Genomic DNA, 72,089 nt, shown 5'->3' with positions numbered 1-72,089 from the left:
AAATAAGCCTAAACCCGTCCCTCGAACGTTAGTCTTTGATAGGCTGAATCGTTTAAAACCCAGAATTTCGACACTTGATCGTATTGGTGGTTAAGACCGAACATTTGGCTTTAAAAAGCTTAACACGCTAACATCCCAAAGATCTATGTTCGAAAGGTTGTCAAAACCTAAGAAACAAAGCAACACAGCTAGCTCTCCTCCACGACGGTCGACCTTGGAAAGACTCAAAGAAACCAAAAAGCCTTCTAGAAAGAGGAAGACAACACCACATAAAGAAAAACTTGATGATCTAGCAAAAAAGACGACGTTCAAAACTCGATTCCTTCAAGAATGAAGCGCCAATCTACTTTGGAAGTTGACACAAAAGGACAATTGAAGGTGAAGAGGTGTACCATCATCCACACTGGCCAATTTTCATGCTAACAAACCCAAGAGGAGGTCCAAGACGTCTTCCGCATCATGATCCAAAAAGATAAAGAAGACGAAATCCCTAAGGAAGACATCACCGTTGCGCCAACATAACTCGAGGATGAGGGGTAAGCCATGGTTGATGATCTCAAGGAGCATAACTTAGGCATAAGCGAGGAGCCGAAGTATATCTTCATAAATGCACTACTAAGTGCAAATGAAATCGATGAGTACTACCAACTACTCTTGGAGTACAAAGACATCTTTGCTTAGACCTACAAGGAAATGCCCAACCTTGACCCTACCATCGATGTGCATCATCTTGCAGTTAAACCTGGGACGTGACCAATAAAGAAAACTCAAAGACGTTATCTATCCGAGCTCATCCCACAAATTAAGGCCGAGATTGACAAACTAATCGAAGCAAGCTTCATTCGAGAGGTACAATACCCTAAATGGATCTTTAACATCGTCATTGTCCTTAAGAAATCTGGACAAATACTTGCTTGCATAGATTTTCGCGACCTCAACGATGCTTGCCTGAATGATGACTTTCCCTTGCCAATCATCGAAATCATGGTGGATGCAACCACTGGCCACAAAGCCGCATGGCTCTCGAAGATGAGGAACTAACAGCCTTCCGCACTCCAAGGTAATGCCCTTTGGCTTGAAGAATGCTGGGGATACATATCAACGTGCAATGCAAAAGATCTTCAATGACATGCTACACGCTACACAAAAATGTAAAATGTTACGTAGATGACGTAGTTGTCAAGACTAAGAAAAGATCTGATCACTTGAAGGATCTACGAATGGTGTTCGACAAACTACTACACTACAACCTCAAAACGAACCCATTGAAGTGTGCATTTGGTGTTACCTCTAGGAAGTTCCTCTGTTTCATTGTCAAGCACTGTGATATTAAAGTGGACCAATTGAAGATTAAGGCCTTTCAAAACATGCCTGAGCTAAGGAATTTACATGAGTTGAAAAGTCTACAAGGACGGCTAGCCTTCATTAGGCGTTTTGTCTCTAACTTCGCTGGACGCTGTCAACCCTTTAGTAGACTCATGAAAAAGGACATTCCGTTCATATGGGATGCCACATGCCGCAATGCCTTCGAGAGCATAAAACGGTACCTGGCAAGCCCACCTGTCTTAGGAGCACCCGCGCCTGGAAAGCCACTCATCTTATACATTGATACACATGAAGGTTCCATTGGAGCACTCTTAGCATAAGAAAATGAAGACCAAAAGGAAAGAGCACACTACTACCTAAGTAGAATTCTCACTGGTGCTAAGCTCAACTACTCACCAATCGAGAATATATGCCTTACCTTAGTCTTTGCCGTCCAAAAGCTTAGACACTACATGCATGCTTACATCATCCACGTGGTTGCTAAAGTTGACCCGATCAAGTACATTATGTCCAAGCCGGTTCTGACAGGGCTACTAGTTAAATGGGCGTTGCTTTTCAACCAACACAAGAACAACTACATCTTAGCTAAAGCCGTCAAGGGACAAGCCCTAGCAGACTTCCTTGCCGATCACCCAATCCCAGCCGATTGGAAAATCTCGGACGACTTGCTTGGCGAGGAGGTGTTCTACATTGACATCTTCCTGATGTGGACAATGTTCTTCGATGGATCCGCACGAACGGACGGAGCAGGGGCCTGAGTAGTATTCATGTCACCACAAAGACAAGTACTACCATACTTCCAATTAAGCCAGATGTGCTCCAACAATGTCGCTAAGTACCAAGCACTGATCATTAGACTCCAAATGGCAATCAACATGGAAATCACAACGCTAGAAGTGTACGACAACTCCAAACTCATAATCAATCAACTTCTGACTGAATATGAAGTGAGGAAAGATGATCTCGTCCCATACTTCTGGCTAGCAACTCAATTGCTACAAAAGTTCGAGGTCGTGATGCTAGAACATGTGCAAAGAAAAGAAAATCAAATGGCTGATGCTCTCACTAACTTAGCTTCAAGTATGGCGCTAGGAAAAGACGAAGTTGCAAACGTGCTAGTTTGCCAAAGATGGGTGATCTCACTCATCACTGAAATGCTACTAGATGACACAAACATCATCTCAGTACTTCCAGTCGACACTGAAGAGTGAAAACAGTCGCTAATCGACTACTTGGACATGGAAAGCTTCCATACAATCCAAGACACTACTCTAAAATATGTCGACGAGCACCTCGCTTCCTCTACTACAAAGAAACACTCTATCGACACTTTTTTGAATGAGTACTTCTAAGATGCCTAGGTGAGGAAGAAGCCAATCAATCTATGAAAGAAGCACACTCAGGCGTATGCAAAGCGCATCAGTCTGGACCGAAGCTACACTTCTAACTTAAAAGAATAGGTTACTACTGGCCAAGCATGGTGAATGACTGCCTGGAACATGCCAAAATGTGCCAAACCTGCTAGTTCCACACTAACTTCATACATCAACAGGCTGAACCATTACACCCTATAGTTGCTTCATGGTCATTTGATGCATATGGATTGGACATCGTAGGACTTGTTGGAAATGTGCCCTAAAGCCAATCATATGATGATACTTTAAGGACATTTCACATGTTAAACTAATCTAGTTTAATGTAAAGGGCAAAGATTATTGTTTAAAGTCGTCTCATATAAATGTTATATGCTTAAACGATAAATCCAAGGAATATGTAATTGGGATAATGTGATCTAAAGAAGTTAGATTCATGAGACCATTCTCTTTCGTATACATATCATAAAAGTTTCTGATCATAGGATTGCCAATTGGGCATTGACAGTCAATTAAGATCAGTACATGTTATGTCTTCTCTTAGAGAGAGTGACTGGTCTCAAGTCATCGGTGTGACTAACACCAAAACAAGCATGTAGGTGTTTAATAGAGAATAAGTCCACTGAATGCGATCAACAAGGAGTTCTCATACTCATGTCACATGAAAACTCATGGTTGAGATAATGCAAAGTAGTCATTTAACCTGAGGCATCATAGTTGTCTTATGGTTAGGTCCTTGATATTTGACTATGTCAAAGTCACTCCGTCAAAAGGTGTCCACGACATAGTTGGGGTTATGCCACTTAGCCATAGAGGCAAGTGAATGCACAACAAGGGTTCTCTAACCTTTAAATCGTTTGAGGGAAACTACTCTATGATATGATTAAGAATCTATGGCCAGGGTATGAATGAGATTTAAGAATTCGTTCCAAATCACGTTCAAGGTAATCATATAAGTAAGAGAATCACATTGGATATTAGACATAAATAAACTATCAAGTCAAATAATTTGATCAAGAGTATTGTATTAGAGAAAGACTGTATTGCATTATAATCCCAAATTGAATAGGTTTTCCACCTTTTCTGATTAGCTTGGGTAGCCATGACATACTGCTAGGTGTCACTCATGGTTTGTAGAAGCCCTATAGGTGTATAATCACTAAAGGGAGAATTGAAAAGTAAGTTTCAATTCACAATCAATTTGAAGAGTTCTAATCGCCCACTGCCTCACTAAAAGAAACCTAATGGATCATACACCGCGTAAGGTAGAGATTGAAGAAACAACGGAGATGAGTAAGAATAATTAAATGGTTTAATTATTTATGGATAGGATTAATTAATATGTTAATTAATCAAACGAATAAGTTCGTTTTAGACCTCGAGTTAGTTTTGGGCCTCAAAGCCTAATGGGCTTCGAATGTCAAGTCCAATAACTTAAATTGTATGACAACTTGAAAACACAAAGGGCATGAAAGCCCAATGAACCCACATGTCAGCCATAGAGAGTGTGAGGGATAATTGGTTTTAATTTCAATTATGCCACTCAATGTAAGTGGCTATAGAAAGGAAATTATAACCCATTCCCTCATAAGGGTTTTCTAGAGAGAAAAGAGAAAAAAAACACAAAAAAAAATCTCTCTTCTCTTAGGAGGCCTTCCACCCTAGGAAGAATGGACTATCATCCATTTCTTCCTAGGTCACTCATCTCTTCCTCAATGCTCTCCTTGGTGTGGAAACTTAGAGGTTCCCTTTCCTGGGAACTTCGAGAATCCATTCCTTCATCCATATCCAAGAAGTCATGGAGCCAAGAAGCAAAGTTCCTTCATCCATATAAATGGAGCCAAGGAGCAAGGAGACTAAGGAAAGAAGACCCTCACATGGGTGAATATCATTTGCTAAGGAAATAGGTGCTTCAAAGGGATAAAAGTTTCTCAACTCTTTTCTTTAAGATTTGAGTTAAGTCTTGGTTCACCACAACTATTAGGTCTTGAATTTCATGGGTAAAGTTTTGTTTTTGAGTGCATACAAGCATGATTCGCCTTTAATTGTTAATTGCATGCATAGATGTTGCTTAAATGAACTTGTTTTCACAAAATTTTCCTTTAGGACCAATCACACCAAAGTCATTTGCTAGAAAAGCCTACATCTTAGCTGCAACGAACTACTTCTTCTTCAAGTGGGCTGAAGCCATACCCCTAAGGGAAGTCAAGAAGGAAACTATCGTCCGTTTCATCAAATAGTATATCATCCACCGATATGGTGTGCCTTGCTACATCATCACGGACAACGAAAAACGGTTCTCCAACTGACTCATGGACAAGATATGCGAGAAATACAAATTCAAGCAGCACTAGTCTTCCATGTATCATGCTCCGGCCAATGATCTTGCGGAAGCATTCAACAAAACGATGTGCAACCTCCTAAAGAAGGTGATCAGCCGAACAAAGAGAGACTAGCATGAAAGAATAAGCGAAGCACTTTGGGTATATAGGATGACACATAAAACTCCTACACAAGCTACGCTTTATTCTCTCGTATATGATGTGGAAGTTGTTCTGCCACTCGAAAGTCAAATTCTCTCACTAAGGATGGCAATACAAGAAGGCTTGACTGGAGAGGAAAATGCAAAGTTATGACTTCAAGAGTTGGAAGCACTCAATGAAATGAGGCTCGAAACTTAACAACACTTGGAATGCTACCAAGCACGGCTATCCAAGACATTCAACAAAAAGGTCTGCCCAAGGTTTTTCCAAACTTGAGATCTTGTCTTGGCGTTATGAAAGCATATCATCACAACTCACAAGACAAAAAGCAAGTTCACATTAAAGTGGGATGGACCTTACGTAATACAAGAGGTCTACACCAACAGTGCCTACTTAATCATAATAGAAAACGGCTTAAACATCGGCCTCATCAATGGCAGATGCTTAAAGTGTTACTACCCCTAAACCAAACAAACAATGTTCATCGTCTGCACAAGCCTAAACTACACACGACATAATGTTCATCGCCTGCATGAGCCTAAAATGTACACAGCACCATGCTCCTCACCTGCACAAGCCTAAACTACACACGACACAATGCTCATCTTTGCATGAGCCTAAACTGCACACGGCACAAAGCTTCTCACCTGCACGAGCCTAAACTGCACACGGAAACAATGCTACTTGTTCACACGAGCTTAAAAGACGACACACAACGCTCTTTGCCTGCACGAGCCTAAACTGCACATAGCACAATGCTTATCGTTAGCACGAGCTTAAAAGGCGACACCCAATTCTCATCACCTGCATGAGCCTAAACTGCACACGACAACAATGTTCCTCGCCTGCACTGCACGAGCCTAAATTACACATGGCACCATACTCCTCGCATGCACAAACGTAAGCTGCATAAGGCACAATGCTCCTTGCCTGCATGAGCCTAAACCATACACAGCATAAAGCTCCTCACCTGCACAAGCCTAAACTGCACATAGCACAATGCTCCTCATCCGCACAAGCTTAAAAGGCGACACCCAATGCTCCTCGCCTGCACGAGCCTAAACTGCACTAAAGTGCACATAGTACAATGCTCCTCATCCGCACGAGCTTAAAAGGCGACACCCAATGCTCCTCATATGCATGAGCCTAAACTACACACAGTACAAAGCTTATTGCCTGCACAAGCCTAAACTACACACGGCAACAATGCTCCTTGTCCGCACGAGCTTAAAAGGCAACACCCAATGCTCCATGTTCACATGAGCTTAAAATGAGACACTCAATGCTCATGGCCCGTAAGAGCATAAACTGTGTACGGCAAAATCACCATCAAAACCGTCAAAACCATCAAAGTTATCCATCACTCCTTTGAACTACGTCATGACTTGATCCCTCCTCAACCGAGGGTACGTAGGCAATTTGAAACTTCAAAACTTCAAGTACAGTCACATCATCAACAAAAACACACACACTTTAAAGAATAAAGAGCAAATTCAAGAATGTGAATACTTTATTTCTTTAAAGAAGAATTCGGCTACAAAGCCATATTTCAAAATGAGCAAAAAACAAAGACGGCTTCTCCAGTAGTCGATAAGGTGTTATTCCAAGTCATAGCCCCGCTACGGAAGTGATCACCAAAAAGCTTAAACGAAGCCGGTGGATTGTCACGAACATGGTGCAAAGGATTCAAAATAAGAATCCTCGACGTGCATGCCTTCTTCTTCGTATTTAGACGACCAAAATCCGTCACCTCCCTGAAGGAAATAGTTTGTTAAAACAAGTTCATTTGAGCAACATCTATGTATGCAATTAACAATTAAAGGCGGAATCATGCTTGTATGCACTCAAAAACAAAACTTTACCCATGAAATTCAAGGCCTAGTAGTTGTGGTGAACCAAGACTCAACTCAAATCTTAAAGAAAAGAGTTGAGAAACTTTTATACCTTTGAAGCACCTTTTTGCATAAGCAAAGGCTAATCACTCAAAAGAGAGGGCCTTCCTTCTTTACTTCTTAGCTCCATGGATTTCTTGGAGGAGGATGGTTGAATGGATCTTAAAGAAAAGAGTTGAGAAACTTGTATAACTTTGAAGCACCTCTTTGCATAAGCGAAGGCTAATTACCCAAAAGAGAGGGCCTTCATTCTTTACTTCTTAGCTCTATGGATTTCTTGAAGGAGGATGGTTGAATGGGTTCTCTAAGTTCCCAATAAAGGGAACCTCTAAGTTTCCACACCAAGGAGGGACTTGAAGAAAAGATGAGTGACCTTGGAGGATTCATACTAGTAAATCCCCTCCAAGGGGGCCGGCCTCCTAGAGAGAAAAAATGAGAGCTTTTATTCTCTCCAATTTCCTTAAAAGAGAACCCTAATGAATTTTGGCTATAAAGTCCATTATATAGTCACTTTACTTAATTGATGAAAAGAACCAAAAAAAACCTTTCATTCATGATATGGCCAACCTTCTAAAGGCTTTGGGTTGTTTGGGCCCTTTTGAGTCTTTAGTCATTAAGTTGTTATACAACTTAAGTTAATAAGCTTGACGGTTCTAAGCCCAATGGGCCTTGAGGTCCAATAATTACTCAGAAGCTAAAATGAACTTATTCGTTTGATTATTTAACATATTAATTAATTCTAGCCATAAATAATTAAACTATTTAATTATCCTTACTCATCTTCGTTGTTTATTTCTCTACCTTACATGGTGTACGATCCATTAAGTTCCTTTTAGCAAGGCAATGGGCGATTAGAACTCTTCAAATCAATTGTGAATTGAAACTTTCTTTCAATTCTCCCTTTAGTGATTATACACCTTTAGGGCTTCCACAAACTATGAGTGACACCTAGCAATATGTCATGGCTACCCAAGCTAATCAAAAGAGGTGGAAGACCTATTCAGTTTAGGATTACAATGCAATACGATCTTTCTTTAATATAATACTCTTGCTCACATTGTTTGGTTTTATAGTTTATTCATGTCTACTATCCAATGTGATTCTCTTACTTATACGATTACCTTGAATGTGATTTGGAACGACTTCCTAAATCTCATTCATATTCTGGCCAGAGATTCTTAATCATATCATAGAGAATTCTCCCTCAAATAGCTCGAAGGTTAAAGATCCCTTGTTATGCATTCACTTGCCTCCAAGGCTAAGCGGCTTAACCCTAACTATGTCGTGGACACCCTCTGACAGAGTGACTTTGACATAGTCAAAGATCAATGACCTAACCATAAGACAACTATGATGCCTTAGGTCAAATGACTACTTTGCATTATCCCAATCATTAGTTTTCATGTGACATGAGTATAAGAACCCCTTGTTGATCGAGTTCAGTGGACTCATTCTCTATTGAGCACCTATATGCTTGTCTTGGTGTCAGTCACATCAATGACTCGGGACCAGTCACTCTTTCTAAGAGAAGACATAACATATACTGATCTTAACGGACTGTCAATGCCCAATTGGCAATCATATGATCAAGAACGTTTAGGATATGTATACGAAAGAGAATGGTCTCATGAATCTAACTTCTTTAGATCATATTCTCCCAATTACATATTCCTTGGACTTATTGTTTAAGCATATAACATTTATATAAGACGGCTTTAAACAATAATCTTTGCCTTTTATATTAAACTAAATTAGTTTAACATGTGAAATGTCCGTAAAGTATCATCATATGCTTTGCTTTAGGGCACATTTCCAACACTCCCAAGATAAGTTAGAAGACCACGACTTGAAATGCATCGAGCTGTCTTTTGTAGGAAGAACAAGCACCTTAGGGCCAGTCAACAACACATAAAGTTTCAACATCGTTCCCCTATATTGTGAATCGCCTTCCTTTGCAAGAATGGTGATGGTATTGCTCTTAAAGCACTTGAAAAATACCATGGCTACAATGAAAAAAAAAAACAACATAAGCACAAGAGAAAAAAAAAATTGCTCATTAAAGCAAAAGACATGCGAGACAAACCTCATAAGCATTGAAGAATGACGATGACAAAGTCACAACGATGAAAGGAAATTAGCCACAAAGCTTGAGTGGCACAACAAAGAGAGCAGCTACAAGACGGTCCTTCAAAGCACGCTACAGTAGCAAAAAAAACCAAAATGCTACGTAATCGCACTACGCAAACCCGTAGCAATTACTCAAGCAGTTTCTTGCACTGCATGGCAAAGATGGCAGCTACAAGATGGTCCTTCAACGCATGTAGCAAAGAAAACCAAAATGCTACGTAATCGCACTACGCAACCCCGCAACGATTACTCAAGCAATTTCTTACCCTACACAACAATGTCACCGCCGAGGGAAAACTGTGACCAAAAGGCACTACACAGCTTAAACCCGCTGCAGTCTTTTGCACAGCACCACACGATAAAAGTGACACACTGCAACAAGCTCCAAGCAAGCAAAACAACAGCAAGCACACGACAAAGATGTGAATTGTGAAAAAAAACATACACCCAATTGTCCTATAAATAGGGGTCAATTGCTTCCTAATGCTATAAGGGAAATACATACCCCAAATAGCAAAAGGAAAATAAAAACAAGGAAGCAAATTCCAACCAAAAGAAGGAAGCAAATTCCAACAAAAAAATGGCAAGTTTCAGCCAATCTACGCAAGCAGGACGTTTTTGGTGATAATTCAACTTTCCGGAGGAGTTTTGATGCAAGGTAAATTGGACAAGGAAGCTAAGAGGTTGATGATTGTTGTGTCAAAATTTCATAATTTTCCCTAAAGCCAAACATTCCAGTTTTCAAAGTTAACCCCGCAAAAGTTGTCTTCCTGTCAGAACTATGAAGTTATGGGAAAATGACAAGTTGAAGGCTTTCCCGATTTTTTCTAGTGGTGTGCGATATATGCCTGAAAAAAATAAGAGATAAAGCTACATTTTCCATATTTTTACATAATTTTCTAGAAGATAAATTGACCTCAAACTTGGCGTGCAAGTCAGAGGACATGTTTCCCAAACCAAGGACAAATCTTCAAAGTTTCCCAAAACAAAAGCATGTTGTTTTTGCAACAAAATCATCAAGGAAGAGAAAAGGAAACAAACAAAAAATAAGGAAGGGGCTTCAAATTTTCCAAAACAACAAAAGAAAGAACCCCTCCTTGCTGTGGAAAACAAAAGGGGAAAGGAAAGAATCCCTTCTTGCCGTGGAAAACGAAAAGGGAAAGGAAAAACACCCTCCTTGCCGTGGGAAAAAGAAAGGGAAAGGAAAAAATGCACATCCTACTTACCCAAGGACAAGCATTAAAGCTTTCCAAAACCTTGAAGGAAATCATCAAAGCTTTCCAAAACCTTAAAGGAAATCATCAAGGCTTTCCAAAACCTTAAAGGAAATCACCAAAGCTTTCCAACATTTTGAAGGAAATTGAAGGAGGTTCCTACCTAAGAAAAGAAAAAACATTTTTTTTCCTACAACCATAATGAAAAAATTCAAAAAAATACACCAAATGTGTTTTGCCAAAGATTATGGAAAATCAAATAAGCACAATAAGTATGTGCCGATTTGTCAATTTTCAAATTTTCATTCAAGATCAAGCCTCTACAGCCCTTAAAGAAAAAAATTCATTTCTTTCAAGATCAAGCCTCTACGGCCTTGAAGAAAATTTCATTTTTTCACTCAAGATCAAGCCTTTACGGCCCTTGAAGAAAAATTTCATTTCTTTCAAGATCAAGCCTCTACGGCCCTTGAAAAAAAAATTCATTTAATTCAAGACCAAGCCTCAACAGCCCTTGAAGAAATATTTCGTTCAAGAAATACGCCTCAATGGCCCTTGACGAAATTCATCACTTCAATTCAAGACCAAACCTCAATGGCCCTTGAAGAAATGTTTCGTTCAAGAAATACGCCTCAACAGCCCTTGACAAAATTCTTTCATCTCAATTCAAGAAATACGCCTCAATGACCCTTGAAGAAATGTTTTGTTAAGGATCAAACCTCTATGGCCCTTGAAGAAGCAAGCTAATTCAAGATTAAAGCATTCACATTGCACGACTTCAAAACACGTTTCCTACATGTGACAAGCACATGCTTATAACTCGCCTTGAAGTGGGGGTATTTGTAGACATATAAATTTCGTTGCATACAAATAATGCATCATAAAGCTCCACGTGGCATATGACTCATCGCAAATGAACAAGTCATCAATGACATGTGGCATAAATCAAGCAAAGGAAGTACAAAACCTTCCCAAAATTCAGCAAAAGGGAGAAAATAACTCTTAAAATTGGCAAGGAGTCCAAAATCTCTCAAAACTGGAAAGAAAGCTAAAGCATCTTCACAAAACAAGCAAGAATTGAAGATTGCTCACAAAATAGGCAACAAGCCCTATATAATTTAGCCAAGATAAGGGAAAGTGGTTGAAATTAAGACACAAAGCATGCCTAAATTCTCCCAAGGAAGAATCAAGACGCAAATTAAAGCCAAATCTATCCAAATGCAAGCTTAAAGAAGTTTATAAATACAAGATCCTCAGACAAGCATAAAGGTCAAAAATTACACATTGAGAATAACCTTTGCACGAATCTTTGAAGACTAATACACTGCCAAAGCTCTCTTCGAAGAACGCACAACCACAGCCGAAGCTTTCTGTCGACCAAAGCCGAAGCATTCCTTGAAGAATGAACAAGCACCTATGCCGATTCTTTCAAGACTTTGTAGCAAGCTCAATACTTGTAACGACATTCGATTCAAGATCAAGTGGTCAAGGCCCTTGAATCAATGAAATCTCATATCTACACCATATTTGCCGCAACTTTCAGGTGAAGACCATCCACGCGTTGTTTTCAAGCTCAAAATTTGAAGCAATCGTTCAATCGTTCAATCGTTCTTCCGAGATCAAGTCATCGCGACCCTTGGATCAACAACCTATGCATCTACATCAAATTTGAAGATTGAATCAGAGGGAAATTGTAAACAAATATTGTAACCTACAAATTCAAATCAATACAAATCAACTTTGTACACGTGTTCTCGTTTCATTCGTTATAGAATTTTTGTGTTTACAGCATTATTTGTCAACATCGGACTAAAAGTTTTCTTGTAATTAATTTCTTCTCTTTGAGTGGACCTTTTGGGTCACGAATCTTGCCTTATGCCTTTCTACATTTCCTTTCTAATCCCTCTTGGTTTTGAATATCCATTTACAACATATTGGTTTTATTCCCTCCATTGGTTCTACCAACTCCCAAACACCATTGTCCTCCATCGAAGTTAGTTTACTTCTCATAGCTTTCATTCATTTATCAATATTCAGAGTTGAAATTGCTTTTTTAAAGGTTATAGGATCATCAAATTAATACAGGTTGAAGTTCCCTTCTGCCAAACACACAAAATCATTTGAAAATGTTGACCTTCTTACTCTAGTCGATTTTCTCAAGGGAGATGGACCATGTTCAACTGTGATTGTCTCTTGGTTTTGTTGTTTGTTCATGCCAGTTGTTGTTGCAAAATTAGCATGCAGTGTCATAGTTTTGTACATGTTCTTTGTGAATTTGTTGCATCAGTGTGAGGTTGACGATTGTGATCATTTTCAATCTCACCCTGTTCCATTAGATTAGTAAACTCCGCTGCCTAAGTCAGTTTCTCTAAAAAGAGAAAGTTTTGGGCTTAAGTGTGTAGCAAAAGCTTATTGGAAATTGGTGAGGTGGATTACTTATAGGGAGAGTGCCGGCCATGAGTTTGGGTTTGCCCTAGATGTGGTGGCATCTGATTGACCAAGGTGAGTCATCCATATGATGGATGAGGAAAGAATAATCCCAAAGATATTAGTTCTTAGATAGTCTCTTGGGATTTTCTTGGAAGTATCCTTGACAAGATATGATTAGGATTCCTTACTTGTTTGAGTTGATCTTCAATTAGGTGAGTATTAAAGATAAGACTTGGTAATTAATCCTATCTTTAACATTTTTGACTTTCCTCCTTGCCACGAGCAGGGGAATTTGGTGATGTCGCAATTAGGTGCTCTTGCCTTCAGGGATGTTGGATTGTGCATAAGAATCTTTGCGGGCCCTGCCCATTTAATGAGGCATTCTTGTTTGCTTCCGAAAAAAATTCATGTGTCATCTTTAGGATTTTTGGAATTATTTTTTGCTCCAAAACTGTCTTCACATCTGTTGGGTTGCACGCATAAAGGGTAGGAGGTGTAGAAAAGGAAACCAATTGTCATCAAAACCTATTTAAATCTACTTTTAGTAGAGGATTAAATAAATTTGGCAAGCAATTTTTACCACGACAAGAAAGAGAAAATTGTACCCCCTCCCCTAGATTTTATCTTTGCCTGCCTTTGCAAAGATTTATCATTGCTGTTATTCATCTTCGTGCCATGCCAAAGGTAAGAAAATTTAAATTTTGCTTTTTTGTTTTGTTTTTATTTTCGTCGGAGCCGTGATTAGCTCAATGTGAAAGCTCGACCGGGCCCGAGGTTCTGTATAGCATGGCTTGGGAGCCACATGGATGCTATCACAAAAGGGTCAGCTTGGTTGGGCCGATGAGATGGAGATGGCTCGGATGGGGCCACGGCTTGAAAGTTCTACAGACTAGGAATAGAGGCTGGGGCACTGAGCTTGTGAGTTGGGCTTGCATGGCGCGCTAGGCTTGCCTGGCAGCTGAATTGGATGGACCGGCAGAGGCCAGATCCATGTGAAAAGGAAGAAAGAAGGAGGCCAGCTCGGGCTGAGCCTCTAGGCCGATTGAAGATGAGGAAAAGAGGCACTGGGCCTCTGTTGACTTAGGTCAAGGGAATGAAGAGAGAGGCGCTGGGCAAGCCTCCCTGGTCTCAGGCTATGTTGCATTCTAGGTCGAGGGATAGCATCCATACATTTAAGCTTCTTGAACGGTTAGTGTTTAGTGAACTTGTTCAACAAACAAGTGCTTGTATATCTGTCATGTGTCCAACATGCGTAGTATAAGACCATGTTAACCTTAATGCAATATATACCAACCTATTCAGATAATTAATGTTCAATTGACTATCGGATAGATTTATTTAAGAACTAAATGACTATGGAATACAAGTCTCCTTGCCCTGACCTCATTTACGACATTGTTTCCATACTTTAAATCCTATGGACTCATTCATAATATATTATCATTATAATATCAAGCCAAACTCATGAATGAATAAAACTTGCCATTTTATTATTTAATTAATATAAAATTATTACACAATATCCAATATTACATAAATTGGCTTTTAGGGCATAACTTTGACAAACTCCCACCTGCTTAAGACCATAAATGGAACATTGAAGTGTGCATACTTTACGTTCTTCACATTTAGGAATAAATCATTTGGGTTGTATCTTATATAGTTCTTCCTCTAGATAGCCATTAGGTTCACGTCCATCTGTCATATATCATAGTCCAAGTGAGCGGCTATTACAAGCAAAATACAAATAGACTTTGTCTTGGCAACCGCCGAGAAGGTATCATCAAAATCGATGCCTTCTCTTTGTATATACCCTTTAGCTACAAGTCTAGCTTTATAGGTTTCGGTTTTGCCGTCTAAATTTGGTTTTCTTTTATAGATCCATCTGTTTCCTATAAGAAGGACTTCTTCGGGAGGATCAACCAAGGTCCAAACTTGGTTAGAAAATATTGAATCAATTTGAAATTTCATGACGACTTGTCATTTACTCGTAAGAAATTTGAGAAATGCTCGAGGAAGGGACACAGATATGAGGATCACGATAATTTTTTCAATTTGAAATTCCACCTCGATTTGAATTCTTTGACCTTTTCTGTGGCTTCAGACTTGTGTTCTATAAGATGCACAAATACATCGACTCATCGTCAATAAAGGTGATTAAATAGCCATAGCCATAGTCTGAAATATCGATAATATCGACCGGTTTTTTCGAATCACGGATATTTCGGAACATATCCATGTACATATCGTACAAATATCGACAATATCAACGATAATATCGGAAAATATCAATATCGGTGTAATATCGCTAAAATATCGAAAATATCGATGTAAAGGAAGGAAAAAAAAAAAGAAGGAAAAAAAGGGAAAAAGTTTCTTCGAATCACGGATATTTCAGAACATATCGTACAAATATCGACAATATCGATGATAATATCGGTGTAATATCGCTAAAATATAGAAAATATCGATGTAAAGGAAGGAAAAAAAAAAGAAGAAGAAAAAAAAGGGAGGAAAAAAACACACAAAGGGGATTTGAACCCCTCCCATTTTACTCCTCCAACACCGTAACCACCATATATCACTTATGTTTTAGTGATAATATGCTAAAATATTTATATTTATATGAGTGACATGTTAACAATTACATGCAAAACTATTTTGGGGATTTATCATTTGATGAATACTCTCCACAATAAACTTACTCTACACATAGAGATGATGGAGATAGTGAAAAATTTGAACCTCATAGGAACTTTATGTGGTACTAAATTACTCATGTATCTTACCATGCAATGGATAAAGTGTAAAATATTGTAGTAAATCATTATATATAAATGATTATGGTGTTTTAATCTTTTTTTCATTAATTACTACATATTTTCTACACTCACAATGTTTGCCAGCTTGCTGTATAATAAACTTAAATCAGTTAAATCCATCATGTAATGCATTTCCTTCTAATTTTTTTTTATAAACTAATAGATAATTGACTAAATAAACATTCTCCAAAATTTCAATAAAAATTTTCAAATTTTTCTTATAATTTCCGTGGTTTTTATTCAATTTTTTTATCGATATCGATAATATCCCGATATTTTCATCGAAATTTCCATGTTTTTGGATTACCGATATTTCCGATATCATCGATATTTTATACCATGACCATAGCCATCTCTTGAAACAGTGCTTATGGGACCACATACATTAATGGAGCTCGAGCTATTTTGCCTATGAGACAAGGCTCACAGGTCGGCAACGGTTAACTTAGGTTTAATTAATCTCTCATTGTACAAGCCTTCCAAACACTTGTCACTTATGTGGACTAAACGTATATGCCACTATTTGCGCGCATTGATCTCTTCTCAAGGTCGTTTGCTCCCACTGACATTATTATCACTTCAATTGCAGTATATCCCACCTTCCAGTTGAAGGATGTAACGGTGTGCCACTAGGTAATCATTACCTATTATTTCATTCCTAAATGTGATCTCACATTTCTAATCATCATGATTTACAAAGTAACCATTTAAATCCAAACACAATGTTATAAATATATGTCGGAATGAAACATTGGTTTTAGGTTTCTATCCGTCTTTATGTCGTGTAACTATCACACACATGATAGCTAGCCCCTAAATTAAGCATCCATGATTGGATAGAATTCACCGCAATCGTAGAACCCATAATAACAAGGACATTTGGATCGGAATTCGTCCCAAGTTCTAGAACAATTTCTTCCCTAAAAGTCATTTGCCTCTTATGTTTAATCATTTACTTATCATGGTTTGACTTGATATAATTCACATGAATCTTATCACTTATAAATGAAGAGAAATTCCACTAAATAGTAGTATAGTTGATATTCGACACATATTAAATATTTTTTTTTTGAGATGATCTTTAACGAGTCAAAACAGTTTACCATAATGTTGATACAAAAATGATATCACAATGTAAGGGAAATAACTCATTACCTATAAAGAGCCAACTACTATCCAACATTACATTTAAGGCTAAATTGGATTAATTGTCCCGTGGTGAGAGGGTAATCGGAAGATAGCCCCGTGGTGAAAAAATTCGGATTTAAACCCTCGTGGTGAACTCCGTTAGGATTTAAGCCCAAAATTAACATTTATGTGAACTCTCCATTAACCCAAAATTAACAATCCCACCCTTACCCCAAAGATTTCATTGGATTTTAAATTTTCTGATCCAAAGCAGTGTCACTTTTTGTGTTCTCTGGGTTAATTCAATCTGAGCCAGTTTTTAAATTTCAACTCTTTCTCTAACTAGGATACCCAAAAGAAAAAAGGAGCTTTCTTTATGGTAAAACCAGAAAAATGAGCTTGCTTTCACGCTCAAGTGGCATCAGAGGCTGAGATTTGATCTAGGTTGTGAAGTTTCAAGCTTTTGGATCCAATCCCTTGTAATTTATTAACCTTTAGATTTTGTAAAGTTTGAGTAAGTTTATATTTACCACCCAAATTGCGGTTCTTTCTTATTTTTACAAATCCTGAAGCTTCTTTTACTGCAGAGAGGCTCCAACCACACCATCCTTAATCTGTAAGTCAGCTTTCACAACCCAATATTTCGTTTTTCAGTATTTGAATGGAATCGAAGCATGGATCATCGAATTCATAGTCTTTGATGAATGAGTTTTTTTCTCTTTTGGTTATGAAGGTTGAATGGGTTAATAGATACACGAGGAAGATGTTAATTTTGGACTTAAATTCTAATAGAGTTCACCATGAGTAAATCCGACTCTTGTCACCACATGGGCTATCTTCCGATTACCCTCTCATCACGGAAATCATTAATCCAATTTAGCCTACATTTAAAATGTTCAAAGTATAGCCAGCCAATCTTTTTCTATTACTGGAATTCTTGGGCACATGAATAAAGCTAGAGAAACTTTTTGACGTGGAAGAGAGAAATGCTAATTTCTTAATGATTTAATGTTTCGATTGGATTTTTTCTAGCTACCTTTTCTTCCGCCTGAAATTTGTGAGGAAATTTTAGCAATGATCTCTTAATTTTAATTTATTTGAGCAATGATCTTTCATCTAAAAATCCATGACCTAGTCATTTTCGTCAACTCTATTAGAATTTCTGTCAAAACGAGTCATGTTTGAAGAATTATTTATATAATTGAATTAAAGTTAAGGGTCCATTGCTCCAATTGGATTAAAATTGATGGACCATTTCTCAAATTGGATTAAAATTGAAGGACCATTTCTACAAATTTTTTTTCATTTAATTTCCCATATTTTGCCCTTGATTCAACCTCACATGCGTGGCAACTGGCACGTGGATCAGTTTGACAGAAGTTTTAACAGAGTTGATTAAAAGAGCCATAATTGCACTTCTTGAAGAGTTAAAGAACCAATGATCATGAATTTTTAATTGAGGCACCATTGCTCAAATAGGTTAAAATTAAGAGATCATTGCTACAATTTTCTCGAAATTTATTGATCCGGTGGAGGGGATTATGACTGGTTGTGCAATACTATGTTTGAAAACACTACTACTATCAACGATCCTACCAACACTAGTCAAAAGACTACATTGTATGAGGAGACATTCTCTCTTGCAACCATTTCACAGTCCGTGACATCATTAAGCCAAACAACACCCAAAAACTAGTCAAAACATAACTCACATTTATAAGTCTTACTATTATTAAAACCTGCCTAACCGAATACTGCATAAACCTGGTCAAGAGAATAAACATAATGCTCAATCAGTAGGATTTGGATCCTCTCCTGAGCTAATGGAGAGGATCCTCCTGACCAACATATATGGACCGTTGGATGAAAATTCAACGGCTACAAACAGGAGGGTCCCTTTAAAGTTATAATAATTATAGCTGTTGGATTTTCATCCAACGGCCCATATATGTTGGTCAGGAGGATCCTCCTTAAGCTCAGGAGAGGATCCAAATCCCAATCAGTAATACCTTGAACCAGTATCATAGACACGACCTCCAGGATATGGACCTCTAGGCTCAAACCGATGATCCCGAGAACCCCCAAGAAATCGAGCCCTCTCACTGTAGGAATCATATTGATCAGTATTATACCCTCGGTGTGCTTCACCAACAGGAGCCGAGGCTGCAACTCCACTGTACCCATGATGATCAGAGGCGCCCATGCTGCTGTTCGGGTAACGATCTGTCACCAATTGCTTGTACTGATGCTGTCGGGCATTTGATTCCTTCTCAAGTAATTCATCTCTACGTTTAGCATGCCGTGCCCGAAGTGCTGCCAGCTGTTCTTGGTATTGAGCATTGACCGCTCCAATTTTCTGAGAACCCATACACAATGCACTTACGTGTAAGATATAAATAACAAAGACAAATGAACATCTCAAATTATCTATCTACATGAGATAAAATCATGAAATAAATCCTCCTCCTCAGTTAAAGATAGGATGTGAGAAAAAGGAAAGACTACGCAAAACATTGAAACCTTTTAGTTCGTATTCTATCGAGGAAAAGAAATATCGTTGCCAGGAGTACATGTTAACCACACTTTGCAACCTCTCTAATAAGAACAGTTTTATGGCTTAGGAAGACAGCGGCTACAGCCATGTCCGCATCTTGATTTCATTTTAGTGACTTAAAGAAAACTAACTATAATCTGAAACACATCTGGTGAGTAAATGGAAAATATACTTTCAAAAGGCACAAGTTTGATTCGTAGGGTATCCAGAGAATACCTAAGCATGTTCGAATATATATAAGCCATGAATTTGGGGTTCAATGATAGCTTCCGAATTTTCTCTATTTTGAAAAAGGGTAATGCTAGGGAGACCAAATTTTTAAACCAAATTTGCAAACCAAATGATGTGATTGCTAATGATTAGATTATTAGTTAAGCGTCGATTAACAAACTTATTTCCTATTGGTGACACCTTATTTGGTTTGCAAATTTGATTTAAAAAGTTGGTCTCCCTACCATTATCCTTAGAAAAAGGACTGGAAGGAAGCGTAAACATGAAAAAGAGAGTAATACCATCCATGGAGAACTTCTGAACAAATCTAAGTTTGAAGAATTATCAAGCACACATACATAACCCAGACCCATCCAGGGGCCACTAAACCCAACCCAATCTGCACTTATCCTTAGTCTCTCCCACCACTTTAAATCAGGTTCAGAAAATCAATATCAAAAGGTTTATCTACTCAGCCATGAGGCACCACACTTGCAATGCACTAGTCAAGTTGTGTTTAAAGATGATTTAACTTCATGCTCATCCAATCCTTTTTTTTTTCTTTATTAATTAGTTTGGGAACTCTACCTGTGTAAGTTTATTTTACATTGCCGGTCCCAAGTCCGGATAAAGGAGGAGGGAGAGAACGTCAGGTAGTCGACAGCCGGCACTCCTAGGTTACGTCGAATCCTTATGAAAATGAATCTAGAACGAAATCGCGCTAAAACTAGGGCGTCACCCGTAAGTGGCGGGCTGTGTGGCCCGAGCACAGTGATAAGTGAGCAATGGTCGCTGTAACTCCATCGGCACCTGGATGCAGTGTTAAATGAGCAAGAGGGCCATAGAAACTTCTTTTTGAACGACTCAACTCAAAGTTGTTTGGGAGCATATGCTCCTATCAACTTTACACATGACACACAAAAGAAGTACTTTGATCCTATTAGACGGGGGAGGTTGAAGAAGCTAGGATAGAAGGGTAGAGTTCAAGAGAGTAGAATGCGTTTAGGAACGTGAAATATAGGAACCCTAACGGGAAAATCTATGGAAGTAGTGGAAGTTATGGTGAGGAGAAGGATAAATATTATGTGCCTACAAGAAACTAAGTGGGTTGGTCTTAAGGCAAAGGATCTAGAAAACTCAGGATTTAAACTTTGGTATTCGGGCACAAATTGAACAAGAAACGGTGTTGGCATCATCGTGGACAAGACCTTGACACAAGATGTTGTAGATGTCAAGAGGGTAGGAGATAGAATCATGGCAATCAAGATTGTAATAGGACAAGAACTCATCAATGTGATTAGTGCGTACGCACCTCAAGTAGGGTTGGATACGAGTTCGAAGGAGAAATTTTGGGAAGACCTTGGAGACTTGGTGCAAGGAATTGCTCAGACGGAGAGTTATTTATAGGAGGAGATTTAAATGGACACGTGGGCAAGGAGACAGGCAACTATGGAGGTTTTCATGGTGGCCATGGTTTTGGGTAGAGAAACGAGGATGGGGAAGCTATCTTGGATTTTGCAATGGCATATGATCTCTTCTTAGCCAACACCTTATTTAAGAAAAGAGAAGAACATGTGATCACCTACAAGAGTGGGTCGTCAAAAACACAAATAGATTTTCTTCTAATGAGGAAAGGGGATCGTATAACTTGTAAGGATTGCAAAGTTATACCGGGAGAAAGCTTGGCTAATTAACATCGCTTGTTGGTGATAGATGTACATATCAAAAGAGTGAGAAAAAAGAACAAGACTTGGAAGTGCCCAAGGACTAGATGGTGGAATCTAAAAGGAGAAAAACAAGTCATTTTCAAAGAGAAAGTAATCACCCAGTGTGTGTGGGATAGAGAGGGGGAAGCTAGCCAAAGGTGGGATTCCATGGCTAGTTGTATCCGGAAAGTAGCAAAAGAGGTATTAGGAGAGTCTAAGGGCTTTGCTCCACACCAAAAGGAATCTTGGTGGTGGAATGAGGAGGTACAAACAAAGGTGAATGCTAAGAAGGAATGTTGTAAAGCCTTATACAAAGATAGGACCGATGAAAATGGTGAAAGGTATAGAAGAGCGAAGCAAGAGGCGAAGAAAGCTGTGAGAGAAGCTAAGTTAGTGGCTTATTTTATTTTATTTTATTTTATTTTATTTTATTTTATTTTTTTTGAAACTAGTGTCTCCGGGTCTTTGACCCGACTACTCACTAGGCCACCCGCCTGACCCCACAACATTTGGTAGGCAAGAAACTCTAGCAATTGCTAGGTGGGTACCTTGAGAGGTGTCGAACCCCAGACCTCTTGGTAACAAACCAAGGGCCTGACCATTAGACTAAACACTCTTAGGTAAGTTAGTGGCTTATGACGATATATATAAGCGACTAGATACCAAAGAAGGAGAGTTGGATATCTATAAACTAGCTAGAGCAAGAGAAAAGAAGACAAGGGACCTAAACCAAATGAGGTGCATCAAGGATGAGGATGGAAAGGTTCTTGCTACAAAGAACGCAGTCAAAGACAGATGGAGAGGTTATTTTCATAATCTTTTCAATGAAGGACATGAAAGGAGTACTTCTTTAGGGGAGTTGAGTAACTCAGAAGAGTGTAGAAACTACTCATTTTATTGTCGAATCAGGAAGGAAGAAGTGGTTGTAGCTTTGAAAAAGATGAAGCATAGAAAAGCAGTGGACCCAGATGATATACCGATCGAAGTGTGGAAAGTCTTGGGAGAGACAGGTATAGCATGTCTCACTGACATTTTCAATATGATTTTGAAAACGAAGAAGATGCCAAATGAGTGGCGAAAGAGCACTTTGATGCCTATCTACAAGAATAAGGGCAACGTACAAAATTGCATGAACTATAAGGGTATTAAGCTAATGAGTCATACAATGAAGCTTTGGGAGAGAGTCATTGAGCATAGATTGAGGTAAGAGACACGGGTTTCGGACAACCAATTCGGGTTCATGCCAGGGCGCTCAACCATGGAGGCAATCTATCTCTTATGAAGATTGATGGAAAGATATAGAGAGGGGAAAAAGGATTTACACATGGTCCTTATAGATTTGGAAAAAGCGTATGATAAGGTCCCAAGAGACATTCTTTGGAGGATTTTAGAGAAGAAAGAAGTACGAGTAGCATATATCAAAGCTATAAAGGATATGTATGAAGGAGCAAAGACTGCCGTAAGAACTCATGAAGGACAAACCAAAAGCTTCCCCATAACTGTAGGATTACATCAAGGCTCATCCTTAAGTCCTTACCTTTTTGCATTGGTAATGGATGAGTTAACAGGACATATTCAAGATGATATTCCTTGGTGTATGCTTTTCGCAGACGATATAATGTTGATAGATGAAACTCAGAAAGGAGTAAATGTGAAGCTTAACTTTTGGAGAGAAGTGTTGGAATCTAAAGGTCTTCGCCTAAGCCGTTCAACAAGTTCAGTGCAAATTGAGGCCAAAATGAGTTAGGGGTGAGGATCGAAGATCAGGAAATACCAAAGAGCGACTGCTTTCGCTACCTAGGATCTATCTTGCAAAAGAACGGAGAATTAGATGGAGATCTCAACCATAGAATACAAGCTGGATGGATGAAGTGGAAGAGTGCATCCGGCGTGTTGTGTGACCGCCGTATGCCACTGAAGCTCAAGGGAAAATTTTATAGGACGACAATAAGGCCGGCGATGCTGTATGGCACAGAATGTTGGGCGGTGAAGCATCAACACGTACACAAAATGGGTGTAGCGGAGATGAGGATGCTTCGTTGGATGTGTGGGCACACGAGAAAGGATAAGATTAGGAATGAGGATATCCAGGGTAAAGTGGGAGTAGCCGAAATTGTAGGAAAGCTGAGAGAAAATCGGTTATGGTGGTTTGGACATGTGCAAAGAAGGCCTACTGACGCTCCGGTTAGAAGATGCGACTATGGGATAGAGGTTCAAGGCCGAAGGGGTAGAGGAAGACCTAGGAAAACTTTGGAAGAGACTCTAAGAAAAGACTTATAGTACTTGGATCTAATGGAGGACATGACACAATACCGCGCACAATGGCGTTCTAAGATTCATATAGCCGACCCCACTCAGTGACTTGGATTTTTCAAGTCTCCAACCGAGAAGTTTTCCTCACTCGAGAAATTAAGGGAACACTACCTCAACCTACATGCTTCACTCACAAAGCTTCAACATACAAGCTTCAACAAAAGAAAAATTCAAAGAACTTAGTGAAGAATGCTTTGGTGTATTTAACACAATACGTTGAACTGAAGCAAAGCTTATTTATTGATATCTCCGATAAGTTACAAATATGTACATATACATGAGTCAAAATAAACAAACAAGAGGGGGCCTTCACAAAGGTTACTTAGGAGAAGTCTTAGCAGTTGGTAGAGCCCTAGAAAGAGAAGGTACCGGAGGGTGATCACTCGGAGCCTCAGTACTGGACATAACCCTAGAAGGAGAGACATCAGAGGCTGATCATTTAGAGCTTCATTACGCGGTACAGCCCCAGAAGACGAAGGCAATAAATGCCTTTGGAACAAATCCACAAACCTCTGATGATCAAGTAAAATCTGAGCATCAGATTCCTTCATCTGGTCAAGCTTCCTCTTAATGTTTGTAGCATAGTCATGTGCGAGCTTGTGCAATTGTTTATTCTCATGCTTGAGCCCTCTAATCTCCTGCTTGAGACTCATCACTTCAGCCGCCAATGATTCAACTTAGCGGGTTCGAGCAAATAGGCGTTGGGCCATATTAGACACATAACCTGCACACTGAACACTAAGAGCCAGAGAATCCTTAACAGCCAACTCATCAGACCGTTTGGAAAGAAGTCTGTTATCTTTGGGAGTGAGAAGACTCCTGGCCACCACATCAGCGGTCATATCATTCTTCATCACAGAATCCTCAACAGTAAGAGGACCAGTAGGGGATAAGAAGGATGGGCGCCATATGTTGTTTGGAGAAGGCGCGGCTGCCTCTTCACAAGGTTCAAGTCAAAACGACGGTCGGAAGGGCCAGACATTTTCAAAGGTGTTGAAGAGAGAAGAGGTCAGACAAATCAAGATCTTAGAAGTGCAAGAAGGGAGCTTCTACTTGTGGAGATTCAAGTGTGTTTTGGAACTTAATGCCAGCTTTTATAAAAATCTGCACTCGACGGAACTTCAGAAATCGAAGAGGCGCCCACTCAGATATCGAAGAGGCGTTTGCTTTCTCAAAAGCTGGGCTACTCAAAGATCACGAGGGCCAATCTCAAAAATCGAAGAGGCGTTTGCTTTCTCAAAAGCTGGGCTGCTTAGAGACCACGAGGGCCGATCTCAGAAATCGAAGAGTCACCTGCTTTCTCAGCCTTGTCAGCACCTGTCACATGGACACTTAGCTTTGCGGAAATTACGGGCAATCTGTCGAAGATTTCTGGTGAAGTAGAAAACACGTGAATCTTATTGTTCAATCATCCACTTTCCACACGCAACATCAGCTCATGGGTACCACAAATAACTTTGCCAAAGATCTCTGACAAAGTTTAGACACGTGAAGCTTGCAGCTCCTATTACATCGCTATGACCAATAAGGGTAAAAGAATAGCAAAGAAACAGCACTAACAAAGTTTAGACACATAAATTTTGAAGATCTAGCTACCATATTATTACCCACAAGGGTAAAGGAACAACACCATTGCTGGATAATTGGAAAGTCCATGTGTGTCAACCTCTGTGCTCCGTGGCAAGGTGTAAAAATGCTCAACCTTTACTCACATTCGAGAAAACACTCCCAACAAGATTGCTTGCTCCAAAATCAAAGAGGCATCGCCTTTCGAATCTCGAGAGCTAGACTCCCAACATGATTACTTTCTCAAAAATCGAAGAGACACCGCTCTCCGAATTTCAAGAGCCAGACTCCCAGCAGGATTGCTTTCTCAAAAATCGAAGAGGCACCGTTCTCCGAATCTCGAGAGCCAGATCCCCGACAGGATCGCTTGTTCGAAAACCGAAAAGGCATCGCTTTCTCAACTTCGAGAGCCAGATCTCCTTGGATAAAACTTGTCTGTAATCTTCACAAGCAACATCAGATTTCCAGATACCACATACCACTTTTTCAAAGTGCTCTGACAGAGTTAAAACACGTGAAGCTGGCAGCTCCCAGTACAGTGCTATGACCAAGAAGGGTAAATGAATAACATTACTACTTGTTAAGGAGACTCCTATATATGTCGACCTCCATCCTCAACGGACAGGCAGACCTGCAAAAATGCTCAACCCTTTCTCATATTTGAGAGGGCACTCCCAACGAAGTCTCTCGAAATACTCAGCTTTCTTTCTCCCCGATAATACCTCTGCAAACAAGTTACACCAGAGCAAGAATATCTCATATTATCAGGGTTAAAAGCAAGAGTATCCCATATCATGCTTTTTCCCTGTCTTTTCCTTTGGCCTTGTTCTTACCTGCAAGTCAAGGAGAAAGAGCAATCAATCAGCACTTGGAATCAAGCTTCCAATCAGGAACTGACTGCTTGGAACCCTTACCTGATTAATTACCTGACATTGCTCTCGAGTACTCATCTTCAACATCTTATGCTTCCAGAGAAGATACCACATCTGACTGAGGAACAGATAGGGCAAGTGAGAATGATACAAGGAAGCATGTGGAGACAAGCGTAACAGAACACGTGCCGATATTTCCACTACTTTATCAACAACAAAAGTATCCCATATCAGCAAGGTCGAACGTACTCTAGATTTGATGGACTTGTTTTGACCCTCAAATTCTTCAGTCGGCCTTATACTCTAAAGGAAACCAGAAAACCCTCCAGCCCAGTTCAAGAATAAGCCTTTGGAAAGTTACTTCTTCAAAAGCAAAAGTATCTCATATCATCTGTTCTCCTTTTCTTCTCTTTATCCTTCATGCTGCCTGCAAGATAAGGAGAATGAGAACAATCCGGAACTCGAAATCAAACTTCTGATCTGGGACTGATTGCTTGGAGCTCTGATTGCTTACCTTGTCTGTCACCCCTTTCAGCAGATCGCCTAGCTCGGCGACTTGGAGGACTCCTACTACATGGTTTGTATCACGCTTGACCAAACCTGAAACTACAAGTAAGCTTTAAGTGAAATTGATACATTACCTTGTGCATCTCCACCAGTTAAAGATACCACCCCTGGACGGAGGAAGAGTACTTCCAGAGAAGATGCCACATCTACCTACGAGACAGATAAGGCAAGTGAAGACGATACCACACTTCGGTACTTAGAAGTTTCGTGATTACTCAGTGGCTTGGATCTTGCAAGTCTCCAACCGAGGAGCTTCCCTCACTCGGGAACTTAGGGAAGCATTGTTTGTACCGTACTTGACCAATCCCGAAACTATCGAGCACCGGTCAATGTTATACCGTCAAGGACCCATAAGAGTTTCCAATCACAACACATGTGTCAATGTCAGAATAAGGCTAGAAACTCTCTTCTATAAAAGGAGATCATTCTCCCAAAATATTTTCTAATGTCATTTGTACTAAATCATTCACTTGTAGCCACTAAAGGAGAGCTTGAACCTATGTACTTGTGTAAACCCTTCACAATTAATGAGAACTCCTCTACTCCGTGGACGTAGCCAATTTGGGTAAACCACGTACATCTTGTGTTTGATCTCCTACCTCTATCCTTTTACATACTTATCCACACTAATGACCGGAGCAATCTAGCGAAGGTCACAAACTTAATACTTTCTGTTGTACCAAAGTTCTCACTGATTTTGTGCATCAACAATCCTTAAGTCCTTACGTTTTTGCATTGGTAATGGATGAGTTAACATGACATATTCAAGATGTTATTCCTTGGTGTATGCTTTTCGCAAACGATATAGGGTTGATAGATGAAACTCAGGAAGTGGTAAATGCAAAGCTTAACCTTTGGAGAGAAGTGTTGAAATCTAAAGATCTTCGCCTAAGCCGATCAATGACAGAATATATGGAATACAAGCGGGATGGATGAAGTGGAAGAGTGCATTCGGCGTGTTGTGTGACCGTCGTATGCCATTGAAGCTCAAGAGAAAATTTTATAGGACGGCAATAAGATTGACGATGCTGTATGACACAGAATGTTAGGCGGTGAAGCATCAACACGTACACAAAATGGGTGTAGCGGAGATGAGGATGCTTCGTTGGAGGTGTGGGCTCACGAGAAAGGATAAGATTATGAATGAATGGGTTGGACATGTGCAAAGAAGGCCTACTGACGCTCCAGTTCGAAGATTTGACTACGGGACAGAGGTTCAAGGCCGAAGGGGTAGAGGAAGACCTAGGAAAACTTTGGAAGAGACCCTAAGAAAAGACTTAGAGTACTTGGATCTAACGAAAGACATGACACAAAACCGAGCGCAATGGCGTTCTAGGATTCACATAGCCGACCCTACTTAGTGGGAAAAGACTTTATTGTTGTTGTATTAATTAGTTTGGGAATTATACATGTGTAGCTTAAGTAACAGATCAAGCCATAGTAGATAGTAATTTTCATTGCTCGATCCTGTAACAATTACTGGCTTGAACCTTTGTAGAATTATCAGAGAGACGGGCCAAACTAATCTATGGGCCACTATCTGTGTATATGCACTAGTTTCGCAATGATGTGTCATAAAGATTTGCTCTCACATTCCAAATAATAAATAACACATTCAGGTTTTGCTACTTTTACTGCCCCTGAATAATATAAAAGTAATAGTTCATCAATCTATGATCGGTACAAATGTATATGTTTGAAGTTCTGAATTTCCTTGTTTCTCCTTCCATTTGGACCAATTAATTCAACTTATGTCGAAACAGCAAAAGATCCCATAAAAAACATTTGTTACTCTCCTCGGTTTTAATTGGATCTGGAAAGGGGGGAGCTAGCTGGTAGTTCCTACTATGTCTAGGACTTAGAAAAAGATATTTGTTCTAAAACAGTGAAAACAAGCCTTTGAAGCAAAAGATAGCCCTTACAAGTATCAAGGTTGTTAAAATATCCCACATCAACTGTATGTCTGAGGAAAGAAGAGTTTAAATATCCTGACCCCACTCTAACTAATACCGAAACCTTTTGTGATAAAACCTCACACCTACTGACTGTGTAGGTGGTACTTACCAAGGTGGGGCCACTATCGGTGTTGTTGGAAGTGGGCCCTTGGCCCGTCTCTCTGATAATTCTACGAAGGTTCGAGCCAGTAATTGCTACAGGATAGAGCAATGAAAATTACTATCTACTATGGCTTGATCTATTACTTAAGAAACAACTAAGCTACACATGTATAATTCCTAATTAATAAAGGGAAAAAAATGATTGGATGAGCATGAAGTTAAGAAACACACGTCAACTAAAGGCATTTTAACCTCATAACATTCGGGTAAAATCCTCATATATCCAAAGAATAAAAATACAAAATAAATAAAGAACCTCACAACAATCTATCAGTCAATCACCATACAGGCAGAAATAAAACAGAAACAATAAAATCAAAAGCTGAACATAATAACAGAAACAAAGAAATATCTTTCACCTAATTTATGTCATAGTTTCACTAAAATTCTTTTTTCAGTTAATAATTGCCTTAATAAACCCAACCCAATCTGCACTTATCCTTAGTCACTCCCACCACTTTAAATCAGGTTCAGAAAATGAATATCAAAAGGTTTATCTACTCAGCTATGAGGCACCACACTTGCAATGCACTAGTCAAGTTGTGTTTAAAGATGAGTTCACAAGTCAAGCATACTAAGACGAGGCTAACTAATAGATTATGCACTTTTACTTTTCCTCATAAATTAAAAATATTATTTGTTTTTCAGAGGAAAAAAGGGGTTGGGAAGTATACCACAAAACCCCAAATAAAGTAAATTGGGAATCCAAATAAAAAGAAAATTCACTTCCAAATATAAACTAACCTCTCTATGCCTAGCATTTTCCGCATCCTCAGCATCACTTTGTTCATGCACTAGTTTTTTAATGTCATCAAAGAACTTCTTCTCAAAATCTTCAAAAGTCTGCAATGAAGGCTTGTCCTCATATCCAAGGTCCATAGCTTCATTAAGTGGTTGAGATTGGGAATCGTTGCTGCTCTGTTTCTCCAAAGAATGTTTTGATTCAGGCCTTTGACCCTGGAAATAGGATCTTGATGTATCACCTCCTTGACCTGCAAACCAAGCATGTGAACTTGAGGATACAAAGAATCAACCAGGAAAGTATTAAGGCATATCATCAGCTAGAGGCCCTCATCTGAGCACCTAATCCAGCTGCCCCTCAGGTAGGAGCTTCTATATTATAATTTGCAAGTGACGGTAAAATGATAGGAATGTGATGTCTAAAATATGACACAGAGACAAAAATTCATAAATCAACATTAGGTTTACCACTGTTGAGTTATAAAATTTCCTGGAATTATGGATCTGTTTCATTATCTTCCTAAACTAAGGTACAGGCACTCTTTATGCTTCTAACATGCCAACATTTATCTCTTATGTGCACTACATCAGATGAAATTTTATGGTCAAATTAGCCGATTAAACATATACTTGGATATTTGGCTAAAGACAACCCAGGAATTAGATAGAAGTAAACTAAGTTTACATCTTGCTTAAGGCTAGGTCGGAATACATGAAGGATTGTGGAAAAAGAGGTCTAAGGAAAGTTGTAGAGTTGCTGCTGGCACAATCACCAGAAAATAGGCCAAAGATGTAGCTAGATTAGCTATGGAGGCCCACCGAAAGCGTTTAGCCCAAAGAAATGAGCTCTAAGGCAGGAGCATTCCGGGAGAACAAGTTGTTGTTGAAAAACCCGCACACTAGACCTTGTTCTTTAATGTAACCAACGGCAATTGACTAAACTAGCAAATATTAGAAAACTTAGAAACACACAAGAATTATACTGGTTCTGCAGAACTTTTGCCTACGTCTAGTTGTGATTTCTCTGGGTAGAGAAATCACCGCTCCTTTGATTAATAATAGAGATTACAGAACTTTTGCAAACCCTAGAACTAATCTCAAAACTCTTGGCTGTCTGGCTGTTTTCTTTCTCTCTTAAAAAATCAGCCTTGCCACACCCTATTTATAGACATAGGGTTGGCTTAGATGTCCCAAAGCTCATTGAATTCCTATTTCTAAGTGGATTAGGAAATTACACTTATCCAAATCCAAATAGACTTCTAGAAATCCAAACCTAAATTGAATAAGGAAACTGAAATTCTTTCCTAATCCCTCTAGGACAAGAATCGGTATACCTCTAGGTCTCCTAAAACAATCCTAAACCAACTAAGACATATTTGACAAGCCAAAATCCTAACAATCTCCACCTTGGTGAGTCAAACCAAGTTTTGATCATTGCACCCCAGAGTATCTTTGAACCTTCTTGAAGCAGCTTTGGAAATCTTCAAGAGTCTTCACCTTGGCAATCTTCTTCTTGCCTCATTGCACCTCAAGTGAGGAGGTGCTTCTCCTTAATCAATCAACGAGATTGATCAAGTTCAAGCAATGCTTGAACTTCTTGGCTGGCACTATCTTTGTAAGGAAATCTGCAGCATTGTCATCCGTATGAACCTTTTCAATCCAAATTTCCTTAGACTCCACCCAATCTCTAATTTTGTGATACCTTGCTTCAATGTGCTTTGATCTTCCAGTAAAAACCTGATTCTTTGCCAAGTGAATGGCACTTTGACTATCACACTTCAGCTTCACACAATCTTGAGTGATTCCCATTTGACATACCAAGCCACTAAGCCAAATCACTTCATTTCCAGCTTCGGCCAAAGCAATATACTCTGCCTCTGTGGTTGACAAAGCTGTAATTGGTTGCAGTAATGCCCTCCAACTGATTGGTCCTCCTGCGCATGTAAACACATAACCAGAAGTTCCTTCTCTTGTCCAAGTCCCCTGCATAATCTGCATCCACATATCCTAACACCCCTACATTTTCTTTTTGCTTCTCAAACATACTCCTTTGTCGCCAAGAACCCTTCAAATAACGCAAAATCCACTTGACTGCATCCCAATGTTGCTTTCCTGGATTTGCCATGTATCTGGAAATGACATTGATTGCTTGAGCTATGTTGGGACGTGTGCATACCATTGCATACATGAGGCAGCCCACTGCTAGCATAAGGCACATTCTTCATTACTTGTTGCTCTTCCTCGGACGTAGGACACTGTTGCCCACTTAACCTGAAGTGAGCCACCAAAGGAGTCGAAACTACCTTTGCTTCTTGCATGTTGAACTTCTTAAGAACCTTCTGAATATACTTGGCTTGTGATATCCAGATCCTTCCAGCGGTCCTATCTCTCTGAATTTCCATGCCAAGGATCTTCTGTGCAGCACCTAGATCCTTCATATCAAACTCCTTGCTTAACATCTTTTTCAAGTCTTGAATTCTAGATTTGTCTTAACAAGCAATTAGCATGTCATCCACATATAGCAATAGCAATATGATCATCCCATCTTGGAACACATGATAATACATGCAACAGTCATATAAACATCTTCTAAAATTGATTTTTAGCATGAATGAATCAAACCTCTTGTACCACTGTCTTGGAGACTATTTCAGGCCATACAAGGACTTTCTTAGCTGACATACTAGGTTCTCTTTCCCATATTCAACAAACCCTTCTGGTTGAGCCATGAAAATCGTCTCCTCTAGATCTCCATGAAGAAATGTTGTCTTCACATCCATCTGCTCAATCTCCATGTCATGTTGAGCTGCCATAGCTAAAAGCAATATGATACAGGTGAAAAATCTCATCATAATCCACCCCTTCCTTTTGTGAGTACCCCTTAGCCACGAGCCTTGCTTTGAATCTCACAGCATCTTGTTCATGTAATCCTTCTTTTTTCCTAAATACCCACTTGCATCCAACTAGCTTTCTGTCTTTGGGCTTAGGAACCAACTCCCAAACAGAGTTCTTGTAAAGAGACTCCATTTCTTCTGTCATAGCACTTATCCAACTATCTCGCTCATCACTAGCTATAGCTTCCCGATAAGTAGTCAGATCTCCTTGACTAATGTTAAGAGCATAATTAACTTCGTCTTGGTCAAACCCAAATCTGTCAGGCTTCTTCTTGTTCCGATTTGGTTTGTCTAGTGCTATGTATCTCTGGAATGCAGGTGGATTGTTGGTTGGAATTTGAACCCTTTGGGATGTCTGGCGGATTGGAGTGCCTTCAATCTGCCTTGTTTCTTGCTCCACCTGATTCCTAACTGGTGAACGATACTGATGCTCTTCTTCTTCCTCAAAACCATCAGATTCGGCCTCTTGCTCGATTTGCTCCACCTGAGCTTCTTCTTCATCTGAACTGATTAATGGAATCTTTGTTGCTTCAATTTCAGCATCGTCCGTCTTCTCCTTACTGCTCTCGGCTTTATTAAGAGGCATGGTTGTCTCATCAAAGACAACATCTCGACTGACAACCTTTTTCCTGTTGTTGAAATCCCAAAGCTTGAAACCCTTAACTCCTTTCTCAAAACCTAAGAATATGCAATGTGTAGACTTCGGTTTGAGCTTGAACCTTTCATCACTTGGAATATGTGCATAAGCACTATAGCCGAACACCCTGAGCTTGGAATAGTCCACCGGCTTCTCAGACCATACCTCTTCTGCACTCTTAAAACCGAGAATTGTAGATGGTGACCTGTTAATCAAATAACTTGCATGATTAACAGCCTCTGCCCAAAAACTATCAGGCAATCCTGCATGAAATCGCATGCTCCTCTCTCTCCATGAGAGTTTAGTTCATCCTCTCAGCAGCTCCATTTTGTTGGGGATTCTTCTTTACTGTGAGGTGCCTTATGATGCCTTCCTGCTTGCAGTAATCGGTGAACTCATTACTTGTATATTCACCTCCATTGTCACTTCTCAGGTACTTGACCTTTCTTCCAGTTTGATTCTCGGTTTCTGTTTTCCATTCCTTGAACTTTGCAAAAACCTCGGATTTCTACTTCATGAAATAAACCCAAACCTTCCTAGAAAAATCATCCATGAAAGTAACAAAATACCTGGCTCCACCATTTGATTTAGTTGGTGCAGGGCCCCAAACATCTGAGTGAATATAGCTGAGTTGCTCCTTGCTTCGGTCATCTACACTGCTACTTGCGAATGATACCTTTCTTTGCTTTCCGAGAACACAGTATTCACAAAGTCCAGTTTGCAAGATGACACGCCTTCCAACAAGCCTTGCTTGTGTAATTCTTGCAACCCTTTTTGGTTTATGTGCCCGAGCCTATGATGCCAGAGTTCAGTCTTGTCTTCTACACTGATTTATAGAAACAGCTGCTCCCCCGACTATAGTGGTCCCAATTAACTTATACAACTTATTGGGTTGTAGGTCACCCTACATTACCACTAGCGATCCTTTGGTTACCCTAAGCCTTCCTTTTTTAGACTTGTACTCATAACTGACCTCATCTAAAGTACCCAAGGAAATCAAATTGTTCTTAGTCTAGGGACATACCTGACGTTCCCTAAAGCTCGTATCATCCCATCGAACATTCTGATTCGAAGAGTGACGATTCCTCTTACAGGACATGAAGAATCATCCCCCATTAAGACTTCCCCGCTGCTGACTTCTTTGTAAGTATCGAACCATTCCCTTACTGCACACATATGAAAAGTGCATCCAGTATTCAAAATCCAATTGGTGAAAGCCTTGGAGCCTGATGTTACTGAAAGAAGCTCTTCGTCACTCTCGTGCTCGGTGACTGCACTAGTTGAACTTGAGCTTCCTTCCATCTTGGCTTTCTTCTCTTTCCAAATCTTGCAGTTCCTTTTCCAATGATCGGCTAAACCACATTTGAAGCAACCTTCGTTCTTTTCCTTTTTCTTCTTGGATTTTGACCTACCTCTATTGCTGATTTTCTCTTCCTTTGTCTTTTCCCGCCCCCTCTCCTTGCCTTTGGCATAAAGGCCTTGAGAGTTTTCAGTTATATCATCCAGTTTAGCATATGACTGAAGAGCTTGAATTACGTCTTCAAGCTTCAGGGACTCTTTTCCAAACATTAGAGTTGTTCGAAAGTGCTTGAAAGACGAAGGTAGAGACCTCAGCAAGATGATGGCCATATCATCATCTTTGTAAGTTTCTTCGACCTTCTGAAGATTAGCTATGCAACTCTGAACCTGCATACATGATGTTCAATATCACCTCCTTCCTCTAGTCGAAGCCCGAATAGTTCATCCTTTAGAAAAAGTTTATTGGACACGGTTTTGCCCATATAAATATACTCCAACTTTTCCCATGCTTCCTGGGCAGTCATCTTTTCGGTGATGTGTGACCGAACTGATCTTGTGAGATGGATCTCGATGGAACTCTTGGTCTTCTTGAGAACCTTAGTCCATGCTGCCTCTGTCATGTTTTCCGGCTTCTTACCATCAAGTGCATCATCCAAATCCTGTTGTATCAGTACGTTCTTCATCATCCTTTGCCAATCCGTGAAATCATCCTTGCCGTCAAAGGGCTTTAACACATGTCCTTGATCTGCATTCATCTTCCCTTTTGACATCGTAGAACACCTTGATCCTAGCTCTTGATACCAATTGTTGAAAAACCCGCACACTAGACCTTGTTCTTTAATGTAACCAGCAAAAAAGCCCGTAAGCCCAAATGACTAGAGAAAAAAAAGAACAGCCAATGACCAGGATCCCTTTGTCCATGTGTCTAGGATAGATACAAATTGATGTAAGAGCCTCCAAGGGTCGTGCAGGATGAATGGTGTGTTGAAAAACCCGCACACTAGACCTTGTTCTTTAATGTAACCAACGGCAATAGACTAACATGGTGAGAGAGATAACATGGTGAGAGAGATGGGGTAACATTTGATAGGACATAAAGGCCAAATTTTACCATCATTGACTTCGCATGATGACTATAGGATCAACTAATCACCCTCTCACAAAATAAGTTTTCAACCCTAAACCCCAAGATGTTCAATGGAAAATCGATTCCATGCAGCCTATTATCACTTCACAAAAGAAAATGGAATTATTGGGAGAAGATGACGCTCAATATTATCACGTATACAATCCACTATGTCAGGATCAACACTGTTCTAGTTTAGGCATATGCCACCACAAACCATCCCTAGCTTCACAAAGATGTGCGAGTTGTCCATAATATCTTAGTACGGTCAGAATAAGAGGCAAATGAAGATCCTTACTTCCGCATTCATGATGAAGGCAGCAAAGGGAGAAAAGGTTAGTACTTTCTCAATTCATTGGGATGCTTGAATAATCAATCCTCATTAAGAAATGAAAACTTATGCCTCACCGTAAGAAGAGTCCTCAAAGTAGAACTGTCATGAGATGTTTGGGTATAGGGATCAATCTAAAGTTAGGTTTAGATGTGGACACTTTTTAACTGCACAGCACCTAGAAATAGAGGAAAATGATGTGGCAGTATCGGTAAGACTGTATGATAAATTTGGTATAGGACACTGATTAGGTAAAAGAGTTCTTTCAGAGCAATCCGCGTTGAGGACCATAGAATATCCTGTAAAGGAAAGTCTATAACTATCTCTTATTAGGAACTAAGATCATCAAGGAAACAGAGGACAGGAATCAAGAGATTCCATTTCCTTGTCCATTATGACTCAGGATCATAACAATTATGGTATGATGTCTTCATAACAAGAATGGAATTCCTGTACAAAAACCCTGCTAAGGTGCATCTCCTTTCCTAGCTTGAGCGTCACAGCATAGTTTACAGGTATTGCTCCATCATATTCGTGAAAAAAGTGAGAGGTCTAGCCGAAGTTATCAAATTTTGCAGTTAGCAACTAAAACAAAATGCATACAACCAACCTCTTTTATGGAGGTCTGGAAAAATCGAAACCCGTGAGAACTACATTTTGAGAGCGTAAAACGAACTTCAAACAACAAAATATATGGTTTAGTTTAAAATTTAGATTTTAACTTGACTTATACCCATTAACCAAAACAAAAACGTAACAAGATTTCGAGATTTAGCAATTCATAATTTCATATCACAGCAAACTCAGCATGTATGTATACGAGACTGCGAGAGAGTTGACAGAAATACTTACCTTCATTGTACATATGAGATGTCACTGGATTTGACCCTTTGGACCCATCTCTTTCCCATCTCCACTGGTCCTCTGATTTTGAAGTTGCATACGGATTCTCCCTCTCTGGAGGTGGAGTGAAAGCTTCCAGCCTTTCTTCGAAATGGCTAGAATTGTGCTCCATCCTTTGACCAGACATATGGTGCATCGGAGCAGCCGTGGCATATGCATTCGCACCCGAATCACCATACTGCCCCTGCCTTCTCATCATCTCACCTCTAAAACTTAAAAGCTGGAGCAAACAAACAGAGTGCGAATTCAGATGAATTATGCCAACACACTTCATTCAGGCATTTTATCAAACATATGGCGTGCAAGCTCAACTCGTACACACATATCCAAACCATTAGCCGAATCCAACGGCAAACAATCAAATTTCACTGCATCGTATCGTAGAAGAATAAGATGATTGAAAGAAGTACAAAAGATTGTGCTTACCCAATATCTTGATTTTTATTTCATCTTCTTATGCTGCCACTGCTTCTGCGAGTGGGTTGTTGAGACCGAAAATCGTACGCGACAACCGTTTCGGTCTTCAATTCGCACCACTATCCACTCCGGGTTTGTATCCGGTCCGCGTCAGTGGGCTTGGCCATTCCATTTTAAGTTTTTTCTCTCTGAAACAACGATATTGGACCAATTATATTTTTTTTTGTTTTTGGTGAAAGGACATTTTGATTGAACACCAAATACAAGCATACAAACAAACCGAATGCCCAAAAGACTATATATAATAAACAAACAAAAATAGGCCTAAAACACCAGAAAACCAAAAACAGTTGGGCCCAAAATTAACACAAAACCTCTAAAACCAAAAGCTTCCACAGCTTTCTCCACCGACCCAGTTCCAGGCAATACATCTGACTCCTTATCCACTAATGGGTATCGCCACATCCTGCCCCACTTTGCTACCTAAGCAGGGCCATAAACTAGGGATAGCTGACAACTAAGCGAGGGAAGCCAACTACCAGCATGAAGCCCGTGGAAATCCATGAACCACACTTCCGGAACCGACAGACAACAAAAAGAAAGTGATGATGTTGGAAACACTCGAGCCGGTGGATACACCGGAACTTTCGCACGATCTCAGTAGGATGCATGGCTGAATATCAAACCAAGGAAGAGCCGGGAAGAGTTATACCCTCGGGGATAAAGGAAACGGGCAAATTGTAGTAAAAATTTAGGGGAAAAAGCAGTAGAGGCAAGGAAAACAAAAGAGAAAGAAAGCAAGGAGGAAATAGCAACCGACCTGCCCGAAGCTAGGGTCGGTGCCACCAGATTTTCTTGAGTTTGAAAGTCTCACACAAACAGTGAGAAGAACTCTTAGCTTGGAGAAAAAGGCTTTCACCACGGAGAGAAGTTGTAACCAATTATAATTTAGAATCAAACATTTTATTGAGGAGAGTCAAATTTATACTCTTCCATGGTAGAGATGAATAATACTAGATTGTTGGTGGCTTTGTTCATTGGTTATTGTTTCATTGATCATCTTGCATTCTATCAATGACAATTAGGAGTGGATATAAAAACGTGAAACCACAAAATCAAATCGAATTGAGATAAAACAAACGGTGTTGACAAAAAAAATCAACATAGGTTCAAGACCTAGACCGAACCGTTTATACCGGTTTCGGTTTCAATTTTTACGTTGGCAGAATTGCTTAGAACGGAACAGAACCTTGGAAAGATATAATTAATTGGGTTTTGAAAATGTTATGAATTTCAACTGCTTGATCATGTTTCTTTATAAGAGTGCTTCAGTCTTTCGTTTTTAGATTGTACAATTAGTAACCATAATGGGTTAGCAAACTAAATTTGTTAGATTACGTTTTGTGAATTGTTGATATGAATAAATTTCATTAACTTTGAAAAGTTTTGGTGCCATTTAACATTTAAATCTTCTTCTATTGTAGTTCATCGTTTTTTATGATTAGTCATGCATGTTCTTCGACGTATGATCCACTTACTATCTTTTACTATAAAAATCCTTTTGACTTTTTTTATGCGCTCTAAATATATGATTGCAAGATTGAAATGATTTAGTATCTGGAATCGTAAACCAGCATGAACCGAACTTTTGTGATTAGACTTGTACAATTTTAGTAATAATTTTAAACAGAACCGTCCTGAACTTGACCGTTGATATTTTTCAATTCCGATTCCGATTTGAGAATGGAACCAAGCTGAACCGCATCGTGTCCATCCCTTACGATTATGTTTCGTTTTATGATGTGAATCAATAAACTATAGGGAGGAGAATTCGACCACAGCACCTCAAATGCAAGGACAAATGCTTTTAACTAATTGAACTACAAGTTACTTGCGATGTGAATCAAACTGTTAAAATGAGCTCAACTGAATTTTGGGTATTATATATAAATTAAAATTTTAATCCAAGTCATGAAGTTTTCTAAAGCATGTAAGTTTTCCAGTGTCCACATACATGTCAGCGTCCATGTTGCGCAAGTACTGTTAACAAATTTGTTAACTTCAGCGCACCTAAGCATCAAAATTGTGGTAAATAGAACCACTACTGCGCAAGAGTGAGTGCTCTTAACAACAGACTCGCAACTCTCTGTTGTCATTACAGAATATTTTTTGTATACCATGCTGGTGATGAAAGGAATGAGGCAACACAATCAATTAATTCCATTCTCTATGCCCAAATTTGTTCATCCTCCATCATCTTTCGATCAAGTGCGACGTTCATATTTTTATACATTCATTCATAATATCGATTTGTTTAGCAGAATCACATTCAGTACTGATGGAATTCGACCCGATCCTTACAGATGGCAAAACATCAAGACACTTGAAACACACATTTTGGTTTTATAATTACATACCGATCAAGAACAATGGCTAAACCGCAGTCGTCATTGGGTGCTCAACTAGCAGACACCAGCGACCGCAAGACAATTTTGAAGTTGAAACTGATGCAAGACAACTCCTTGTTTTTATCATCCTTGATTGTCATCTTCAGATTGTAAGATCCCTGCAAGCATGAAACACCGCTATGTGAAACATCTAAATAAAACACATCACTAACAATACGTTCAAAGTACAACGGTTAAGAAGCAATGCTAATAAGCAAAGGAATTCGAATTTGCATCTCGTTAGCTACCCATTGAATGCCATCAAAATCATAACAGAAAGAAAACGATTGTCTTTCATCTATCAAGCCTGGTGAGCCTTAACCACCAAATTACTGCCACGTCAATTAACGGTGGCAAAAAGTTTTACAACGTGGGAAGCTGCAGTTTCTTGGTTCTTTTGGGTTTTCTTTTCCTTTTCCCCTTTTTTCTCTCTTGAGTTTCCTAAGGTGGACTTCTGGTTCCCTCTATTCTTACTTATTTTCACATTTTCTTCATAAAATTGTTATATTTCCTTCTTTCTATGGGACTAGATGATCATAATTACCAGAAGAAAATTCAACACTAAAGTCAAATTATTATCATATGTACAATGGTACGACAAAGACTCAAGGAAATGCTCCACACAGACAACAAACACACACCAGACAAGTGTCAAGTGTTTCCAAACGAAAGAATAAAACAAATCGTGGCACCGAGGACCGACATCTATGAAAGAAAAGCAGACTGAGGTATACAACCATGTTCAATCAAGGTAAACAAGCTGCTGGTAATTTTAAATCTAGAAAGGAAATAAGATACTAAATAAAACAGCATCGGAGGAACAACAAGAAGAGGAATCTGTAAAATTAAATTAACTAAAAATTAGAGCTTTACAAGGTATATTAATGAATCTCTTAAGTCAATAAAGAAATTTAACATGCACAAGATATAATAGCTATATAAACACAAAAATCAATAAAACGTTATTAACAAGCAACGGATAATTATAAAAAGCCCCTGCAACTTGAAAATTGTCTCTAAAAGTAAGAACAAAGCACTTAAAGTAGAAAACGAAGAAGAATCTATGGAATTCCAAACTATTGGATTAAAAAAAAAGGTATAAGTTCTCAATAAGCTGTATGTATCTTTCAAGATATCTTTACACAACTCAACTCAAGTTGTATAAAACAATTGTAAAACGCTCATAAATATAAAATGTGGCCATAAGGAAATGACCATATATTTCTTGCTATCCTAATGTGATACACAGCCTCAATGGACTTACTTATCGTCTACTGCAACAGCAGCAACACTCAAAAGGGGGAAAAACTTGGAGGTGATGAAATACAAAAATTTAATTTTAGAAAAATAAAAAACCACATGATAGGTCTATTTAGGTCTATGCACATCCAAGGAAGTACGAGAAAATCCAAAAACAAAAGTTAAGTTACCAATACAATAAAGACCAATTACACATAAGCTCACAAGTGTACATCAGTACTTGAGAGATTCACTACAAGTTGAAGTCAGCAAGTATGCCTCAAAAGTGGCGTAACAACCTTGGAATGGTAAAGGTAATGAGGATGTCTAAGTATAATCTTTATAATGAAACTTACAGGCGGAGTGATCCCAGGTAAGGTTTGGGTGTGAGAAAGCAGAAAGTTGCCTGCTGAAACTGGGCAGGATAACTTTTCACAAAAATTCTGGGTTTCTACATGCACACGAATCCCAAAATAGTAAACCTCGATCACCACTTTCCCACTGGAAATTGTTTGACCTGTATGAAGTTTAGCAGGCACAATTATCTAAATAAATACGACAGATATGACCTGTGGATGTATGCAGAAAAAGAAATTCTTAAATACATGCATTAATACAGTGGTTTATATAATTATAGAGCACCGATACATAAATTTTCCCTCAAATCTGTCCTATTGTTGTAAGCTAATTGGTAATTACAAACAACCAGCTGTCTTAAATCAAGAAATTGGCTGATTAGAAGCCTACACTCACATCAACATGGAGCGGTTATCTTTAATAAACTAGATAGAGAACAGAATCAACAACAATCACATTTGGCTTCAAAATGGAAAACTGAGTTTAAATGCATGTCATTAGTTCTTAAGATGATTTAATTAATTTGATGAGACAAATGCTGGCCTTTAATATACTTGAACTGACTATTATCAAAGTGGAATACAGAAAACCAAAAGCGAAATAATCTGCCCCGGAATGATAGCAAACAAGGACGAATAACCCTTATCCCGCAACAAATTTATACTATATTACAGTGAGCAGATTCAGAAAAGGTGAAAAACAAAAAACTTAGAAATCGGTTAATATACCTGTTGTGGCAGAGATGCTAAAGGTAACTGGCTTGCCTCTCACCACTGGGTCAGGCAATATTTTGACTCCCTGGACCTTCACAGCGTACTCATCTTTCTGGTCTGAAATTTGCTCGAAATTTGATAAAAATAAAATAAAAAAAATTGAAAGTAGTGTAAAAAACAACTAAATTAGCATCAATACAAAAAGCAAATATTTACTCAAATTAATGCAGAAACTGAAAATACAAACCCCAATCCCCAAATTTCTTATCTGTAAATGAATTATAAAACAAAGCTTATTGGCAAATTCCATAGCAAAAGTCGATAAAAGAATCAAACACTGATTATTTAAAATCAAATAGATAACAAACTTGTTCAAGGTATGATAAAGAATCAAGCATATGGCGCATTACCGCAGTTCATGCACTCGTGGTGCGGGTTCGATCCCCACCGATTCCCCTCCCCTAAAAACTCACTATTTAAACCATTGCTACTATCGCTCTACTCAATATATAATGATTAATTAATTAATAAATAATCAAAAGCAGAGAAATACACGAAGTAATTCCATTAAGTAGCCTAAACCCTAAATCATGCACCTCTTAATTCCAGCAATCACGGTAAAATTGGGTTCTTATTAGAGAAACGAAAATAATTTAAAAAAATAATAATAAAAAAGGAAAGAAACTGACTGCAATATTTGACATCAGTAGACTGAGTGCGTGGTAGGAGGAGGCAGAAGGCGAAGCAAATCACAATCGAGTGGGCAAGCACCGCCATGATCTTTCCCTTTTTTTGCACAGAAAAATAAATGCAATCGGAATTTAGAGGTAGGATCGGCGTCGTGGTAGTGGTGGTGGATAAGGTGTCGAAAGGAGGAGGGGAGGAGGGTTGGTGCGCCAGTCACCGAAATGCGTTTATATGGTAACAGACAAATCATTGGAATGAATTAGAGCGACATGTGTCTGTCTATGGTCCACTCCTCGATTCATAGCTGAGTGCCATAAACGGGGTAGGATTCTCTTCGTTTCTACTCTCATTTCTCCCTTCTCCTGCTCTTAACACTTTTTTGTTTGTTTTATTATTGGGTAAATTACATAGTAGCCTCTCAGGTTTGAGGTCTATTGCAATCTTATACAACATCTTTAAAACATTTCACTTTCATACCTCAAGTACTATTTTATTTCAATTTCATACAACCGTTAGATTTTTCATCCATAGATCTGTTAAATGCTGACGTGGCTGCCACATATATGACACGTGGCTGCCAAATGTCTACCACGTGGCAAATAAAATAATTTTTTAAATTTTTTTTAAAAAAACCTGAAATTGGAAGAAGAAGAAAAAAAAAAAAAAGGGACCGAACCCAGAAGAAGGAGGAAGAAGAAGAAAGAGGAGGAGGAGGAGGAGGAGGAAGAAGAAGAAGAAGAAGAAAAAAAAAGGGGGTCTGAACCCAGAAGAAGGAGGAAGAAGAAGAAAGAGGAGGAGGAGGAGGAGGAGGAAGAAGAAGAAGAAGAAAAAAAAAAAAAAAAAAAGGGACCGAACCCAGAAAAAGGAGGAAGAAGAAGAAGAAAAAAAAAAGAAAAAAAAGAAAAAAGAAAGGGACCGAACCCAGAAGAAGGAGGAAGAAGAAGAAGAGAAGAAGAAGAAGAGAAGAAGAAAGAGGAGGGAGGAGAAAGAAGAAGAAGAAGAAAAAAAAGAAAAAAAAAGAAAGGGGTCCGAACCCAGAAGAAGGAGGAAGAAGAAGAAAGAGGAGGAGGAGGAGGAGGAAGAAGAAAAAGAAGAAGAAAAGAAAAAAAAAAGGACCGAACCCAGAAAAAGAAGGAGGAAGAAGAAGAAGAGAAGAAGAAAGAGGAGGAGGATGAGGAAGAAGAAGAAGAAGAAGAAAAAAAAAAAAAAAAAAAGAAAGGGACCGAACCCAGAAGAAGAAGGAGGAAGAAGAAGAAGAGAAGAAGAAAGAGGAGGAGGAGGGAGAAGAAGAAGAAGAAGAAAAAAAAAGGGTCCGAACTCAGAAGAAGAAGAAAGAGAAAGAGAAGAAGAAGAAAGAGAAAAAAAAAAAGGGTCGGAACCCAGAAGAAGGAGGAAGAAGAAGAAGAGAAGAAGAAAGAGGAGGAGGAGGAAGAAGAAGAAGAAGAAGGAAAAAAAAAAGAAAAAAAAAGGGGTCCGAACCCAGAAGAAGAAGAAAGAGAAAGAGAAGAATAAGAAAGAGAGAAAAAAAAAGCGGTAGATATGTTTTTTTTTTTAAATTAAAAAATTATTTTATTTGCCACGTGGCAGACATTTGGCAGCCATGTGTCATATATGTGGCAGCCACGTCAGCATTTAACAGATCCATGGATGGAAAATCTAACGGTTGTATGAAATTGAAATAAAATAGTACTTGAGGTATGAAAGTGAAATGTTTTAAAGATGTTGTATAAGATTGCAATAGACTTCAAACCTGAGGGGCTACTATGTAATTTACCCTTTATTATTTCTATAAAAATAAAAATCAATATAAAATGCTAACCTAGCCCATTCACATAGGAAGGGAGGGATGGAAAGAGAGATTAGGAGAGCAGAAAATCTTCTTATGCCATAAATTGGAGAAATTATTAGATGTTACAGTACCACGTGGCACTAACAGTTGATAGTACTTAACATAGTAATTATCAAAGGGTTTTTACCACAAATGATTCCTAAAATTGACTCATCACATCAACATGGTATCTGAAATTGAAAATCGATCAACGCAGTTCTTAAAAATGGGTATCACAAATCAATGTGGTCATTTCGTCACAATTGTGTCAAAAAAAATTTTACGTGCTGGTGTGGCACATAACTGGATCCCACAAATCTAATTAAATATTGCTATGTGAATTAGAAAATATTTAAATATTTCCCTCCCAAAAACCCAACCCCAACTTCTACAGCAACACACCCATCCACCAAGCCTTGTAAAAACACACAATGCAATTGCCATATGCATAACCCCACACCCACCTAGCATTGACCAACAAACCCACCACCCTCTTACCGCCAATGTCTTCTTCTTCCTCTTCCTCCTCCTCTGCTCTTAACCTCTCCGTACCATCCACTGAAACCACCACCACCTCCACCCTCACCTGTCTGATCACTCTAAGCCCAACCACATGCCCTTCCCAACCTACATCTCTTGCCCGTGATCGTATCGGCGTCGTCGGCTCCAGCCAGTCCAATCGGTCACACCTCTGTTCTCATGGTCCTCATGCTCTCTGGCGATGATAATCGAACTGAAACCTCTCCAGTGTCGCTTGACCCGGAGGTGTAGTCGAGAGGGTGGTGTGGGGTTGTAGTGGTTGCTCGGTGGGAGAGGAAACAAGATGGTGAAGGGTCATTTTTTTTTGTAAAAATAAAAGGTTTTTTTATTATTCAAATATTTTTTTAATTCACATGGTAATATTTAATAGATTTGTAGGTCTCATTTATGTGCCATATCAACACTAAACAAAATTTTTAATGGAATGACTACATTGATTTGCGACACCCATTTTTAAGGACTACATTGATCGATTTTCAATTTCAGGGACCATCTTGATGTGAGGGGTCAATTTCAGGAACAATTTGTGATAAAAACCCATTATCAAATGAAAATTGATTACTAAGTTTCAACCATTCTTTAATACCGTTAGGGTTTTCTAATAATTTCTCAAGGATACCTCGTATTCCTTCCTCATTTTCCACCAAAACCAAAAAAAATACTTTCGCCTCCCTTTCTGCAAGAATCTTATCCCCTTTTTGCTTGAATCAAATCCACAAACTACAATCCTCTTTTTCCACCAAAATCTAATCCATAAATTGTAAGTCATTGATACCGATAGTGATGAAGAAAATACTCGAGAAGAAGACTCAATCATTGATATAGAAAGTGATGAAGAAAATAATCGGGAAGAAGATCTAGTCATTTTATTGGATTAAGTGGGGTTTTGGTATTGTGGGAGCCAAAAATGACTCCCTTACTAAACAAGCCACTAGCATGTTTTTTTTTTTTTTTAATAAAACGGCATTAGATTTCATTGAAAGAGCCATAAAAGGCTAGACAATACAAGAAGATGATTCTTCCTCTACAATAAAATCACTAATAATAGAAGGAGGATTATTAATCCAAGTACAGTCACCCCTGGAGTGGAGGGCAAATTGAGCATTGGCTTGGCGGCAAATATGGAAACAGTAGCTTCAGTGATCATGATAAGCAAGAACTTCGCATCCTCAATGATAGGTCTTAATGGAGAGACATTTAGAGAAGCAGTTTGAAGCGCTACAATAGTTTGAAGCAAATCACTTTCAAGCATAACATTGTGTAAACCCTTATCTACCACCAGCTCAAGCCCTTCCCGAATAGCCAAAACTTCAATTTGGAGTGGAGATAAGACATTTTCAATCATACGAGTAGCAACAACCATGCACTGACCATGTGACACGCCCTGACCTCGATATCCCCAAATACCAGGATAGGCATGTGCTGGCAAACGCCCAAGGATGATGAAGCCATTTTAACATGCATGCAAGTGATAATGGTAAATGGAAGTAAATAAAATATGTAAATATAAAGAAATATGCAAATGTGGAAACGTGTTCGGAGCATACAACTAATCAAGAATATTGTGAAAGAATTATTATAAAAAGGTACGAACAAAGGAATAGGTCCTACACCGAGAAGACTAGAAGATACCTATACGGGAGTGTTGCAAAACAAAAAGGTGAGTGGACCAAAGTTTATAATAATGAGACTAAGTAAAACCAATTTTCTCTTAAACATACTAACCCCTTGTTTTGAAAACACTATATAATACTACATACTAGGTTTTTCTAAAAACCCTAACATGCCATGAAAATATTCGTAGATAATAAAACCATATCTAAAAGTGGTACCGAAATCGCCCAAAGGAAAATACAAGAAAGCTCGTAAACCCAAAATAATAAAGTACTCAGCTAGGGGTATCATAGTTGCCTGAAGGCATAGCCATCTCCCAAGGGTGAAGTTGTACGACACTGGGTTATGCCAATGAAGAAATATGGTAGGTCCCATCACCCGAAGGTGAAGCTGTACGACTCTGGATTACACCAGAGAAGAAATATAACATAACATACCGACATTAGTTGTGGCTAGTGAAGCTGTTCGACACTGATTTCGCCAGTGAAGATGGGAGTATGTTATAAATATCCTCAACTGTGTCCTATGGTCATAGACATATACATACTCAAGTTGTGTGTATGTGTTGTATGATTAACCACTAGATAAGCACCGAAAAACGTAATCAAAATCTCATACCATGTGTAGAATACCAAAACCTCATCATTTGAAATCATAATAAATCCACCATGTGAAATCATAACCTCACATTCGTAAACCCATCATATATCGTAAACCATAAAAAGCCATGGTTCATAAATCTTTCGTAAACATAAATTCAATAAATCGTAAATAAATCATGAAACCATGCTTTTCATGAATGCAAGCCTAGCATTCAATAAAAATCATGCAATTTAAGAAGGGGTCCAGTCACAGATACTCCGTCGCCGAAGAGCCGTTCGAACTAGGGAGGACGGGATCGCCACTAACAAACGCACCTAAGCACATAAAGGGATCAATTACTAAACCCCTACTAAAATGATTGAATTTGGGAAAAAGTAGCGTGAATTTGGAATCAGGGTGTCGAATTACCCTAAGAGGGGTCCCGGACAAAATTCATAAAAAGTCAACAAAAAAGTCAAAGGTTGATCCAAAAAGTCAACCAAGCCGCCGAGCCGGTCAACTACGTTAAAACTTCTGAATTTCACTAAATGGATGTCAAAAACGGACTCAGGGCATCGAAATTAGCCTAGGAGTGTTCCCGAGAAAATTTCGTAAAAGTCAATGCAAGGAATATTTCAAAGAATATTCTAGAGAGTATTCCAAGAATATTCCTGAAATATTCCAGTCGCCAGAGTAGCCACCGGCCGTCAAGAACCTCGCTCGAAATCTGGGTTTTTGGCCGAATTTATGGGCAATTTTCAAAGCTTAATAACTTACTCGTTTCTCAACCAAATTCGACCCATAATATATCAAAACGAAGATAGGAAAGTGTCAAACAAGATTATATTTATTTGAAAGCTCAATGGTTGCCAGAGACAGCTTGAAAATGGCCTGAAAGGTGATTGGTGATAGGAGCATATTTATGCGACTGAGTTAGCTTGTTCTCATGCATTTATGTTGTTATTTCTTAGTTAATTATGTATTTTAAGCTATTTTCGTGTGTTTGTAGGTCCATAGGCCTTATAGAGCAATAAGATGCATTTTGGTGCATTTTGGAGCAGTTTTGGGCTTGGAATGAATAGCACATGCATGGAGCAAGGTGGATGGACGAAATTGAAGACTAAAGAGGTTAGGAATGTGTTAAAGAGAAAGAAGAATTTGTTGGAAGTATGCCCACAAAACCACTCATTTGATGTAATAGATTTTGGAATACTTATTGTATTAAACTATTATATGTTTAATAAAGGGCAAAGCTTATTGTTAATCACTATTTATTGTATCATGTGTTTAAGCAATAAGGGAATCCAAGGAATGTATTTGATCTAAGAGATAAGTGATTTAAGTAAGTTAGATTAATGAGACATTTCTCTTATGTTCATTCCTAAAATGTTCCTAGCCATAGGATTGCCAATTGGGCATTGACAATCCGCTAAGGTTAGTATGTGTTATGTCAACTCAAGCGTGAGTATGACTAGTCTCAAGTCATTTAGTGTTGGACATTAAGACAAACACATAGGTGCTCGAAAGAGTAATCGAGTACACTGAACAACGATCAAAAGAGAGTTCGAACATACATGCCATGTAAGAACTCGTTAGTTGCAATATGCAAAGTAGTCCTTTGACCTGAGACATCATAGATGTCTAATGGTTAGGTCCTTGATCTTTGATCATGTCAAAGGCATTCCATCGAGAGTGTCCACGGCATTGTTGGGGTCAAGCTATCTAGTCATGTAGGCATATGAATGCACAACAAGGGATCTCTAACCTTCCATGGTGGAAGGAGAATACTCTAAGATATGATTCAGGAGTCTTTGGCCAAAGCATACGAATATGACTTAGGAAGTATGTTCCAAATCATATTCAATTGAATCATATAAAGAAGTATCACATTGCATAGTAGACATGAAACAAACTATCACTCAAACAATGTGATTAAGAGTATTTATTAGAGAAGGACCGTATTGCATTGTAATTATAATTGGATAGGTTCTCTAACCACTTCTACTTAGCTTGGGTAGCCATGACATACTGCTAGGTGTCACTCATGGTTTGTGGAAGCCCTGAAGATTAGCAAACACTAATATTCAACAAAGGGAGAATTGAAATGTTGTTTCAATTCACAATCGATCGTTAAGAGTAACAATCGCCCACTGCCTCACTAATTGGAACCTAATGGATCGTACACCGAGTAAGGATGAAAGTGAAGAAATATAAATGAGATGGATAAGCAATTAAATGGTTTAATTGAGAATGGTCAAGATTAATTAATTAGTTAATTAATTTTACGAAAGGTTCGTATTGGGCTTTTAAGTTAGTTTTGGGCTTCGGGGTCCAAAAGGGTTTGGTCCACTAGGCCCATTATGTTTAAGTTGTGTGACAACTAAAACAAATATGGGCAAATAGCCCAATCACTTAAGATGGCCGGCCATAGCAAGGGTAGTGGGAAGTTTTGCTTATTGCAAGTTTGCCACTCACTTAAAAAAAGAGATATAAAAGCATCTTTATAGCTTTTACCTCATTAGGGTTTTCTTGAGACAAAGATGAGAAACACTTTCTCTCTTTTTCTCTAAAGGAGGCCGGCCACTTAGAGAAGATATAGCTAGCAATCTTTTATTCTCTAAGTCATCCATTTCATCTTCACACCTCATCCTTGGTGTGGAGACTTAGAGACACGAAATCTTTGGTGTTTTTGGAGATCCTTTCCTCACATCCTCAAGGAGCAAAGGAGCATCAAAAGGAAGAAAATCACAAGGAAGATCCAAGGAGCTAGGAGGTGACTTGAAGGCCCTCCACTTGGGTGAATCCCTTATGTAAACAAGGATGAGCTTCAAGGGTAATGAATCTCTAAATCCTTCATTCTCTTTAATGTTGTTAAAGAGTCTTGTGGTTCACCATTCACTAGGCTTTGAAAGTCATGGGTTTTAGAAATGTTTTTGAATGCATGCATACTTTAATATGTTAATAGTTTGCCTATGTGTTCAAATATTCTCATATGTTCTTAGCTAGGACAAAAATTTTCTTTCAGAATTAATGTAAAAAGGACAAAGAGCTCAGCCACAAAGGGGTGTCACTCCACCATTCACCTTTCCATCATTGACGTGCATCATCATTGCACTTCCTTTGGATTCCTATGCCGTGCATCATCATCCATGTTCCTTCCATTGACTCATTTGTTGCATCATTCCACTTCCTTTCCTTTGTCTACCATGTGCACAATATCTTTTCACCTCCTTGCACTCATTAATTCACCACTTACTCACCTTTCCACCCATGCCATGCATAATCACCCTTGTCCCCTCCATCATTTCAGATTTCATGCATCACTACATTGAATCATTGCACTCAATTGCTACACCATTCCTTGTTCCCTCCATCATTTCAGATTTCATGCATCATTGCACTCAATTGCTACACCACTCCATGTTCCCCTCTATTGCCATGCACTTCCTCTATAAAAGGAAGTGTGTGTAACATAAATTTAGTTCATACTTGGTTAGATCATTCACTCCCATTTCAACACAAGCTTCATCCAAACACATCCATTCATCTTCACATCCATTCCTCTATACAAACAAACCTTCAAACACTCATCAACACCTTGTGCCGTAGTAAAGGAAGGGAAGGAAAGTGCTTGGACGTGCTTGCTGTCCAACTTGGATCGTTGGAGCGTTTAGGTGTTTTCTTTCTTTTGTTTCTAATGTTTAAATTCATTTCCTTTCGTTTTGTTGTAAATATGAGTGGCTAAACCCCTCTTGGTTAGGGGTGATTTCAAAGCCATGATTATGCATGCAATATAATTTGATAAATTCTAGTTATGAACTCTTGAATCGTGAATGCAATTGGCTTAACTATTTGATTGATAACTTATTTGTATTTGTTAATTAAGGGTTGACACTTAATTGGCATGCATAAATCCGTTGCTAGAATAGAAGGAAGTTTCACATAATCGTTACAAACTTATATTCACATGTAGTGAAGGTCGCTTATAAACGATCGCCTTAAGTTCAATTCCTAGTATGAGTGATATGATGTCATAGTTGCAAGTGCTTTGTCAATGCTTATGATTTTCATTAAACGTAATGATCTTTGATTGTATCTCTATTATGATGTCATGTAGGGAACTTTTAAAGAATTTTTTGGGTTGTCGAATGATGTCATCCAATCCAATAAAACAAGGAAAATCTGAGAGTTAACTAGTGATGTCATGGTTAATTTGGAGCATTGTCATTCATAATTCAATGAAGTAGTAACTGGAAATCGAGTTATTCGCATACATGTCATGTGTGGAGAAAAAGCCTCTAGCTATCCCATCCATCATCTTATTTCTCAAATTTGTTTTACAATCTGTCTAGTTTTTCATACTTGTTTGTTTGTTTCAACTTCGTCCAAAACTCAATCCCCATTTACTTTAGTGTGTCTAATTAGTTAGAATCTATTTTAATTTGTGTTTTTAAATGTTTTGATTCAAGTAAAAGTCAATTTTCGTCCAAAGTCATTCCTAGTGTCTAGTTTAAGTTTATTTAGTTGTTTTAAGCTGTTTTGAGTATTTTAAGTTTGCTTTGAGTCTTGTGAGTCTTGTTAAGTGTTTTTAAATTTAGTTTTATGTTTTTGAGTCAGTTTAGAGGTTATTAGCAAGCCCTCCTAATCCCCGGTCCAGAACGATCCCTACTTATACTTGTACTACAATTGTCAAAAGAAGGTTAAATTTGTGTGTTAAGATAATTTTCGCATCAAGTTTTTGGCGCCGTTGCCGGGGATTAGCAACTTTGCTAATCCCTTGTTATTTCTTTTTGTTTATTTTGTGTCTTTTGTTTTTAGTTACCGACTTTGTTTCTGTTTGTGTTTTTTTTTGTTTTAATTTTGATATTTGATTTAGTTTTGTTTCCTTGATTTCGGGTACTAGAGAAGTAAGACATGGATTTTGCTACCATTCAAGCTCAATTGGCGGAAATTACTTCTCAATTGTCACAATATGCCGAAAGGACCACAATGCAAAGTGTCCCTACATATGGTGTGTTGTATGGGCAAGGATAACCAACTCAGCAATATTCTCAATTCGCTGCGAATGAAGATGCTTGGGGTTATCAAGGTCATAGCCAATCATGGGACAACAAGTTTTCCAACGCTTACAATTCGGATTGGAGAGATTATTCAGATTACATAGAACCTCAACAATTCTAACAAGATGGATATTGGCAGCAAGAAGAGGAGTTCTATTCAAGACCTATGCAGCCATCACAACCTCATATACAATATACTCAATCAAACTCAGGTTCGTCAACAGATTATGATCGAATTTTTGATGAAATAAATTCTTTGGTGCATGGCTCACAAAATCAAGCCAAGGAGGCTCAACAAGATGGATATTGGTAGCAATTTGGGGAGTTTTATTTAACACCAGCCACCACAGCTTCCCTTACAACAATTCCAATCAAATTCAAGTATGTCCACGGATAGTGATCAAAAATTTCAATTACTAACCTCTTTGGTGCAGGGGCAGTAAAATCAAAATGAAACAATGCTCAATCAAGCTAAGGAGATGAGCGAATTGAAAAATCAACTTGGAGAGATTATGGAGTTCACGGCACAAATTCAAGAGCAAAGTGAACTCTCCAACTCAACTATTGAAAATTTGAAGAAGATTTTGAAATCCATGATGCTATCACTTTGGGAAGTGCTATGGAGGTTGGAGGTGAACCCGAGACATCCAAACCAAGCCAAAACATGGATGAACATCTGATGCTCGAAGAAGAAGAGAACAACAAGGCCACGGTAAGGGAAGAACCACCCTTGCCGTTGCCCCATATGCCCTCTATGCCGTCTACTACAACCAAGGTAAGCCTAAATTCAATTCGTCTTGACCCCGTTTCACCAAATGTCCTTATTCCTTGCAGGATCAAGCAATCCAAGGAAGAAGAGGGTGAGAAAGGCATCTTCGAAACCTTTCCAAAGAATCAAGAGCAAGAAGTGGATGGGGAATGTCTAGAATTCATCAAAGAAGATACACTTGAGACGAAAAATCCCAAAGAAGTTAGATTTTATGACACGGGACAAGTCATAACTCTCAAAACACCAAATATGGCCAAATCCCATATCCCTGCAACCTTCAAAGATGTGGTGTTCGTAATTGAGTTTGTGTCGGAGCAAGCAAGTAAGCCATATTCTCCAACTTCGATTTTATTTTATAATAACTTGCTGATTTTGATGATTCAGGCACCTACACTAGAATTTAAACCATTGCCGGATCACGTTAAGTATCACTTTCCATTCAAGGATCAATTCCATGCTATAGGCCCTATCCAAGCTTAGAAGGAAGTTTCGTCCGGCTGGAAGACGTTAAAGCAAGCGCTTCTTGGGAGGCAACCCATGTATTAAAAAAAAGGAAGATCTTTGAATCACTCCACAATCAGTTTTGCGTTTCTAAGAACCTTCTATTTTCTGCATTTTTATTTTGCCATGATTGTCATTTTTATTTGTTGCTTGTTTAATTGTTTTTGGTGTGGGTTTATTTGTGAAACATTGATAGATATGCAAGGTATTTTTACATTAAAATTCGTTGAAAATGAACAGGAGGCAGAAAAATACAAAAGAGAGCCTTCACAAAGGCTGCTCAAGAGAAATCTTAGTAGTCGGCGTAGCCTCAACAGTCGGCGGAGCCCTAGAAGGAGGAGGTATCAGAGGTTGATCATTTGGAGCTTCATTACGCGGTATAGCCCCAGAAGACGAAGGCAAATGCTGTTGGAACAAACCCACAAACCTCTGATAATCAAGTAAAATCTGACCATCAGATTCCTGCATCTGGTCAATCTTCCTCTTCATGTTTGTAGCATAGTTGTGTGCAAGCCTGTGCAACTGTTTATTCTCATGCTTGAGCCCTCTAATCTCTTGTTTGAGAATCATCACTTTAGCCGCCAATGATTCAACTTGACGAGTTTGAGCAAATAGACGTTGGGCTATATTAGACACAGAATCTGCACACTGCACACTGAGAGCCAGAGAATCCTTAACAGCCAACTCATTAGATTGTTTGGAAAGCAGTCTGTTATATTTGGGAGTGACAAGGTTCCGGGCCACCACCGCAGCGGTCATATAATTCTTCATCACCGAAGCCCTAACGGTAAGAGGACCAGTAGGGGATATGAAGGATGGGCGCCATATGTTGTCTGGAGAAGGCATGGATGCCTCTTCACCAAGGTTTAAGTCAAAATGACGGTTGGAGGGGCCATACATTTTCAAAGGTGTTGAAGAAAGAAGAGGTCGGACAAATTGAGATCTTAGAAATGCAATGAAGGGAGTTTCTACAGGTGAAAATTCAAGTGTTCTTTGAAACGAACTACGTGCCTCTATAAAAATCCGCACTCGACGGGATTTCAGAGATTGAAGAGGCGAGCTCAGAAATCGAAGAGGCCAATTCAAAAATTGAAGAGGCGCTAGCTTTCTCAAAAGCTGGGCTTGCTTAGAAACCATGGGCCAATCTTCTTTTCCAGATTTGTCCGCACTTGTCACATGCACACTCAGCTTTGCGGAAATCAGTTTGTCGAAACACCGATTCTAGATATTGAAGAGGCACTTGCTTTTCCAGACGTGTCAGCACCTGTCACATGCACACTCAGCCTTGCGAAAATTACAGGCAATCTGTCGAAGATTTCTTGTGAAGTAGAAGACACGTGAAGTTTACTGTTAAATCATCCAACAGTTGCCGACAAGAGTGAAAGAATAGTACCGGTTATTAATTCCTATAAATGTCAACCTTCACCCTCCATTGCAAGGCAGACATACATAACCTTTCTTCATTTCCGAGAATGCCTTCCCAACGAAGCCTCTCGAGTCACTCAGTGTTCCTTATTCCTTGGGGTACCTCTGCAAACAATTCATCCAAAGCAAAAGTATTTCATATCATGAAGGTTGAAAGCAAGAGTATCTCAGATCATGCTTTCTCCCTGTCTTTCTCCTTGTCGTTGTTTTCATCTACGGGACAAGGAAAACGAGAGTAATCAGCCAGCACTTGGTATCAATCTTCCGATCTGAAACCGACTGCCTGGAACCCTTTCCTAATTGCTTACCTAGCCTTGCTCTCGAGTACTCATTTTCAACATCTTATGCTTCTTCTTCGTCTACCACATCTGCCTGGGGAACAGATATGGGAAGTGGAAATGATACCTCGAAACATGTGGAGACAATGTGGTAATTCATCCTCAGCTAGGGACAAGGAGAAAGAAAGAAAATGGTGGGTACTTGGAAAGATTGAAGAAAGAAACAGACCATCACCTCTACCTCGTGCCTTCCTGCTATGCAGAAGAAACAAGCAGAGAAGAATGCAGACTGCACAACCAAGGAACTCTTATATCCCTCGCTCAGAATTCCAAACCAGTTCGAGATCAAAGCTGTGGAAAGTCAACAAGATCATCTATCTCTAAAACCAGATTTGTGTTCTTAAACTCTACTCTGTCTGGTTTTTACTTTGCTATACTTGTCATGTTTATTCTTTGTTTGTTCGTTTGCTTGTTTTTGTGTGAGTTTATGCTTGAAACATTGAGGACAATATTTGATTTAAGTGTGGGGGGGGGGTAACCAAGTTGTTTTGCATAAAATTCGTAGGAGTTTATCATCCATTACTTCTAGTGTTGTTCCTTGCTGTTTTAAGTGTTTTTAAGCTGTTTTGGAGTGTTTTAGTGTGTTTTGACATAAAAATCCGAAAATCTCATAAAAAATTGAAAAATTGTTTTGAAAAACCCAAAAAAAGGAGTTGTTTTTGTGTGTTTATTTGTGTCTTAAGGTGCCTTCCAACACAATGATGAGGACTTGGTTTTTAATTACATGACTGTTAAAGAGAGTTATAAACATGGATGAAAATTTGATTTACTCTTTGGTGTATGCTTGGTTGTGGTTATAATTTATGAATTCACATGCAATCATAAAGGAAAAATCAGTTTTTGTAACATGTTTGAAGGAAGGAACTCAAATGAACGCTATAACATTGTGAGACTTGAGCCTAAACGTTTATTTGGAGAGTTAATAATCTGTGCATCATTGTTTTCTAAAGTCGTTGCATGATCTCATTATTCTTTCCTTGGTTGCTACTTAGAAGGCGTTTCATCATTTAGTTCCAAATGATAGAACTCATGCCTCTTTCATTCAAAGCATGCTATTGATTTGCATAACACATATTTAAGATGAAGTTGTGTAGTGACCACCAAAGCCAAATTGCCGTGCCCCTATTTCATTATGTGTTTAAGTTTAACCCCGTTGAGCCTTGTTAAGCCTATGTTCTTTGTTAATCCACACTATCTTTACCTAGCCTAGTTTTAGGACCATCCATACCCTTGTTCTTGAAGCATAGTAAAGCATGACTTAAAATGAACTCCTTTTTTTTTCAATGTATTGCAGAAAGCAAGTGTGGGTGAAGTGATTCTTGTGTGTGTGTGTGTGTGTGCCAAAGTCCTTAATAATGCACGGGTAGAAAAAAAAAAGAGTGAAAACAAAAAAGTTTGTTAAAAAAGGTTCCAAAACATTGAATTCAGCCCTAAGTGTTGCATGAATCTTCCCTTTGTATTTAAAAGTTGATTCTGCATTCTAAAGTGAATTCCAAGTATCTATTTCATTGCTTTGCTTGCTATCGCTTTAAGAACGTTTGTTATTCCTATCCTTTCTTTATTAGCCATCACCCCCAAGCCCTGTTACAACCCTTGACTTCAATCTTGAGTGTTGTGTGTTTCAATTTGTGGAGTTCGAAATTGGTATGAGCATATGGTGTCACTGGTTCTCGCATCTAAGTAGTACCATTCCATTCATGAGATCATATCTAAACATGCTTAATAACTCCAGAAAATTGCTTTCTTTGTTATAACATATGTGAGTCCTAGTCTTTCGTGTTTACATTAATCTTCTCACATATACTAGTGTAGGGTGTGTAGTCAGAAAATGTGTGTGAAAATAGAGAGTATCTTGTAAGAAATTGACCAAATTCTCTAAGGCATGTTACTACATTCAAAACATCGTTTTAATTGGTTAATTGTGAACTAGTAAGTGGTGACTGTGATTAAGTATGTGCTCAAGTGTAAAGATGACCAAAATCTGTGGGAATGATGATTTTTAACATGTCATGTTTTATTAAAAATCCCTGAGGCAAATGTTGGAAGGTCTAGGTTGTGTTTTGTTTGTTTCGTTTGTTTTGTTTTGCTCGAGGACTAGCAAAAGCTAAGTGTGGGAGAATTTGATAGGAGCATATTTATGCGATTGAGTTAGCTTGTTCTCATGCATTTATGTTGTTATTTCGTAGTTAATTATGTATTTTAAGCTATTTTCCTGTGTTTGTAGGTCCATAGGCCTTATAAAGCAATAAGATGCATTTTGGTGCATTTTGGAGCATTTTTGGGCTTGAAATGAATAGCACATGCATGGAGCAAGGTGGATGGACGAAATTGAAGACTAAAGAGGCTAGGAATGTGTTAAAGAGAAAGAAGAATTAATGTAAAAAGGACAAAGAGCTTAGCCACAAAGGGGTGTCACTCCACCATTCACCTTTCCATCATTGTCGTGCACCACCATTGCACTTCCTTTGGATTCCTATGCCGTGCATCATCATCCATGTTCCCTCCATTGCCTCATTTGTTGCATCATTCCACTTCCTTTCCTTTGTCTACCATGTGCATAATATCTTTTCACCTCCTTGCACTCATTGATTCACCACTTACTCACCTTTCCACCCATGCCATGCATAATCACCCTTGTCCCCTCCATCATTTCAGATTTCATGCATCATTACATTGAATCATTGCACTCAATTGCTACACCATTCCTTGTTCCTTCCATCATTTCAGATTCATGCATCATTACATTGAATCATTGCACTCAATTGCTACACCATTCCTTGTTCCCTCAATCATTCCAGATTTCATGCATCATTGCACTCAATTGCTACACCACTCCATGTTCCCCTCCATTGCCATGCACTTCCTCTATAAAATGAAGTGTGTGTAACATAAATTTAGTTCATACTTGGTTAGATCATTTACTCCCATTTCAACACAACCTTCATCCAAACACATCCATTCATCTTCACATCCATTCCTCCATACAAACAAACCTTCAAACACTCACCAACACCTTGTGCTGTAGCAAAGGAAGGGAAGGAAAGTGCTTGGACGTGCTTGCTGTCCAACTTGGATCGTTGGAGTGTTTATGTGTTTTCTTTCTTTTGTTTCTAATGTTTAAATTCATTTCCTTTCGTTTTGTTGTAAATATGAGTGGCTAAACCCTTCTTGGCGAGGGGTGATTTCAAAGCCATGATTATGTGTGCAATATAATTTGATAAATTCCAGTTATGAACTCTTGAATCGTGAATGCAATTGGCTTAACTATTTGATTGATAACTTATTTGTATTTGTTAATTAAGGGTTGACACTTAATTGGCATGCATAAATCCGTTGCTAGAATATAAGGAAGTTTCACATAATCGTTACAAACGTATATTCACATGTAGTGAAGGTCGCTTATAAACGATCGCGTTAAGTTCAATTCCTAGCATGAGTGATATGATGTCATAGTTGCAAGTGCTTTGTCAATGCTTATGATTTTCATTAAACGTAATGATCTTTGATTGTATCTCTATTATGATGTTAGGTAGGGAACTTTTAAAGAATGTTTTGGGTTGTCAAATGATGTCATCCAATCCAATAAAACAAGGAAAATCTGAGGGTTAACTAGTTATGTCACGGTTAATTTGGAGCATTGTCATTCATAATTCAATGAAGTAGTAACTGGAAATTGAGTTATTTGCATACATGTCATGTGTGGAGAAAAAACCTCTAGCTATCCCATCCATCATCTTATTTCTCAAATTTGTTTTACAATCTGTCTAGTTTTTCATACTTGTTTGTTTGTTTCAACTTCGTCCAAAACTCAATCCCAATTTACTTTAGTGTGTCTAATGAGTTAGAATCTGTTTTAATTTGTGTTTTTAAATGTTTTGATTCAAGTAAAAGTCAATTTTCGTCCAAAGTCATTCCTAGTGTCTAGTTTAAGTTTATTTAGTTGTTTTAAGTTGTTTTGAGTATTTTAAGTTTGCTTTGAGTCTTGTGAGTCTTGTTAAGTGTTTTTAAATGTAGTTTTATGTTTTTGAGTCAGTTTAGAGGTTATTAGCAAGCCCTCCTATTCCCCGTTCCAGAACGATCCCTACATATACTTGTACTACAATTGTCAAAAGAGGGTTAAATTTGTGTGTTAAGATAATTTTCGCATCAATTGGCCCGCGAGAAAATTGGGTTCCTCGTTGGAAAACCAGAAAAAACTTCAAACGTCCATAACTTTGTCATTTTTAACCAAATCACATGATCCAAACATGAAAATTCATGCAATGAAAGGAATCCAAATATGGTGGTTATAGGTCTCACCTTAGCCAAAATCTATAAGAAAAACATCGAGAAACTCCCTGCTCAAAACAGTGCTTTTGAATCTCGGTTTTTGTTGGGATTTTTACGAAACAAAACTCATAGTTGGGTTCATGGGGTCAAGATGAGTATGATTATAATGTTTGTTATTCGAATTTTGGTGGTGGTGGTGGTGATTTGTTTTACGGGGAGAAAAGGAGAGTCGAGAGAGAGAGAAAGAGAGAGAAGAAGAAGGAGAAAGAAAGAGAGAGAGAGTTCCATAAATTTTGGGGGTGCCCACGTGGCACTCACCCAATGGTCAGACAAAAATATAACATGTTCAATTAATTATCTATTTACCAAAATATCCTCGACATTTAAAAGTTCGTTGAATCTTTGTTATAACTCCAAATTACATTTTGTTTACGCCCACACGTTCATAACGTCAAGTACTACACGAATACACTAATATAGTAGATCTAACATTTCACGACACAAAAGTAAAAAAGCTCGCCTATAAGGGCATTTTTGTAAAATCACACATTCAAAATTATACAAACCATAAAATTAGGGATGGGTTATTACACCCTGGGAATTCCTGATGGCAATACCTACTCCACCGAGGCAAAGATCCTTGAGCTAGGCACCATCAACATTAACTTTCAGTATATTTAACAGAGGACATGACCATTTGAGGATGACAGAAGGCCCACCCGAGCGGGGGGAGACGCTTGTTACTTAGAGAAAATTTTGCTACCAATATGTGGCTCTCTTCACAATCAAGGGGGCAAAGGTTGAGCTCGGAACCCTAGAACATACCATTTATGGTCGTCCAAATTGCCCACAATATCATCATGACACAATCAAAATCTGCTTGCTTTAGGTTTAAAGCCATTTGAAGAGCCCTGTCCTTAATTTGACAATTGTGCAAAGAGGCAGAGCAGAGACCCAAAGGAGGGGCCATCCAAACACATCATGCAAAATGGCAATCAAGCATAATATGATGAGTAGATTCTGGTTCAGCTCTACATATGATGCACAATTGATCAATATGCATCCGCTTTTGGGTGAGGTTCACTAGTTGGTATAATATTGGAGAAAATCCTCCAAGCCATCATTTTTGCCTTTGGAAGAATCAAAGCACACCAAAGTTTCTCCCAGAAAACAGAGTAGGGGCTGTTACTCACGGAGGAATATGATGTGAGGGAGACTGGGATAGTCCACAGACGTGTGACATGAGACACACTTTTCACAGTAAATAAACCTTATTTGTCATAATGCCAAACAAGCTTGTCATCCACCTTACGTTTACTCAGAGGTATAGTGCAGATTAGGTTGACTTCTTCGGTAGAGAGAAGAGAACCCAATTGAGGCAAATACCATTTGGCCTCAGAAGTAGTTAGCTCTTGAACCAAGGAGATGTCACAGTTGCTTGGTTTAGGGGAAGATATCTAGAAAGTGGAGGGAGAGGGGAGCCAACGGTCGTGCCAGACCCTCACCGAGGAACCATCACTAATCTACCACCTAGAGCCGTGCTGAATCACTTCCCTAACATCACAAATACTATGCCACACATAAGACACATTCAGCTGAACAACAACATCAAGGAAAGATGAGTTCAGGAAGTATTTGGCTTTAAAAAACTGTGTAACAAGTGCTGAAGACTTATTCAAAATCTTCAAGAAGGCCAAGATTAAAAGCATATAAGTTCCGAAACCCAAGTCCACTCTTCAACTTAGGGAGGCATAACTTATCCCAAGCTAACCAATGAATATGTTTCAAGTTCTCCCAATCATTCCACCAATAAGATGCAATCATTTGATTAAGCTCATCGCAGAAGTACTTGGGCAATAAAAAAGAACTCATAGTGTAAAAAGGGATAGATTGCCCTACAACCTTTACCAAGAGTTCTTTTCTGGCGACACTAAAGATTCCTCTTCTATTCCTAAACTTCTTCCAAAGACATTTTTTTATATGATTAAAGCACACCCCATGATTTTTTCCAACAAAAGTCGGAAGACCCAAGTACCTTCCATGTCTATCCACACGCTCCACATTAAGAACAAAAGCGAGATGCATCTAGGTCGGATGCTTAACATTTCGGCTGAAATATACTGCACTATTTTGTAAATTCACTTGTTGGCCCGAAGCTCATTCATAACTAGCGAGAATGTCCATGACTATCCTGCAGTTATAGGTAGCTCGAGCGAAGATAAAACTATCGTCAGTAAAAGCAAATGATGAATAGGAGGAGCATGTTAACAGATAGCAAGTCCCTGTAAAGACCCGGCTCTCTCAACCTGACTGATCAGAGCTTAGAGTCATTCTGCACAAAGTAGGAATAGATATGGGGATATGAGATCACCCTGACAAAGCCCACGAAAATGGCAGATGTAACCGGTGGGGGAACTGTTGACCAAGAACGAGTAAGTGACAAAAGTAACATAAATCATGATCAATCTGACCCATTTCGGTGCGAAGTCCAACTTCGTTAAAACCTGCTCCAGGTAATTCCACTTAATTTGGTTATATGCCATACTCGTATCAAGTTTGAGTTTGAAGAAACCTTTTTTTACCCCTTTAGATGTTTAAACAGAGAATTGGCAATTTTCGACACCAAGATAGAGTTATCAGAGATAGCACAGCTTGGGACAAAAGCACTTTATTGTTGTGAAATAAGGCAGGGTAAAATTCATTTTAGCCGATTAGCAAGGACTCTAGAAGTGATTTTGTATGTAACATTGCACAGACTGATGGGGCTGGGGCTAAGCTGGCTCATAAGTCAGGGTTGCTATTGTTTCAGGATAAGGGCAACATTTTTTAAATTAATTTTCTTCAACATCTTCTCAGAGGAGAGGATCGAAAACACATCAATAGTCACATCAGAACCTACAATAGCCCAATATTTTTGGAAAAATAAGAAGGCATCTCATCCGAAGTCGGGGATTTAAACGGGTGCATTTGAAATAACGCAATCTTCACTTGCTCTTGTGTAAAGGCACGACAAAGGTCCATATTCATCTCATGTGTTAGCTTCGTATTTAAAGCATCAATCACTGTAGCATCTAGATTTCGACCACCAGATTGACTACAAAACATAGACTTGAAGTAATCTAAAATGACGTTCTCAATACCCCACGACTTAGATTGCCAGGTACCTTTGATATCCACCAACCCCTTAATTTTGTTCTTTTGCTGCCTGAAATTAGCCTTCTGATGGAATAAATGAGAGTTCTGATCACCCAATTTCATCAATTGAATTTTTTACTGTTGTTTCCAGTAGGATTCCTTTGCAATAAGGAGGGAATCCAAATGGTGAGATAGGTCATAATGTTCACTCATAGAGGCATTAGAGTAGGGATGGGAGTTAATCACCGTGATTTGGTCATGAACAATATCAATCTCCCTCCACCAAGCCTTAAATGTAGCATACTACCATTTTAACAGAGCAATTTTGGTGGCCTTTATCTTTTCGTAGACATAGAACATAGGATAGCCTGCTACATCCAATTCCCAAGCATTATGAACTACCTCTTCACATTCCTCATGGTGAGTCCACATCTCTTCAAATCTGAAAGGGCGGCAAAGCCTCCAAAGGTTGTAGAGATTAGCCTCAAGGAAAACCATATGATCCGATTTTCTAGACTTAAGATAACGAACCTTCGCATCCTAGAAGAGGTTTCACCAAGAAGAAGTAGCACAAAAGCAATCCAATCGTTCTTTGATGCCACCACCCCGAGTCATCTTCCAAGTGAATGGATATCCAGAGAAACCTAAGTCAAGCAACTTGCAATCAGGTAATGCATCCCTGAAAGCTAACATTTTACCACAAATGGCAAGCCGATCCTCCATCTTTTTCAGCTGCCACAAGGATTTCATTGAAGTCACCTGCACAAACCCAAAAAATAGAGCTGACTGATGCAAGCCTTTGAAAAGGTGACCAGGATTTACTACAGCCTAAAGTATTAGGGGAGTCGTAAAATCCAATGAACCTCTAATGCTCTTGGTCCCCAATTCCACCCATTTCAGCAAAAATATAATGGAAAGACGAAGAGAATATCTAAATATCAATATCATCATTCCACAATAGTCCCAAACCTTCAGATTTACCACTAGAACAAACACCCTGACTTTTAGAAAAAACCCAACTTCTTTGAACTTGTTTCAGAACACTAACAATACACTTAGTCTCACTTAAGAAGTCCAAGGTGAGAGATTCATGTTTAATGAAACATAGCAGGTCCTGAAGCTTTCTTAAGCTATTGGCAGTTCCATATCAATAGTCTCATTGATGTCGGCGAAGTTGGTCTTCGCTAGCCTCCACCGTGGATAATTTTAAAGTAGTAGTAGCCAATTTCTGCTTGCATAGTCACCCCAAGTGTTCCGCCTCTTGAAATTCCATAGATAAGTAGATCGAGACCTCACTAAGAACATTTTCAGATACCATTGATGGGGTTTTCCTCCCGTTTAGTGGTTTAATCCCACGACCACCACGAGAGGGTTTACCACAATGATTAATGATAGAGTGAGAGAGTTTGCCAACAACATCAAGTATTTTTGGCTTACACTCAATAAAGGTAACGATCAATTACTCTCAATTTTTCCTCTTTTGTCCAATGTGATAGAGATTAGAGTCATTACCCTTGAGGCAAGAGTCTCCTAATTGGAGAGAAGATTTACCATAACTATTGTCTAGGCAACCTATCAGGTTAGAAGAAGAGGCTAGATTGTCTCCCAATTGAAGCCCCAAGATTTGTAACATCTGTACAGGCCCATTGCGATTATTGTGAGGTTCGTCAGTTATCCCAAATGGGTTGTCCAATAGTTGGGCCACATTTGGGAAAAACTAGGGAATGACCTTCCTTGGGTCGAACCATGATTTCTCCAGAGATAGTCCATTCATCGATAATGTGAGAGTTCTGTTTCGGTAGTAGGTCCCAAAGCTCTCAGGGTGATCCATATTAACCCAGCCCAAAAGAGATACCTTACGAGGTATAATCCTTGATGGCTCACCCAAGACCATACCCTGATTGAAGTTTGTAGGGGTCATCGTGGTCATATCATTCTCTGTAATGACAGGGAAAGAAGTGCCACCTGTCATCGAGATGTCGCCACATACCCTACCATCTCTAACGTATTGGTCGGTATCTGTCGCATTGAATTCATCAAACAACATCCTCATCCATCTCCTACCATTTTCGCCAGAGGTTTCCTTGGTTGTCGTGTCAAGCCCCAAACCCAGGGTTGGTGAAAAAATATGACCTCGAGCCTAGCACGTAAGTAAAAGTAAAAATAAAAATAAAAACGAAAAATCAAACTTCTCTTCTATAAATAACTCCAGAATCTTTACAGGGTGTACAAAAATAACTCTTAAATCTCTCGTCTAACACAATCTCAGCTCACCTACCCTTTTTCAAACTTGTAGGAACCTGCAAGGTCTAAAATGTATAGGGTGAGCAAAATCACAGCTTAGTAGGGACATAAGTCTTATCAAGGATTATTGTCATGGCTAAATCAAGTGTCATGCTCAAATAAATCAATTATAACATGTTATCAAACATAGATTATTTATCATGAATGCACCTTAACTTCAACTACCCAACCCGTTAATTTATATAATAAAACACGAGGACATTTATGTCCCATACCATGCATTTTACCACTGCAACGGTGGTCTGAATGCTTTATTATATAAACTAACCCTTGTAACTTAGGGTGCGTTTGGTACGTGGGACGGGACGGGACGGAACGGGACGAGGCGTTCCGTCCCGCGTTTGGTGCGCCAAAAATGGGTGGAACGGGCTGTTCCACGGGACAGATTTTGGGTGTTTTTGCGTTCCACCTCCCCCCTGGAACGGGTTTGTTCCACGTCTGTGGAACACAATGTTTTACCATTTTAAGACAAATATACCCCATGTCTTTTTCAAAAATTACACCTTCATTCCGTCCCGTCCCGTCTGCGTACCAAACGCACCCTTAATCAACCCAAATTTCTGATTTTGTTGGTCATCTTGTTATTCTCTCAGTCGCCATAGTCCCTACTACTTCATACCATTCTTATAATTTCACCTTTGTCACCCGTGTTGGTCTCTACGAGAGTTAAACTCAACCACACAAAATATAGTTCCATTTCCATAGCCCAATCTCGAATATTCCAATAAAATCTTTCTACTCCAATATGCAATGACATATGCATATAATCATCATCACAATATCCACAATGTCAACAATAATATAAATCATATTGGAATATACACAATTATATCAATTACAGAGATATATCAAGTATAACACATTTCACAAAGCTTAAACAAGAAAAATACCCCAATGGTGATTAGTTCCCAAAGAAACCCTGATCTCAAATCCAAAACTAGAACCTAACTTTATGTTCCAACCCAAGTACCAAGTTCCACGAACAATTCCAAATAATCCACATATCCCTCGATAGATAGCTTGAACCTCGGCAAGACAAGCCCATCTACTAATCACCACTCCCCTCGAGCTCTCTAACCCTAAACACACACACACACACACACACACACACACACACACACACACACACACACACACACACACTTTCTCTCTCTCTCTCTCTCTCTCTACGTGAACGATTCCATGCATTGTATGCCATTATCATACATTGAGCTCACCTAATTCTCGACTATATAATTGCTGTTCTTGAAACTAAGGAGGTGCTGCTCCTATTTATAGGTGAAATAATTTTAAATATCTTCTTCCTCATTGGATCAAATGGGCAGCATAAACTCCACATCGCATAACCTTTCCCGTTACTTTGACATCTCCTACTTGTAAAATTATGAGTCAAACACACTTGTCTATTGTATGAAACCTTAATGACACCTTTACCTTAATCCTTCCACTTAAAAGCCTAGTCATCATACCACCTCCTAATATAATGATAGTAATGGATAAGTTTATAATTAAGAAGGTTCTACTCTGCCATGGAAACATGTATAGTATTTGCTCCACCTCAAACACTTAAAATCCTCTCATGCTAATATAAACACTTACTTAATCGTAAAATTGCCAACACTAAATTCAATTAACCAATTCATCTAATCAATATATATATATATATATATATATATATATATACTCATTTGAAAAATACGGGTTCTCACAATTCTACCCTCCTTAAAAAAAACTTCATCCTTGAAATTTACTAAACCTTACTCCAAATGTCTTCTCTTAAAATTCTATGTCACTAGCTCATTTCAATTCAACCTATCTAACTGGCTCCACAGCATCTCCTAAAGGTATCTAATCCTCGAAGCTCTGATACCATTCTGTCACGCCCTAGACCCGGGGTCGGCGGATAAATATGACCTCGTGCCCAGCGCACGAGTAAAAATAAAAATAAAAATGAAAAATCAAACTTCTCTTCTATAAATAACTCCAGAATCTTTACAGGGTGTACAAAAATAAATAAAAACTCTTAAAAATCGCTCGTCTACCACAATCTCAGCTTGCCTACCCTTCTTTAAACTTGTAGGAACCCACAAGGTCTAAAATGTATAGGGTGAGCAAAATCACAGCTCAGTAGGGACATAAGTTTTATCAAGGATTATTGTCATGGCTAAACCAAGTGTCATGCTCACATAAATCAATTATAACCTGTTATCAAACATAGATTATTTATCATGAATGCACCTTAACTTCAACTACCCAACCCGTTAATTTATATAATAAAACATGCGAACATGTATGTCCCATACCATGCATTTTACCACGGTGGTCCAAATGCTCTATTATATAAACTAACCCCCGTAATTCAATCAACCTCTATTTCCCATTTTGTTGGTCATCTTGTTCTTTTCTCGGTCGCCACAGTCCCTACTACTTCATACCATTCCTATAATTTCACTTTTGCCACCCTTGCAGTTCCCTACTAGAGTCGAACTCAACCACACAAAATATAGTTCCATTTCCATAACCCAATCTCGAATATTCCAACAAAATCCTTCCACTCAGATATGCAATGACATATGCATATAATCATCATCACAATATCTACATTATCAACAATAATGTAAATTGTTGATGCACAAAATCAGTGAGGACTTTGGTACAACAGAAAGTGTTAAGTTTGTGACCTTCACTAGATTGCTCCGGTCACTAGTGTGGATAAGTATGCAAATGGATAGAGACAGGGAAGCAAACACAAGATTACACGGTTCACCTAGATTGGCTACGTCCACGGAGTAGAGGAGTTCTCATTAATTGTACATAGGTTCAAGCTTTCCTTTAGTGAGTACTAGTGAATGATTTAGTACAAATGACATTAGGAAATATTGTGAAAGAATGATCTCTATTTATAGAAGAAAGTTTCTAGTTTCATTCTGACATTGACACGTGTTGTGTTGTGATTAGCTTCAGATGTTGACATGTGTCACGCTGTGATTGGCTTCTAATGTCGACACGTGTCGCGCTGTGATTGGCCTCCTGGTTGGAAGGAAACTCTTCTGGGTCCTTGACAGTATAACGTTGACCGGTGATCAATAATTTCATGATTGGTTAAGTATGGTACAAACAGTGCTCCCCTAAGTTCCCGAGTGAAGGAAGCTCCTCGGTTGGGGACTTGCAAGATCCAAGCCATTGAGTAATCACGAAACTTCTAAGTACCGAAGTGTGGTATCATTTTCACTTGCCTTATCTGTCTCATATGTACATGTGGCATCTTCTCTGGAAGTACTTTTCCTCCATCCAGGGGTGATATCTTTAACCTATGAAGATGCACAAGGTAATGCATCAATTTCACTTGAAGCTTACTTGTAGTTTCAGGCTTGGTCAAGTGCGATACAAACCCTATAGTAGGAGTCCCCAAGTCGCCGAGCTAGAAGATTTGTTGAAGGAGGTAACAGACAAGGTAACCAATCAGACTTCCAAGCAAGCAACCTGGATTGAAGGTTTGACTTCGGCTTCCAGTTGATTGTTCTCCTTCTCCTTGTGTCGTAAACAGCAACTAGGATAAGGGAAAGCAAATGGAGAAGAGATGATATGAGATACTTTTGCTTTTGAAGAAGTAACTTTCCACAGTCTTATTCTTGAACTGGGCTGGAAGGTTTTCTGGTTTCCTCTAGAGTATAAGGCCGACTCAAGAATTTGAGGGTCAAAACAAGTCCATCAAATCTAGAGTATGTTCGACCTTAATGATATGGGATACTTTTCCTGTTGATAAAGTAGTGGGTGTGGTATGGCGAGGTTTTTCTCTTTGGCGATGGTGTCAGCGAAAGGTTGTTGAAGCTTCTCGAGTTCTTCAGATAGGGCAGCGATGCTGGGTTTATATTTAATTTAGACTCATCTGTCTGGGTTGTGTGGTTCTGCAGGAAGGGCATCGTGCTGTAGTGATTTGTTCCAGTTCATTATTGATCCTTCTGCTTCAATCTCTTACAGCATTTGTCCCTGATGCAGGAGTGGAATATAACCTTTGCATTTAAATGGTCCTTCAGAGCACTACTTCTCAGCGACTCATCCATATGTGGTAGCTTCAGTGTAAAATGTCAATATCATATCAACTGTTCTGAGGTATTTGCCGAAGGACTTCGTGACCTTGACAACAGTTGAGGATGAGTACTCAAGAGCAATGTTAGGCAAACAACCATGCAAAGATTCTGGGCAATTTGTTCGAGATCGGAAGTTTGATTTCAGGTTCCGACTGATTGCGTTTTTTCTCCTTATCCTGCTGGTAAGATCAAGGGCAAAAGAAAAGATAGGGAAAAAGCATGATATGGGATACTCTTGCTTTTAACCCTAATGATATAAGATAATCTTGCTCTGGTGTGGCTGGTTTGCATAGGTATTATTGGGGGGGGGAAGAAAGCTGAGTATTTCGAGAGGCTTCGTTGGGAGTGTCCTCTTAGATATGAGGAAGGGTTGAGCAATTTTGTAGGTCTGCCTGTCTGTGGGGGATGAAGGTCAACATATATAGGAGTCTCCCTAACAACAAGTAGTAATGTTATTCCTTTACCCTTCTTGGTCATAGCAATGTAGTGGGAGCTGCAAGCTTCACATGTTTTAACTTTGTTAGAACACTTTGAAAAAGTGGTCTGTGGTATCTGGAAAGCTGATGTTACGTGTGAAGATTGCAGACAAGCTTTATCCAAGGAAATCTGGCACTCGAAGTTCGAAGAGCGGTGCCTCTTCAATTTTTGAACAAGCAATCCTATCGGGGATCTGGCTCTCGAGATTCAGAGAATGGTGCCTCTTCGATTTTTGAGAAAGCAATCCTGTTGGAAGTCTGGCTCTTGAGATTCAGAGAGCGATGTCTCTTCGATTTTTGAGAAAGCAATCTTGTTGGGAATCTAGCTCTCGAGATTCGGAGGGCAGTGCCTTTTCGATTTTTGATCAAGTAATCCTGTTGGGAGTCTGGCTCTCGAGAATCGGAGAGCGGTGCCTCTTCGATTTTTGAGCAAACAATCTTGTTGGGAGTGTTTTCTCGAATGTGAGTAAAGGTTGGGCATTTTTGCCAGTCTGCCTTGCCACGGAGCACGGAGGTTGACACACATAGGGACTTTCCAGTTATCAAGCAGTGGTGCTGTTCCTTTACCCTTATGGGTAATAATAGGGTAGCTGGACCTTCAAAATTTATGTGTCTAAACTTTGTCAGAGATCTTTGGCAAAGTTATCTATTTACCCGAAGAGCTGATGTTACGTGTGGAAAGTGGTGCCTCTTCGAAATCCGAAAAGTGGTGCCTCTTCGATTTTTGAACCAATGGCCATGTTGCCCTTTCTTTTACAAGGGCACCGATTGTGTGCAAGAAGTACATTCAGAGAGTTATTGCTTGTAGGAATTTTCCCTTTATTTTTGTATTTTAGAGATTTATTGGACCTCATTTCTCTTTCATCATTTCTAAAAATGTCTGGCCTATCCGACCGTCGTTTTGACTTGAACTTTGGTGAAGAGGCAGCTATGTCTCCTCAAGACAACATATGGCGCCCATCCTTCTTATCCCTTACTAGTCCTCTTATCGTTAGAGACTCTGTGATGAAGAATGATATGGCCGTTGTGGTGGTGGCCAGGAACCTTTTCACTCCCAAAGATAACAGACTACTTTCCAAATGGTCTGATGAGTTGGCTGTTAAGGATTCCCTGGCTTTCAGTGTTCAATGTGCAGGTTCTGTGTCTAATAGGGCCTAACGCCTATATGCTCGAACCCGCCAAGTTGAATCATTGGCGGCTGAAGTCATAAGTCTCAAACAGGAGATTAGAGGGCTCAAGCATGAGAATAAACAATTGCATAGGCTCACACATGACTATGCTACAAACATGAAGAGGAAGCTTGACCAGATGCAAGAATCTGATGGTCAGATTTTACTTGATCATCAGAGGTTTGTGGGTTTGTTCCAAAGGAATTTATTGCATTTGTCTTCTAGGGTTGTACCACGTAATGAAGCTCCAAATGATCAAGCTCCAATGCCTCATCCTTATGGGGTTCTGTCCAGTACTGAGGCTCCGAATGATCACCCTTTGGTGCCTTCTCTTTCTAGGGTTTTACTAACTACTGAGACTTCTCCTAAGCAACCTTTGTGAAGGCACCCTCTTATTTGTTTATTTTGACTCATGTATATATACATATTTGTAACTTATCGGAGATATCAATAAATATGCTTTGTTTCATTTCAACGTATGGTGTTAAATACACCAAAGCCTTATTCGCTAAGTTCTTTGAATTTTTTCTTTTGTTAAAGCTTGTATGTTGAAGCTTTGTGAGTGAAGCATGTAGGTTAAGGTAGTGTTCCCTTAATTTCCCGAGTGAGGAAAACTTCTTAGTTGGAGACTTGAAAAATCCAAGACTGAGTGATCGTGAGACTTCCGAGTATCAAGGTGCAGTAGCATATGGTAGGAGTCCTCCAAGTCTCCGGTCGAGGGAGTTGACGAATGAGGTGTCTTGCTAGTAGCCAAGCTTCTAAAGTAACAAAACTTCATCATTTTCCTTTCTAAGTGTTAGCCAAAAACTCATCCTTCATATATATTTGTTATGAAAGTTATTAGGTCCTAAGAAGAGGAGGCCTAGGCAAATTTATTTATTTATTTATTTTCGATTTTTCGAATTTCTAAATTTTCGAATTTTCGAATTTCTGAATTTTCGAATTTTCGAATTTCTGAAAATATATATATATATTTTAAGCTTTGTAGGTGAAGCTTTGGTGTTGAAGCTTTGTAGGTGAAGCTTTGTTAGGTACTATGAATTGATTTTGCTTCACACTATCTTGATCAAGATAGTGTGAAGCATTTCAGAATTTGTAGTTGTCCTCCATTGATGAAGCTTTTGTTGGTGAAGCTTTTGTGGTGAAGCTTTGTTGGGTACCATGAATTGATTTTGCGTCACACTATCTTGATCAAGATAGTATGAAGCTTTTGAGAATTTGTAGTTGCCCTCAATTGATGAAGCTTTGTTGAATTTCCCTTTTTTTTTTTTCTTTGAGAAACTAGAAATTTGAAAATGTGGGAGAGACAACATATACAAATTTTGCTTCCACACTGTTGAGCAAGAGATTGTGATGCAAGCCACACCTTGTAGTAGTCGAAGGTTTGGATGAACCATATAAATTGAATTTGCTTCGAATAGTCTTGATCAAAAGTGTGTGAAGCTTTCTACGAGTTGTAGTTTCCCTTCATTGATGAAGCTTTTGTTGGCACCATAAATT

At 38.9% G+C, this 72,089-nt stretch overlaps 2 protein-coding genes and 1 long non-coding RNA gene across 5 annotated transcripts; all 3 read right to left on the bottom strand.

The window, feature by feature from the left end:
• Positions 1 to 18,410: 18,410 nt before the first annotated feature.
• On the bottom strand, positions 18,411 to 37,273 carry LOC126615213 (uncharacterized). 3 transcript variants are annotated; one of them, XM_050283010.1, is made up of 4 exons: positions 37,055 to 37,273; positions 36,578 to 36,848; positions 29,442 to 29,689; positions 18,411 to 19,148 (listed from the first exon to the last, which is right to left on the bottom strand). In XM_050283010.1, exons 2-4 carry the CDS (start codon positions 36,825 to 36,827, stop codon positions 18,792 to 18,794), a joined length of 855 nt encoding a protein of 284 aa, XP_050138967.1. In that variant the 5' UTR covers positions 36,828 to 36,848; positions 37,055 to 37,273; the 3' UTR covers positions 18,411 to 18,791. The 3 variants fall into 3 exon arrangements, with proteins under 3 accessions (XP_050138967.1, XP_050138965.1, XP_050138964.1); XM_050283008.1 differs by lacking the exon at positions 37,055 to 37,273 and having other exon boundaries at positions 18,411 to 18,602; positions 18,809 to 19,148; positions 36,578 to 37,040; XM_050283007.1 differs by lacking the exon at positions 37,055 to 37,273 and having other exon boundaries at positions 36,578 to 37,040.
• Positions 21,661 to 29,434, bottom strand: LOC126615214 (uncharacterized). The gene is made up of 2 exons (XR_007620675.1): positions 26,528 to 29,434; positions 21,661 to 26,440 (listed from the first exon to the last, which is right to left on the bottom strand). It is a non-coding gene; the product is annotated as an uncharacterized LOC126615214 (long non-coding RNA).
• A 2,030-nt stretch (positions 37,274 to 39,303) lies between the features above and the next one.
• Positions 39,304 to 42,835, bottom strand: LOC126616790 (uncharacterized). The gene is made up of 4 exons (XM_050284908.1): positions 42,491 to 42,835; positions 41,817 to 41,918; positions 41,088 to 41,248; positions 39,304 to 39,611 (listed from the first exon to the last, which is right to left on the bottom strand). Exons 1-4 carry the CDS (start codon positions 42,576 to 42,578, stop codon positions 39,504 to 39,506), a joined length of 459 nt encoding a protein of 152 aa, XP_050140865.1. The 5' UTR covers positions 42,579 to 42,835; the 3' UTR covers positions 39,304 to 39,503.
• Between the last annotated feature and the right edge of the window lie 29,254 nt (positions 42,836 to 72,089).

Source organism: Malus sylvestris, chromosome 3 (genome assembly GCF_916048215.2).
Source record: "Malus sylvestris chromosome 3, drMalSylv7.2, whole genome shotgun sequence".
Classification (NCBI taxonomy): Eukaryota; Viridiplantae; Streptophyta; class Magnoliopsida; order Rosales; family Rosaceae; genus Malus; species Malus sylvestris.
Note: the sequence above shows the minus strand (reverse complement) of the source record. Positions and strands in the feature narration are given on the sequence as shown.

Bases quoted from the DNA above. Each gene is read 5' to 3' on its own strand.
- LOC126615213 (XM_050283007.1), bottom strand. From the start codon at position 36,902: ATGAAGTGTGTTGGCATAATTCATCTGAATTCGCACTCTGTTTGTTTG. The intron at 29,690-36,577 runs GTAAGTATTTCT...CTTGGTTTGCAG, and splicing joins ATCTCATATGTACAATGAAG to GTCAAGGAGGTGATACATCA. The intron at 19,149-29,441 runs GTTAGTTTATAT...ATGGGTTCTCAG, and splicing joins AAAATGCTAGGCATAGAGAG to AAAATTGGAGCGGTCAATGC.
- LOC126616790 (XM_050284908.1), bottom strand. From the start codon at position 42,578: ATGGCGGTGCTTGCCCACTCGATTGTGATTTGCTTCGCCTTCTGCCTC. The intron at 41,249-41,816 runs GTATATTAACCG...AACTTCATACAG, and splicing joins TAGCATCTCTGCCACAACAG to GTCAAACAATTTCCAGTGGG. The intron at 39,612-41,087 runs GTAAGTTTCATT...TCATGCTTGCAG, and splicing joins TACCTGGGATCACTCCGCCT to GGATCTTACAATCTGAAGAT.